The sequence below is a fragment of the Theropithecus gelada genome, chromosome 11, assembly GCF_003255815.1.
Source record: "Theropithecus gelada isolate Dixy chromosome 11, Tgel_1.0, whole genome shotgun sequence".
Lineage (NCBI taxonomy): Eukaryota > Metazoa > Chordata > Mammalia > Primates > Cercopithecidae > Theropithecus > Theropithecus gelada.
The window spans coordinates 6,200,575-6,272,663 of NC_037679.1; the positions used below are offsets into that span (position 1 = coordinate 6,200,575).

The 72,089-nt window shown below is 39.2% G+C and overlaps 1 protein-coding gene and 1 pseudogene across 3 annotated transcripts; both read right to left on the reverse strand.

Moving 5' to 3' along the window:
• Positions 1 to 4,092: 4,092 nt before the first annotated feature.
• Positions 4,093 to 6,894, reverse strand: LOC112635185 (annotated as a pseudogene). The gene is made up of 2 exons (XR_003121871.1): positions 6,736 to 6,894; positions 4,093 to 4,543 (listed from the first exon to the last, which is right to left on the reverse strand). The product of XR_003121871.1 is annotated as an interferon-induced transmembrane protein 3-like (transcript).
• A 32,291-nt stretch (positions 6,895 to 39,185) lies between these two features.
• LOC112634665 (transmembrane protein 14B) lies at positions 39,186 to 40,154 on the reverse strand. 2 transcript variants are annotated; one of them, XM_025402342.1, is made up of 2 exons: positions 39,895 to 39,992; positions 39,186 to 39,792 (listed from the first exon to the last, which is right to left on the reverse strand). In XM_025402342.1, the coding sequence occupies exons 1-2, from the start codon at positions 39,990 to 39,992 to the stop codon at positions 39,648 to 39,650; spliced, it is 243 nt and encodes an 80-aa protein (XP_025258127.1). In that variant the 3' UTR covers positions 39,186 to 39,647. The 2 variants fall into 2 exon arrangements, with proteins under 2 accessions (XP_025258127.1, XP_025258126.1); XM_025402341.1 differs by having other exon boundaries at positions 39,186 to 40,154.
• Positions 40,155 to 72,089: the final 31,935 nt, after the last annotated feature.

Here is a 72,089-nt window from a genome sequence, read left to right on the forward strand (position 1 = left end):
AATTTATTTAATGGATATAGGATTATTTAGGTTGTTTATTTCTTCTTAAATGAGCTTTCATAGTTTGTGTCTTTCAAGGAATTCATCTATGTCATCTAAGTTGTCAAATTTATTTGCACAAAATTCTTCATAATATTCCCTAATTATTCTTTTTACACTCTGTTGAGTCCTTAGTGCTGTTAGCTTTTCCATTCTTGATGCTGGTCACTTGTTTCTTCTCTCACTCTTCTTTTTTGTTGTTTTGGCTAGAGGTTTATTCAATTTAGTTGATTTTTCTCAAAGAACCAGTTTTTTGTTTCATTTATTTTCTCTGTTTTTTTTTCAGTTTTCTGTTTCACTCATACTCATTCTGATCTTTATTATTTCATTTCTTCTGCTGATTTTGGGTTATATTTGCTCTTTATTTTCTAATACTTCAGATCCTTCTTCTTTTTGAACATAGTCATTTTAGCACTATAAACTGTCTTTTATGAACTGCATTGGCTGCATCCCATAAATTTTGATACACATTTACATTCAGACTAAAATATTTTATAATATTTTGTTTACATTTACATACAAATTGAAATATTTTATAATTTCCTTTCGATTTATTCTATTACCCAGGAGATGTTTAGAAGTGTGTTATTTAGTTTCCAAATACTTGAGAACTTTCTAGCTATCATTCTGGTTTTTATTTCCTTTTTTTTTTTGAGACAAAGTCTCACTCTGTAGCCCAGGTTGGCGTGCAGTGGTACGATCTCAGCTCAGTGCAACCTCTGCCTCCCGGGTTCAAGCAATTCTCCTGCCTCAGCCTCCTGAGCAGCTGGGACTACAGGCATGTGCCCCCATACCCGGCTAATTTTTTGTATGTTTTAGTAGAGATGGTTTCACCGTGTTCGCCAGGATGGTCTCGATCTCCTGACCTTGTGATCCGCCACCTCGACCTCCCAAAGTGCTGGGATTACAGGCATGAGCTACCGCGCCTGGCCTCTGTTTTTCATTTCTAATTTATTTCAATTTTGGTAAAATAGTTTACTTTATAAAACTTAAATTCTTTTACATTTATTTAGATATGTTTTATGGCTTAGAATGTTGTCTATCTTGGTAAATGTTCCATGTGTATTTGAAAGGAATGGGAATTCTGCTGCTGTTGGATGGAGTGTTCTTTAAGTTCCAGTCCGGTCAAATTGATTGATAGTGTTGTTCAAGTCTTCAATATACTCACTAATTTCCTGTCTATATGTTTTGATTGTTGAGAGTGCACATTCATTTTTGCATTACGATACCATTTTATGCTTCATTAAAGTTTTGTAAGAAAACAGTGCTGTCATGTGACTCAGCCCAAGTGCAGCATTGGTACTGCAATAAAACCTAAGCCATGACCTTCTGAGGCTGGAGAGTAATATCCCCTTAAATATCAGCATCACTATGAAAGGAGAACCAAAATCTAACTGTACAAATATCTAGCCAATGTTTGTGGAATTTTTGAAAGTTAAAGAGTCTTTTTGTTAAAGATTATCATTCAAAATATAGTACATTCAAGGGGAGAAAAGGATGATATGGCAATCTCATAACACTGATACATAGTTCAATATACTATTCTACTTTAATATGCTTAACATTTTTCATATGTAAAGCTTAAAAATATAATATATAAGATAATTTTCCCCTGTTTCTTACAAAGGGGACTGTGTTTTCTTTACATATATTTCCATAAAATAATGCAAAGTTATTTTAAATCATGAAAACAAACATTATTTCGTAACTGTTTTCGTATATTGGTAAATCTGCGCAAAAAATTTTGGAATTCAACCCTTGACAAGCTAAACTAAAAGAGGCAACATGATGTCTACAAACACATTTTCCAAGTATTTCAAGGTCCATGATTTCTGTGGTAGGGATTGTACTCAGAGACTAAAGACAATTCTGTCCCTATCCTAGAAGTATTTGATGTGATGGATCCTCTGATGTGGCATCCCTTGTACAAGGCCCTGAAAAAACAGAAATAAAATCTATACATATTCGGACCAAAAGTAGTCATGTAATGTTCAGTTCAATAATAATGGTTTAGGTTTAATTATAGGAGTGGAGCAAGGTGGGAATGGTGGGTACATCATGCCCATGAGACTTGAAAGAATGACTGTGTGAGATGTGGGTTGAAGCCTGATAATCTCATACTAACTGAAACCTGTTTAGAGTGTGCACTAATAAAATCCTGGTGCATATTAAATAAGCCACAGCTCAAACTGTGTTTAGTATCACAGTATGAGCAAAAATTATACTCAGATAATTACTTGTCAGGGCAAGGGAAAGAAAGGAATCCTAGTGGTGACTTTTAAGATACTATTTCCAGCAACCAAGGTCCTTGTTATGGACTGAATGTTTCTGTCCTCTAAAAAGTTTATATATTGAAATCCTAACCCCTGATATGATAGTATTATGAAGTGGAACCTCTGGGAGGTGATTTAGGCTCTAGCCTCATGAATGGGATTAGTGCCTTTATAAAGGAGACTCCAGGGAGCTCTCTCCCTCTCTTTCTGCCTTGTGAGGATATGAGAAGATGGCAGGTTGCAACCTGGAAGAAAACCCTCACCAGAACCCAACAAGGCTGGCGCCTGATTTTGGGCTTCCAGAACTGTGATAAATGAATTTGTTGTTTATAAGCCACCCAGTCTATGGCACTTTGTTAAAGTGGCTCAAAAGAGCTAAGACAGCCTTTGACTGTATTATGATGTGAATAATCAATCCAGATGTGAGAGTATCTTCAGATTCCCGAGGATACATTCCGTGACATGATGGGCATTTTGTGCAACACTCAGAGAATGAAAAGGAGATTTGGAAAGTGCAAGGCCTTTATGAAATTAGTACAGGAGATTTCAAAATTTAGTTTGTAGATATAATTGTGTGTTTGTATTCCCTTATCAACATGAAACTTTTTCCTTTCTTCTTTTCTTCCTTTTGTCCTTCCTTCCTTTCTTCCTTCAATTATTTTTCTTCAATTCAGTGAAATGTAGAGAAGATATCCCTTGTTAATATTTAAAACAAACAAACAAACACAAAATACATGTATCTGGCTAGAAAATATTAACTTTAAACAGGGCAAAAATATACAAAACAGAAATTGAAGCTACCTCTCCCCACCTGAATGACCCTTTCCCATCTAATCTTTCACCTCAAAGAAAATTGCTATTTAACAAAGTCTTAGGCCGGGTGTCATGGCTCATGCTTATAATCCCAGCACTTTGGGAGGCTGAGGCAGGCGGATCATGAGGTCAAGAGATCGAGACCATCCTAGCCAACAAGGTGAAATCCCGTCTCTACTAAAAATACAAAAATTAGCCGAGCGTGGTGACGTGCGCTTGTAGTCCCAGCAACTCGGGAGGCTGAGGCAGGAGAAGTGCTTGAACCCGGGAGGCAAAGATTACAGTGAGCCGAGATTGTGCCACTGCACTTCAGCCTGATGACAGAGCGAGACTCCATCTCAAAAAGATACATATATGCATATACATGTGTTCAGATATATTTTCAATCTATTTTTCTTCTTTGCTAATCCATAGAACAGAGCTCACACTATACACACCTCTTCACTCATTTTTTTAACTTATTACCAAATACTGAGAATCATTTCATATATGTATATTACCTTACCCTTTTTAGGGACCAGTATTTACACCGATGGATTTAACTGTATTTTATTTCACCAATCCCTACTGATAGGAATTGGTCATTTAGTTTGTTGCCATTACAAATAATGCTTTAATTAATGAGTTTGGTGTGCATGTCCATAGATCTAGGTCAACTTCCATCACTATATTCCTATAGTAAGTTTCATACAATGGGCTTGCTCCTTCAAAGGATATATGCAATTAAGATTTTTATCCCAAAGTACCAGCTAGTATGTTAAAGAAAGTTAATTTTTTTTTTTTTTTTTTTTTTTTTTTTTTTTGCACCGGGAACACATGCACTTTATTGAATGACATTGTAGAAAATTGTGTGAGGACAAAGGGCTGATACAGGACTGGGTTCTGGGGGCAGGGCGAGGAATGGAAGGTGGAGTACATGGGAGACACGTTGTGGACAGAGCTCCTGGCCTGGATGCTGCCTCCTGTTCTATCGATAGACTTGGAAGATCAGCACTGAGATGAGGATGAGCAGAATGGTCAGGAGGATGCCCAGAGCCAGGGCTCAGATGTTCAGGCACTTGGCAGTGGAGACACAGGCCTGGGCCCCAGTCAGGTCGCCAACCACCTTCCTGTCCATAGACTTCCTGTCCTAGACTTCACGGAGTGCTATGAAGTCCAGGCAGCAGGAGCTCATGAAGAGATGTTGAATAGGGACCAGATGACGTGGTCAGGCACGGAGGTCTCACTGCAGATGTGGATCACGGTGAACATCGGGGAAACAGGGTTGTGGGGCGCCCCCAGCACAGCCACCTCATGCTTCTCCTTGAGCGTCTCATAGTTGGTGGGGTGGCCAGTGTTGGTGGGAGTGAAGAGGGTTTGGACAGTGTGGTTCATGGTATCCAGGGAAAACCAGCTGTGTTTGGGTTGCTGGGATGGTTCTCCAAAAAAAAAAAAAAAAAAGATTTTTATAGATAAGAACAAATTACTCTCCAGGAAAGCATTCAAAGTTACACTTCCACCAAAAGGGTATAAGAGTGTTTTTTCCTCCGCACTTTTGCCAGTACTCACCATTCAATTTCTTTCTTTCTTCTTTTTTTTTTTTTTTTTTTTTTTTGCCAATTTGATAGATATATTATGTTTTGGTATTCATTTCCTTTATTATAATCATCTTTTACATCTTTCTTCCCCATTTGTACTTTTGCTCTGTAAGATGGATGATCTTATCTTTTGCCAATTTTTCTATTGATTTGCTCACCTTTCAGTTCATTTGAATGAGCTCTTTGTAAATCAAGAAAATTAACCTGTCCATCTGTCAAAAGTTTCTAATGATTGAAATAAATTATTTTCTTCCCTTTATCTTAACAGATAGACTTCTTAAGCCCTCTTATACAAAGAATTTCAGCCTGATTTCACTTTAAAATGAGATATAGGCAATAACAAAAGCCAAATTGTCACCTACTTTAAAGGATAAGTGAATAATAATAAGGCAGCATGATGTACCCAAGGGAAATTTGAGTGATCCTAGCTGGGAAAGAAACCAAATATTCATGCCTTTATACTCTGCACAAAACTTGCACACCAGAACTTTAAAAGATGACTCTTTGAAAGTAGTTCCTCAGTGTCTTTCATACTCCTTAATCTTCCAAATTTTAAGTGACGCTGTTGACAAACTTTAATTTTCATTTTAATCATCTTAGCCTCATTATGAAATAGTGTTATGCAAATATTTAAGTATAAATGATATCTACATATGCTAGAAGACAAGTCATAGTTCAGCAAGAGAAGCATGATATAAAAAGGCCATTATGATGAGAGTCAGTGGACTTGGATTCCAGATGTGCCCCCATCACTCCTTTGCCATGTAACCTTGGGTAACTCCCTCAAGTTTCTGTGGTTCTGTTTTCTCATCTACAAATTGTAAATAATAATAACTTGTATTCCTAGCCAATACCTTGTTTTGCTAATTAAAAGAACTCATGAATTATTTTGCAAACTATGCAACACTCGATTACTGTAATCATTGGGAAGTAACATATCTGTAGATTACTTTCAGCAATGTCTTATTGCCATTCTCCAAGTTGTGAAAGGTTCTGGTACTGAATACAAAATCTATTTTGAAAATTTCCCATGGTGAATATAAACAAAGTCTTAATTTAATTTTTTATTTCCTTCACATTTAAATAATTAATGGCATATTTTGATTAAACATGTTAGCTTCTTATTTCATCATGTCCAATATATGTCTTCAAATATAGAGGTGATTAGAGTTGGAATCATCAACAAATCCAAGGCAATCCTTACAAAAATAATTTATCTGTTATGGGAGACAAAATATTTAAGCTATATGATGTAAGACCTAAAAGAATGCTATTAAATTATTGCATAAGTGTTTCTAAGATGTTTCTATCCTAATTTCTAAACATTTAGGGAAAGCTATTCTGTCTTTCAAAAAAGGAATCATTTCAGCCTTGGCAGCATGGCAAAATCCCATCTCTATGACAAACACAAAAATTAGCTGGGCACGGTGGTGCACTCCTGTAGTCCCAGCTACTTGGGAAGCTGAGATGGGAGGATCACTTGAGCCTGGAGGTTGAGGCTGCATTGAGCCGACATCACACCACTGCACTCCAGCCTGGGTGACAGGGTGAGTGAGGCCCTGTCAGGAAAAAAAAAAAAAAAAAAAAAAAACCCAAAAAACAAACAAAAAAGATATAATTTAAATACTTAAAGTTTACAAGGCTTAGGTAGTCCCAAAATGTACATCACTTCCAGAGATGTTTACATTGAAGCTAAGAGATGTGAGCCATTTTAGTGATTTGAAACTTTATTCAGAATAACTTCTTGTCATTGAAAAGGACATTATTAGTTAAGTGCAAATGGTCAACATTTTTGAAATTGCAGATGAACAGTTCAAATAATCCGAGAAGCAGCCCTCATTGTGGAGTTTCACATAGCATACAAACTCAGGTTACTATTTCTTAAAAAATTTTCCTTAAAAAGATGATGAGTTGGGATAATTGTACCAGACATGGTAAACAGGACATACTGTTCAATAGGTAGCAATGCCTCCAAAAGATGTCGGTTCTTTCCTCTTTTACACACACATGCATACAAACACACATACACATACTCATATTTCCATTTGGTGCCTGCTTCCTGAATAGAACCTCAAACATGAGAAGACAGAGGGAGTTTCTGAGACGCTGGTAGGTTATTTTCTTAGGAGCCATTGCTTCTTGGTCTCTTTTTTTCTCAGATCAAATCTGCCCTTCTTAGCCTTTGTTTTGCTTGGCCTCTTCTCATGATGGCAGTAGTAGACTTCAATCTTTCCAGAATAAGTATACAACTGGACATTATTAGGCAAGTAATCTGATTTTGGTCTCGCCTTATGCATGACCGCTTTTGACTTCCTAACTTTCAGTAGCCTGGCTCATGTTTTTAGAGTATTAATTATTTTCTTAGAAGATTCTATATGTTCCTGGCTTTCAGATTAGCTCTATCCACTATCAGTACCTGACATTAACAGGAGTATCTAAACTCTATGATGCCTCATTGTATACAATGCTTTGTATGGATCCAGTGTGTATTTCACCATTATCTTAACTGCAGTTATTGTCACTGTGAATGTCATTATGACATATAAAGGTCTACACCATCCTTGCCTTGAGCCAAGACTCAGAAACCATGCCTCCTTTTCAAGTCCAAATGACCCCCTAGCTAAGCCTTCTGCATTTGCAAACCAGGATGCCACTTGTTTACCATCTTGAATAAACAGATGCTTTAACATCTGAAGAATTTCCAATAGACTGCATGTCCTTGTGCCTTTTGGACAATGTTTTTCAACTATTCTTGGATCTTTCTTACTTCTACCTCCTTTTCCCTCCTTGTTTTTTTCTTTAAGCATTAATCACTACCTGACATTATTTTATATATTTGTTTGTTTATTATCTGTCTCCCTAAATAGACTGTAAGTTTCATGAGTTCAAAGTCCTTGCCCTTTTTGTACCCCTCTGATACCTAGTACCAAGAATAGTGACATAATAGATGTTTACTCAATATTTGCTGAATGGATGAATGAATGATTTTTGTAACCTTGGACAAGTTACTTCTCTTTTTGAAGCTTCCCTCTTGTTGTTTGTGAAATGAGGATGTTAGACTAAATTAGATGATTTCTAAGAACCGCTTACATTTTATGGTTGGAATTCAGAATACAGGTAGCTAAGTCCAGTCAGGACAGTAATGGAGAGCAGCAGACAGTTGCAGAGAACAAGTGATCTGGGTGCTATCCTGCACTGGGGGAGGGTCAGGGAAAGGATCTCTAAGGAAAAGGGAATATACCATGTGCACATTCAAGAAAAGAGAAGTTCGGGCAGAGGGAACAGCAAATGCCAATGGGCTAAGACAGAAGTGTGTTTGGTGTGCTCAAGACAAGGCAAAGAGGAAGGTGTATCTCAAGTACAGTGAAAAGGGGAGAGTTGGAAATAAGGTCAGGAAGGCAGCCAATGGCCAGATTATGTGGGATATATGTGTATGTGTGCTGGGTATGAAAGGGAATGTAGGTGTGATGTGGTATGGGTAGTGCATGTGTGGCAAAGTATTGTGTTTGTGTGGTGTATGTGCACATAGTATGTATATGTGTGTGGTATGGTATGTGTGTACATGGGTTTGATGTGAGAGGTATGTGTGTATATGCTATTGTGTGTGTGCTATGATGGCATGTGTATAGCATATTTTTCTGTGCTTGATGGAGAGGAGAGTATACATATGCAGCACGGTATTTATGTATGTATCTGTGTGGTGTGGCATGTGTATAGTGTGTGTTTGTGTGTTTGATGTGGATAGGGAATAAAATATTAGATGATGTGTGTGTGTGGTATACATTGAAGTTACTGCTCACGTTACAACAAAAGCTGATTAAAACTCATCCTGCCAGGGTAATTGAAAAACCCAGCTTGAAAATAAAATAAGCATTCCATTTTTTGGTGCTTCCTTCTGAACAAGCTTCCAGGATTAAAAGACTACCTTGCATATGTTACTGCACATTAATGAGGAATTTTGCTTATCAGATAGCCTAGATTTTTAATAATGGATTGATGCTTTCTGAAAAAGAACATTGTTTTGCTTTTGCTACATCATCCTGATCATTGAAATCTAATCTTTTTCAACATTGTAAATATATAATGCAGCAAAGCACAGATTCTAAAATAAATCCATAATTTAAATAAGTACAGAGTTTTAAGATTCATTTGGTTATAGTTTTGATGTAAAATGTGGGTTTGAAAACCCAGGGATTCTTGACCTATATTATCTAGATTTTTATGCCCCTGGCACCTTGAACTGCCAAGAAATATATATATCAAAGTGTCAGGGACAGCAAAATATGTTGTCACTTTCAACTCTGTTTTATGCATTAATATTTGTACCTAAAATCTCTCTTCTCATTCGATCAATGGAATGAGATGATATACTGTCTCCATTCTGACCCACATAGAAAACACAACCAAGATTGAAATACTAATGATTTGCTTCACTGCTGATATTTCAGTTATCTCAGACGACAGTGAAAATGCCTCACGTCTTGACAAAAGATAGGACAGAATTTTCCTCTAATCATAATTGTAGTGGTTGCATGCAAAAAAAGAAAATATATCCAAAATACAATGAATAAACAGGGAAAGATGCAAAGGAAGTGAATCTCCCTTCTCTATTTAATACAGTTGACTAGTTTGTCCCTATGTGTACCAAAATATGTTTACCTACTGAATATCCTGAGCAAAACAAAACAAAGCCTTCTTAGGTAAGATGAGTGTATTCACTGAAGTGGCCTTCAACTAGGGATCATTTCTAAAACATTCTACGTGCCTTTAAGTTGTTTCATACTTAAGAAACTGAATTCACTGGAGGTACTTAAAAGGATGAGGCTGTATAATGGTTGATCACTTCAGCTGGGCAAGCAGAAGATCATGATTTGAGTCCTGGCTTTGCTCTTTACTAGTTACAGAGCCTTGAGAAGGCTGCTTAATTTCTTCCTCACTAAGTGTCTGTTTAAGATATAACAGGGAGGAAAAAATGATGGAATAGGAGGTCCCCCCCTTGATCATATTTCCCCAGAGCAACAAGAATTTGGTAGCCATCCATGGACAAAAGTGCCTTTGTGGGAGCTGTGGACCCCAGTTTGCAAAACCCAAGCACAGCCTAAGACCAAAGATGGCTCCTTTGAAAGGGCAGACTCACACCTAGGTGGTACGCTCACCAACTATGGTCCTGTGACAGAATCAGATACATTCTGTTCCTCTGTGGACTCAGCTACAGCCCCATTTGGCTTTGGTCCTGCCACCAGAGCCATCTACCAGGGGATCTGGGAGGACTCACACCCACCTGTGCTTCAGGTGACAGGCCTGTGACCTGGCTGTGGATCCTGAAGCAGCTTGGGACCCAGCTCCAAGCTCTCTTGGCCGTGGTCTGAGAGCAGTCCTGCTCACACAGGAACCTGCTGGGAAACATGCCCATTCATGCCTTGAGAGGCCCACCTGTTTGCCTGCATTCCACAGCAGACCTTTAAAGAGCCCTAAAACTTGCTTCCAGGCCCTCTCAGCTGCAATCTGACTGCAGTCCTCCCATCCCAGGGATGTGCCAGAAGACGTACCCATTTATGTCACTAGAGGCAGACTCACTGACCTAAGTAAATCTTAGGCCAGATCTTGAAGCAGCCCTGTGACCCAGCTTCAGCACCACTCAGCTGCAGTCCCAGGGCAGTCCTTCCCAACAAAGGACCCAGGAGGAGGCACCTTCATCCGTGACCCAGGAGGCAGGCCCTGAGCTTGTGTGTGGACCCTGAAGCAGTCCTGTGACTCAGTTTTAGTCCCTCTCTTCTGCCCAGTGAACCAGTGGGAACCCTCCCTGAGACCCTGCGAGAATACCCATCCATGCATCTGGCAACAGGCCTGCCAGCTGTAGACCAAACTTTGAACCCTGAAGTGGACCCTTGTCCCAGAACCAGACCTACTGACCAAAGACTTAGAGACAGTTGATTTCACTCAAGGACCAGAGAGGATCCATTCTCACTTGAGCCTCTGGTAACAGGCCCACCAACTTCAGACCCCACACTGGAGCCAGCAGCAGTCACATTGCCCAACTCCAACCCCATTCAACTGCAATCCTGGTGGCAATTCCATCAGCCCATGGACCTAATAAGAGGTCCTTACCTGCTGAAATCAATCTATAAAGACTGGAAAAGGTGTTTGCTCCTTCAAATGCACAGACACCAATGCAAAGCTACACAGATCAAGAAGAATCAGGCAAACATGACACCAAAAGAAACTAATAAAGCTCCAGTAACCAACCCCCAAGAAATGGATATGTATGAATTGCCTGACAAATGATTCCAAATACTTCCTGACTGTATCTTTAAAAAACTCAATGAGATGCAAGAGAACAAAAACAGATGCAATCATGTAGACAATCCATAAACAAAATGAGAAGTTTAATAAAGAAATAAAAACCATAGAAAAGAACCAAACAAAAATCTTAGAGCTGAGGAATATAATGACAGAACTGAAAAAAAAAAAAATTCAATAGAGAGCTTCAACAACAGAGTTGATCCTGCAGAAGAAAAAAATCAGCAAATCAAAAATAGATTATTGGAAATTAGCCAATTAGAGGAACAAAAACAAAAGAAGAAATTAAAAGAATTAAGAAAGCATAAAGAAGCCATGAGACACTATCAAGCAAATGAATTTACAAATTGTGGGAACAGAAGCAAAAGAGAGAAAGAGGCAAAACACTAATTTTAAGAAATTCATACACAAATCAATACATGTGACACACTATATTAACAAAAATAAAAATAACTGTATGATCATTTCGATAGAAGCAGAAATGCATTGACAAAATTCAACATCCTTTTATGATGAAAACTCTCCACTTATTAGGTATAGAAACAATTTACCTCAACATAATAGAGGTCATATATAGTAAGCCCACAGCTAACATCATACCCAACTGTAAAACACTGAAAGCTTTACCTCTAAGATCAGGAACAAGGCAAGGATGGATACCCATTCTTGCCGATTCTATTCAGTATAGCATTGGAAGTCCTAGCCAGAGCAGTTAGGCAAGAAAAAGAAATAAAATGCATCTAAATTGGAATGGTAAAAGGTAAATTGTTTCTCTTTACAGATGACATGATCTTGTACATAGCCAGTCCTAAATATTTGACCAACAAACTATTACAGCTAATAAATGAATTTAGTAAAGTTACAAGACACAAAATTAACATACAAAACTCAGCTGTGTTACTATACATGAATGACAAGCTTACATGAATAAAAAACTATTCATAAAAGAAACTTAGAAAACAATTCCATTTATAATAGCACCAAAAAATAAAATATTTACAAATAAATTTAACCAAGGAGGTGAAAGATATGTACACAGAAAACTATAAGACATTGATGAAAGAAATAAAGAAGACACAAACAAATGGAAAGATATCCCATGGTCATGGAATCAGAAAAATCATATTGCCAAAATTTCCATTTTATTTGAGGCAAGCTACAAGTTCAGTGTAATCCCTATCAAAATTCCCATGGCATTTTTCACTGAAAAAGAAAAAATCCTAAAATTTACTTGTAAACACAAAAGACCCTGAATAGTTACAACAATCTTGAACAGGAAGAACAAAGCTAGAGGATCATACTTCCTGACTTCAAATCATGTTACAAAGCTGTAGTAATCAAAAGAGTATGGTACTGGTGTAAAAATAGGCACATAGATAAACAGAACAGAATAGAGAGCCCGGAAATAAACTTTACTAGTCATTGCCCTAGTGGAAACTCTCTATGGCAGCTCTGACCCTACATTTCCACTTAGCATTGCCCTAGTTGGGGCTCTCTGTAGTTACTCCACCCCTGCAAAAAAATTTTATCAGGGACCCCAGGCTGTTTATGACATCCTTTGAAATCTAGGTAAAAGAAACCGTGCCCCCACAGTTCTTGCTGTGGGGCACTAAAAAACTAGCACCACATGAATGCCACCAAGATTTATGGCTTATACCTTGTAGAGTGGTGGGTTGAGCCACACCTGGTCCCACTTGAGCCATAGCTAAGGCAGCTGAGGAGCACTGCACTGAAATGTGGGAAGGAGACACCTAGGAGGCTCTGGGTAGAGAGCCCACAGAGGGTTCTCAGGATCATCCTTTGAAACTATTCTGCCCTCCTAGTGCTCTGGTCCTGTAACAGGAGACACAGCCTCAAGGATCTCTACATGACTTTGAGGTCATTCTCCTATTGTCTTGATGATCCTTTCTGTTCATACTAATCTCCTTAACAGTCTCTTGGTCACACACTTGGTTTGCTCTCCTGAATAGGCTTTTTTATTCTTCACATGGCCACTTTGAAAATTTTCAAAATTTTTCCATTCTGCTTCTCCTTTATAGTCATACATTGCGTTTCTAAAAAGGGCATTGTCAGGCAATTTTGTCATCATCTGAACATCACAGAGTATACTTACACAAACCTATGTGATATAGCCTACTACACAGCTAGGCTACATGATGGACCCAAGGGAACACAATGGTAACTATTTGTGTATCTAAACTTATCTAAATAGAAAAGAAGTAAGGTGAAAATATGGTATTATCATCTTACAGGACCACCAACAGCAAACTTAATCAACAAACGTTGTGTGTGTTCTGTCTGCTCCACCAAGTGGCCATTCCCCTGTCTCAAAATCCCTTGGGCCTTCCTATTCCCTGAGACAACAATATTGAAATTAGGTCAATTAATATTTCTACAATGGCCTCTAAGTGAAAGAAAAAGTCACAAGTCTCTTACTTTAAACCAAAAGCTAGGAATGATTAAGCTTACTGAGGAACCCATGTCAAAAGCTGAGATAGGCTGAAAGTTAGACCTCTTGTGCCAAATAGTTAACCAAGTTGTAAATGCGAAAGAAAAATTCTTGAAGCAAATTAAAAGTGCTACTTCAGTGAACATACAAATGATAAGAAAGCAAAACAGCCTTATTTCTGATATGGAAACTATTTTAGAGGTCTGGATAGATGATCAAACCAACCACAGCGTTCCCTCAAGCCAAAGCCTAATCCAGAGCAAGACCCTAAATTTCTTCAATTCTATGAAGACTGAAAAAAGGTGAGGAAGCTGCAGAAGAAAAGGTTGAAGCCAGCTGAGAGACTGGTTCATGAGGTTTAAGGAAAGAAGCCATTTCCATTACATAAAAGTGCAAGGTAGAGCAACAAGTGCTGATGTAGAAGCTGCAGAATGTTATTTAGAAGATCTTGCTAAGATAATGGATGAAGGCAGCTACACTAAACAAGATTTTCAATGTAGATAAAACAGCCTTCAGTTGGAAGAAAATCCCGCCTAGGATTTGCATAGCTAGAGAGAAGTCAGTGTCTAACTTCAAAGCTTCAAAGGACAGGCTGACTGTCTTGTTAGGTACCGATGCAACTGGTGACTTTAAGTTGAAGCTAATGCTCATTTATCATTCTGAAAATCCTAGGGCTCTTAGGAATAATGCTAAATCAACTCTGCCTGTGCTGTAGAAATGGAACAAACCCTGGATAACAACACATCTATTTACAGCAAGGTTTACTGAATATTTTCAAGTCCACTATTGAGACCTATTACTCAGAAAGATAAATTCCTTTTACAATATTACTGCTTATTGACAATTCACCTATTCACTCAAGAGCTCTGATGAAGATGTACAAGGAGATAAATGTTGTTTTTGTGCCTGCTAATACAACGTTCATTCTGCAGCCCATGGATCAAGGAGTAATTTCAACTTTCAAGTCTTGTCATTTAAGAAATACATTTCATAAGGCTACAGCTGCTATAGACAGTGATTCCTCTGATTGATCTGGACAAAGAAAATTGAAAACTTTCTGGAAAAAATTTACCATTCTTTGATGCCAGTGAGAACATTCATGATTCATAGGAGGAAGTCAAAATATCAACATTAACAGAGTTTGGAAGGAGCTGATTCCAGTTCTCATGGGTGACTTTAAGGATTCAAGACTTCAGTGGAGGAAGTAACTGCAGATGTGGCGCAAATAGCAATAGAACTAGAAATAGAAGTGGAGACTGAAGAGGTGATTGAATTACTGCAACATCATGATAAAACTTGAACAAATAAGGAGTTGCTTCTTACGGATAACCAAAGAAAGTGGTTTCTTGAGATGGAATCTACTCCTGGTGAAGATGCTGTGAATGTTGTTGAAATGACAACAAAGGATTTAGAATATTTAGTAAACTTAGCTGATAAAGCAGTGGCAGGTTTTGAGAGGATTGACTCCAGTTTTGAAAGAAGTCCTACTGTGGGTAAAATGCTATCAAACAGCATCTCATGCTACGGAAAAAAAATCTTTCATGAAAGGAAGAGTTAATTGATGAGGCAAACTTCATTGTTGTCTTATTTTAAGAAATTGCCACAGCCACCCCAATCTTCAACAACTACCACCCTGATCAGATTAAGGCAAGACCCTATACCAGCAAAAAGATTACAGCTTGCCGATGGCTCAGATCATTATTAGCATTTTTAGCAATGAAGTGTTTTTAATTAAGATATGTACTTTTTTTGGATACAATGGTATTGCACACTTAATAGACTAAAGTATAGTGTAAACATAACTTTTATATGTGCTGGCAAACCCAAAAATTCATACGATTTACTTTATTGTGATACTTGTTTTATTGCAGTGGTCAGAAACCAAAGCCAAAATACTTCTCAGATATACCTGTATGTGATTGGTTGTTGACTAAAACATGACTGTAATTATAAATTCCATCTCTGAGTCATTTCTTTCCTCTTGCATCTTACTGTATGCAGTTTAAAGTAGCCTAATAGCTTCTACAATATTTTGTTTAGAAATTTATTTAGATATCCTAGTTCATTGCTCTTTTTTTTTTTTTTTTTGAAATGGAGTCTTGCTCTGGTGCCCAGGCAGGAGTGCAGTGGTGCAATCTCAGCTCGCTGCAATTTCCACCTCCTGGGCTCAAGCAATTCTCCTTTCTCAGCCTCCTAAGTAGCTGGGACTATAGGCATGTGTCACCATGCGCGGCTTATTTTTGTTTTTTGTTTTTTAGTAGAGACAGGGTTTCACCATATTGGCCAGGCTGGTCTCAAACTTCTGACCTCAAGTGATCTGCTCGCCTCGGCCTCCCAAAGTACTGGGATTACAGGTGTGAGCCACTGTGCCTGGCCTCATTGCTCTTAAATGTCACCTTCCATAAAGCCCTCAGCCATAAACACAATTCAGTCATATTCTTTGCAGTTATATAACAAGCATGGGCTTTACTTCAGTTTCCAATTCGTTGTTCCTCAATTCCATCTGAGATTTCCTCAGAATGGCCTTTACCATCCGTATTTCCATTGATATCTGTTTACCATCCATATTCTATTTCTATTGGTATCTATTTACTATCCATATTTCTGTTGATATCTATTTACCATCCATGTTCTGTTTCTATTTGTCTATCCATTTTCTATTTGTCTATCCATATTCTATTTTCCATCCATATTCTATTTCTATCTGTCTACCATCCATATCCTATTTCTATTGATATCTATTTACTATTTACTATCAGTATTCTATTGATATGTATTTACCCATCCATATTTCTATTGATATATTGTATTCTATTGATATTCTATCACTTAAGTAATCCCTAAGAAGAATTAGGCTCTCCCTAGTTCTGGAGTCTTCTAAGCCCTCACCAGAATTGCCTTTACTGCTTTATTCATGCCAAACTAGGCTTTTTCTGGCCTGCCCTTCCAAATTCTTACAACCTTTACTCATTATCCAGTTCCAAAACCACATCCATGTTACCCATTATTTGTTATAATAACAGCCCCACTTCTGGATACCAATTTTCTTCATTCCTTTTGTGCTGCTATAACAGAATACCACAGGCCCAGTAATTTATAAATAAAGGAAATTTATTTCTCATAGTTCTGGAGGCTGGAAAGTTTGATGTTAAGTTGCTGGCATGTTGTGAGGGTCTTCATGCTATGCCATCGCATGGTGGAAGACAGAAGAGCAAATGAGGACAAGAGCAACAAACAGACAGCACCAAACTTACTTTTATAACAACCCATTTTCACAATAATGAACCCACTTCCACAATAATGACATTAACCTATTCATGAGGGAGCCTTCATGGCCTAATAATCTTTTAATGGTCCCATTTCTTAATACCATCCCATTGATAATTAAATTTTATCATGATTTTAGAGGGGACATTAAATCCACAGCAGTTAGTATAATCAAATTATGACACTTGGAAATGAGAATGGGACCAGCTATTCCTAATGCCCATGGTTTCTTGAAAAAGTGTGGATACTAGAAAAAATTTAGAGATTTAGAGTTCTGTTAGAAGAGAGTGAGTACGGACTAGCTATAGAGCAGGCAACCAAAGGTATCTGCTACAGCAAATTTACAGGCAGAGTAGCACAACATGAGAAGCAATTCACCACAGCCCCTGAAACTCCCAGTCTTAATCCAGGGTTTATTTGTGTTGCCTCAGTTTTCTAGAGTTAAATGACTCCTAGGAGAAAAAAAAAAGACCCAAAGAGCCAAGTTTGATGTTCATACAGGCTTTATTTTTCAATACTTTGTCCAGTTGTTCACCACAAAGGAAAGCCTTCTCTACTCTAGGAAGGAAATGCACCCTTAGTTTTACAAATTTATTCATCATTATTTCAGATGTGCCTACTCCATCTTCCAGATTTTGGTGCTGCTGACTAGAGTCTCTTAAATTGTTTGAGTATCTCTGTTACCAGAGGGATCATAGCTGTTTTCAACATTTGTCACCCTTAAGAATCTTTTCTCTATTTCATGGGATTTTACAAAATTAGCACCTTTTGTCCCCTTTTTTTCTCCTTCCCCATCTCCATTTCATTTTCCACTGTCCTCACTCCTTTAGGCTTGGTAACATTCTAAGGGAAATGGCACTGCTGAGAATCTTCCCCAGGAAGCTCAGTGGAGGATACCATTAGTCTAACAATCCTTTTGGCTATTTCCAGTCTTTTCAATTTACAAAAATAAATCTGTGCTCTCAGCAAATGGAAACGACTTTCTAGCTGTTATTTCTCAGTTTAGACATCACTCAATTACTTTCATAATTTGGTATTTTGTATCTAGCTTCCAAATACTCTAACCCAGAGCTGACAATACACTTCACTTACCTTAAGTGCTTTCCCTCCAGAGTTATCCCCACTTCATTGTGTATAAACTACAGGAAGAAACATTGACATCCTCACCCCAATTATGGCTCCATTCTCTCTCCCTTTATCTAACTCCCTGAGAAGCAGCACAATAGTTGCCTCACACTTTCTGCTACCTGTTATTAGTTCCTTATTCTGCCGGTCCCTGTTAAGTGATTTGAGATAACTGTCTTTTTCAGGCTGGCTTACACATTAGTAAATGGCCTACCTACAGGTGCACTTATGTTTCAGGGTAATTTTTTCAGACAGGTCTTTAAAAGTTGACTCTGAAGCCTGTCAACTTGAAGGGCGAAGAGTTAGGAGTATCACAATCATTTTATGGCAAAGATTTATGCTTTAACATGTGAGCTTTTTGTTTTAATAGCTTTTTCTTTTTCTCTGATTACAAAAATAATACTTATTCATTGTGGAGAATTTGGGAGAAAACATGTTTCATTTATATAAGGACAGGCAGCTGTTAGAAGAGATGCGGAGGAGTATATTGAAGGCAAACATTCTAATGAATAGACTAAATCACATTCTGTACTCACACAGTTACTGTAATATGGATTCAAGGCAGAAATACAGATTGTCAGTCCTTATGCTGGCAGTTTATCAGTTGACACTTATTATTAACAGCTAAAACATCTTAAGATATTTCCTTTTTTAACCCATCCCCTCAAACATTTATAAGATATTTCTTAATGAAATATGAATTTTGTTAATTCAACAAATGTTCAGTATTAATTAGCTTGATTGTAATAATAATTTCACAATATGTCTATATATCAAATCATCATATTGTACATCTTAAATGTGTACTATTTTCATTTGTCAATCATATTTTAACAAAGTTGGAGGGGGAAAATGTTCAATAACAAATATATACATATGTATTTAGTTTCTGCTACTAGAATAGTTCCAGGCACTGGAACTGTTACTTCAGGGAGTATGACAGTAAATAAAATAGAGCCCTCATGGAGCTCATATTCGTGTAACTAAGGCAGCCAAAGAAATACACCGGGCACAGTGGCCCAAGCCTGTAATCCCAGCACTTTGGGAGGTCGAGGCAGGAGGATCATGAGGTCAGGAGTTCAAGACTAGCCTGGCCAACATGGTGAAATCCCGTCTCTACTAAAAAAGAAATACAAAAATTAGCTGGGCACAATGGTGGGTGCCTGTAGTCCCAGCTACTAGGGAGGCTGAGGCAGGAGAACTGCTTGAACCCGGGAAGCAGAGGTTGCAGTGAGCCAAGATCGTGCCACTGCACTCCAGTCTGGGCAACAGAGTGAGACTCTGTCTCAAAAAAAAAAAAAAAAGAAAAAGAAAAAAGAAATAACTCTATAAGATGCCTCTTGAACAGAAGCCTGAAGGAAGTGAGGGACTCACCCATGTTGATACATGGGGGAGAGCATTTCAAGCAGAGAGAAGAGCAAGTAGAAAAGCACTGAGGTAGGAGCTCGTGGGGTGTGTTGAGCAACGAGGAGCTCATGAAGCAGCACGGAGGCCAGTGTGACCTGACTGGGGTTAGGAAGAGTCTGGTAAGGAGATGGGGTTAGAGAGGCATAATAGGGTCAGATCATGTAGGCTTAGGCCATGTGGAAAGGACTTCTAATTTGACTTTGAGTGAGGTAGAAAGTCCTGGAGAATTTTGTGCAGATAGGATAGGACTTAATTTTTAAAATTAATATAAATGGTAATAAGCGAACAATTACAAATGAACAACATGACATAAAGGGAGCACAGAGGAAAAGAATTAACATAAGTAACTTTGGAAGATAGTATTTTGACTGTATACTGTGTTTTATTCTGAGTTCTCCAGAAAAGCAAAACCAATAGGATATTATTATTATACATATATACTCTCTCTCTATATATATATGTAATATATACACACATACATATGCATATATTTATAAATATACAGTCATAGGCTGCATAACAACATTTTAGTCAACTATGGACTGCATATACAACAACAATCCCATACGATTAAATTGTATTTTTACTGTACCTTTTCTACATTTAAATATGTTTAGATACACAAGTACTTACCATTGTATTACAATTGCCTACAGTATTCAGAACAGTCACATGCTGTACAGGAGCCTAGGAGCAAAAGGCTGTACCATATAGCCTAGGTGTGTAGTAGGCTATACCGTCTAGATTGTGTATGTGTAGTCTACGATGTTCACACTAAGGCAAAATCACCTAATGACACATTTCTCAAAGCTTATCCTGTCATCAAGCAATGTGTGACTGTATATATAAAGAGATGTATTATAAGGAGTTAGCTCATGTGGTTATGGAGGCCAGGAAGTTACAAGATTTACCATTGACAAGCTGGAGTCTCAGGAGAGCGAATGGTGTAATTCCAGTCTGAGTTTGAAGGCCTGAGAAGCAGGAAAGCTAGTGGTATAAATTCCAGTCTAAATTCAAGTCTGAAGGCCAGAGAGGACCAAGGTCCCAGCTAGAGGACCATCACATAGAGAGAAAGAATTCTTTCTTACTTAGTCTTTTATTCTATTCAGGCCTTCACCCAAATGAGATGAGACCCACCCACACTGAAGAGGGTTATCTGCTTCACTCAGTCTGTCCACTCAAATGTTAACCCCATCCAGAAACACTCTTACAGACACACCGGAAGTAAGGCTTAATTGAGTATCTGGGAACCCTGTGGCCCAGTCAAGTTGACAAGTAAAATCAACGTCATATACTGTAAAACAAAGACAACTGATATACGTAGATAACTGAATAAGTTATTTATTCAAGTCTTCTTTACAGTAGAATTCCAATTTATAAATGCAGACAGATGGTAGAAATAGAAAATCATTCTTTGGTAAACACTATAGTAATAACTGTTACAGGCTAGCAATGTTGATGGATGTTTACAATTAGTAAACAAAAATGTGATGAGAAATAGGATATTTGCAGAGTCTCAGATTATCTCCCCACAAGATAATTTTTAGTTACAACAGGGAAAAAATCACAAATTCCAGGTGGAGAAACTTGGTCAAGACCACATAATCAAAGTCAATATTGCTATTTGTAATATGAGGTTTATTGAAATCATGCACCTCCTGAGATGTACACTGAGAAGGGCACAATATTGCTTCTGGAGTCTTCTTGCCAAAAATTGATAACCTCTGTTGAATCATGAGAAAACATCAAACAAACCAAAACTGAAAGACTCTTCAAAATATTAAGGTCATAGAGAGTAAAGATAAAGGAATTGATCCAGATGGAGGAGAATAAGGAGACAGGAAAATTACACACAATGTGGGATCCTGAATTAAATTTTAGAGCAGAAAAAGGATAATTGGAGAAATTTGATTAAGTTCTACAGATTAGGTAATAGTATTTTATCAATGTTATCTTATAAAATAACATTAGGGCTGGGCACAGTGGCTCAGGCGTGTAATCCCAGCACTTTGGGAGGCCAAGGCAGTTGGATCACCTGAGGTCAAGAGTTCGAGACTAGCCTGGCCAACATGGCAAAACCCCGTCTCTACTAAAAATACACAAAAAATTAGCCAGGTGTGGTGGTGCACACCTGTAGTCCCAGCTACTCGGAAGGCTGAGGCAGAAGAATTGCTTAAACCTGGGAGGTAGAGGTTGCAGTAAGCCTAGGTTGTGCCACTCCACTGCAGCCTGGGCAATAGAGTGAGACTCTATCAAAGAAATAAAATAAAATAACATTAGGCTGCCAGTTAGTAAAAGTTATTTAGAAAATGATTATTACGTAGAAGACTATAATGAAATGTAATGATTCTAGGAAAAGGAGAACATGTTTAGAATATAAAAATTTAGAAATTCAAGTTGTAATGAATTGCACAGTTTAAAAATCATACAAAATGTTCCAATCGATTTGATATGCATATTTAAAATAATTCAAGTTCCATACATCTTAAATCTGGCAACTTTATCTCCCAATTCAAGTCCTTTAAATATAAGGACAAAGAACTGTGAACTGTTAGATATCATCAAAGGAAAGGAAAAGTCATCTATACAGAAAGAGGAAAAAAATTAGCTCTCCATAACTAAACTTTGAACCTATTAGCTCTTTATAACTAAACTTTGAACCTATTAGCTCTCTATAACTAAACTTTGAACCTATTAGCTCTCCATAACTAAACTTTGAACCTTTGCATTGCCTTTAGGGAAAGACTTTTCCAATTACTACACTTTTAAATAATCAGTTTTATTCTTTCCTCTGAATTATGAAATACATAATATGTATGTCTCTGAACAAAGAATAAAAGAACAATTCTGTTTCCTTTGTCCTATTTCCTTCTCCATGAATTGATCTTTTCATTCACGTTCATTTCCATGAGAAGACTAGACCTGCTGTGCTCCAGGCTAGAGCTGGATGGACCATGTGGACTTTCTAGATAGTCTACAGTCTGTGCCCCTTTATACCAATATTCTTTCTCTATATGTTTCAATATGTGTTTGTTTAGTGAGGTGGGACCTACCATGCTATATTCCACTATGTCACATGCATTTAACATATTACATCATTGATGGGAGACAGTTCTTCAGGGTCTCTACACATCTTGCAAGCAAGGCTCTGACTGCCCTTTGTTCCAAACCATTTGACCCAGGAGACTCGTATTTTCTACCAGCCTCCATGAAACAGTAGCAGGCTAATTTGTTAGCTTGCAAGGAGAGTGACATAGTAGGTCCTTGGCAGTTTCTGGTAGTCCTTTTAACTTACTACAAGTATTCATTTCAGGCACAGAATTTCAGGATTGGTGGCTCATCCCATAAGTGTACCATATGACTTCCTTATGATCACTACGAAAACACTCATTTGAATCATGCTTAGCACCTGAGGGAGCTGGGGTTTTGTTTTGTTTTGTTTTGTTTTGTTTTTAACCATTTCTCCTAGAGGTCAGTGTCTCCTTTCCAGGTAAAGGACCAACTTTATGTTTCAGCCACCATGTACAGTCACTTTCAAAAACCTCACCGGTTTTTGCTTTTAAAAATCTTAGTTGGTATCATAGTCCTAATTTACGCCAATGATATTTTAACACTTCCACAGATTTATTCCCCAGTCAAGTGCCTCCTAACCTACTTATAATCTGGTTCTGCTACCTAAAAGAGTAAATGTATGTGTGTGGGCCTCCTGTTTCCAAGCAGGTGACAACAGCAACTCTGGGGTCCCAACTACTCATATTCCCTTAGAGCCCTAGTTCTGGGGATTGTCACGTGAAGTCTCAAGGCAGAAATATGTAGTGTAGGACAGAGGGGTGTGTGGGTGTGGGGGGGTGTGTGTGTGTGTGCATCTTCCTACTGCCTCCCCCAACAAGAAGACTGTGAGTAGCCTGTTTCTGCAAGCCTGTAAAATTATATTCATTACATTCTTGCCTGGTTCCATTTTAGAAACAACTTTGAAAATCTCAAACTAAGTATTTTTTGTTTTGTTTTGTTTTAGCAGGAATCCATGGGGTGTGGAGAAGAAGGGTGAGGAGATGCAGAAAGAGGGCACCAGATGGTATGGATCACATAGGAGACTGAGTGGATGGATGATTCTGACATGTCTTCTCTTAGGAACAGATGTGTTGCCAGGTTGCAGTAGTTCAGAAAGATGAGATGAGTACTTGCCATGAATCTTATCTTTTCTGTCAGAGATATATTGCATAGAAATTGGATTTGGCTCCTTCTTTTATTTGTTGGCTTATAACCAAAGTAAAATGCTCCATATGCTGAAAGGAGCTACCCTATTTCATCTAATCTAAGGTTTCCTCCATTGTAAGACACTCTATTATTTTATGATCAACTCAGAAAGAAAAGTCACTGCCAATTAACTATGACACATCATATGTTGTGAGAGACATCCCAGTTTTAGAGATGTGAAAACATGAAGTACCTTGTGTTGTAGAATTGATGAAATATGATATGTAAATCAAGGGTTCCAAAACTTTTTGCCGAAGCCATTTCATGGTGTTTTATGATCTGAATTATCATGAGTCTGTGACCCTGAATAAATAACAATAGCTATGACCAATTATTGAACAAATAATATGTTGCTTGTCACATTTACATTCATTATTTCCAGTGCTTTCAACTACATTGCAAGGAAGAAAGTATAAATTCCATTTTACAAGGCAGGAAGTTGAGCTCCTAGAGGTTAGATAAAGTATGAAGGTGAAGCTGCCAGGAGTGAGAGCTGAGATTGGAACCCAGCTAGGTCTCCCTTCAAAGCTGAGATGCCTTCAGTTACTCTACGGAATTGCTCTTTTTGACGAAGCTGCCTGATTTGGGAATGCCTTTGAGAATGGTACTGTTATCTAAATATTTGTGGATTGTTTTAGAAACAAGTTCCCACCCATCACACAGTTGTCACCCAGTAATAATAGTGAGACTGGCTCCTCTGTTTCGGCTAGAGTTAAAAGTGAAAGGAGGGGAGAAGGGGTAGCTATTCACCCCCAAAGAAATCATGACAGACAATGGGGCTAATGTTTTGTGAAACTGCAAAGTGCTGCATCATTGTTTACCTTCTGCCAAGTCCTTATTCATAGCAGGGAGAAAGCCCCTTCAGAACTTCTGAAATGTTAGGGCTTCAAGTTCTTAAAGCACATGCATAAAGTATTTCTAGTACATTATTCAATATACTTTTTCTTTTTGTTTTTTTCTGTAATTTGAAAAAGTCTTCACCATAGCCAAGAACAAAATTTTAACTGATGGCAAGAATATAAAGCCTTGAGGTAATGTTTAATCGCTATTTATTATTGTATCCAAAGAAGAGGCCTTGACAATATTGGCTGCTGCTGAGTTGCCATGGCAGTAATCAGTCAAACAGGAATGGGATTTTGCAAGCCTATTAACCCTTTTTCTTACCCAGCAGTGCAAAGCTGATAGAAATATTTTCATTTTGCACGATACAAATCGTGCAAATCGGATGAGGCAAATATGTCCCTTTCTAACAAGGTTCCAGTCTTGCTCCCTGCTTCCCAAGTCATCACATTCCCTTGCACCCTTGCTCCATCCACACTGAACCACTTGCATTCTTGAGTGTGCCACAGTCTATGCCTTTGGGCTCAGGGCACACAGGGCTGCTTCTGCTTGGAACACCCTTTAGAACCTATTCTAGCCCCAACTCCTACTCCTATTCTGTTCTGTGACCATACCACCTCCTCCAGGAAGCCTTAAGCATCCTTTCCTCCATTCAGTATGAGTTAGGCACATATTCTGAGTGCTCTGATAACACTCTATCTTAGCACATGTCACCTTGATCATAGTTGCCTGTGGGAATCTTGGTAAAGAACATCTGGAGCTGGTCTGCCTGAGTCTGAAGCTCTCCTTCGTTACTTACCAGCTGTGATCTTGGCCAAGTCATTTGACCTCTCTAAGTCTCAACTTCCCCCTATGTAAAAGGACAAAAATAATATCTACTTCACAGAATTACCGTGAAGATTAAGTGAGATGATCTAAGTAAAATGCTTAATGCTAATGAGTTCTCAATAAACATTATAGTAAAACTTGTCTCCTTCTAGAGTCTAAGCTCCGTGAGGACAGAGACCATGTCTTTTATTTTTGAATATTCAGGACCTCACAAACATCAGGCACACGGAGAGCATTTCCTCATTGTCTAACACAATATGGTTAGACTGTGTTAGGAATGGGTTCCTCTATATAATTTTTCCTGTAGGTGGAGCTTACCCCTGAACACACAAAAAATAACATCTTGTTAATTATATTAATTACAAAATTAATTCATTGGTGAAAATTTGGAATATACAGAATTATAAAGACAAAAACCATCTGTGGTTGAGTGGGATGGCTACACCTGTGATCTCAGTGCTTTGAGAGACCAAGGCAGGAAACACCTGTAATCTCAGTACTTTGGGAAACCAAGGCAGGAAGATGGCTTGAGGCTAAGAGGTCAAGACTAGTCTGGTCAACATAATGAGACCCTGTCTCTATGAGAAATTTTAAAAATTGGCCAGGCATGGGGTGTGCCTGCAATCCTACCTACTGGGGAGGCTGAGGCAGGAAGATCACATGAGCCCAAGAATTCAAGGCTGCAGTGAGCCATGATAAAGCCACTGCACTTCAGCCTAGGCGATAGAGCAAGGCCCTGTCTCTTAAAAATATTATATTGAAATATTCCAATTTAAATTTTTTTCTAATGTTTTTCATTGTGGAAGTATATATAACATAAAATTTATCATCTTAACCATTTTTTAATGTATAGATCAGTGTAAAGGTGTGTTAAACACACCCATAATGTGCTACTATCACCAGGATCCAGCTCTATAACTATTTTAATCTTGTAAAACTGAAACTCTGTACCTGTTACAGAATAACTCTCCATTCCCCACTTCTTCTAGTCCCTGGCAACCACCATACCACTTTCTGTCTCTATGATTTTTGACTTATAAGTACCTCAAATAAATGGAATCATATGATATTTGTCTTTTGGTAACTGGCTTGTTTTACTTAACACAGAGTCCTCAAAGTTCATCCATGTTGTAGCATGTGTCAGGATTTCCTCCCTTTAAAGGTTGAATAATCTTCAATCATATATATGTACTACATTTCACTTATCTATTCATTTGTTGATGAATATATTTGTTGATGAATAATAGGGTTACTTCCACGTTTTACCTGTTATGAATAATGCTGCTATGAATGTGGCTATACAAACATTTCTTTGAATCCCTGCTTTCAATTCTTTTGTCTGTGTTCCCAGAAGTAGAATTTCTAGATCATGGTAATTCTGTCTTCAGTTTGTGACTGTTTTCCACAGCAACCATATCATTTTACATTTCCACCAACAATGCACAAGGGTTCCAATTTCTCCATATCCTTGCTTAACATTTGTTATTTTCTGGAATTTTTTGTTTTGTTTTTCACAGTAGCCATCCTAAGGGGTGCGAGGTATTCTCCCTTTGCGGTTTTTTATTTGCATCTCCCTGATGATTAGTGAGGTTGAGCATCTTTTTATGTCCTTACTGACCATTTGCATATTTTTGAAGAAATGCCTATAAAGTCTTCTGCCCGTTTTTGAATTGGGTTGTCTGCTATTTTGTTGTTCAGTTTTATGAGTTCCATTTATATTTTGGATATCAATCCCTTATCAAATATATCATTTGCAAATATTTTCTTCCATTCTGTGGGTTGCATTTTACTCTGTTGATACTGTCTTTTGATGCACAATTTTTATTGATACACAATATTGGTACATATTTATGAGGTACAGGTGATATTTTGTTACATGCGTAGACTGTAGTAATCAAGTCAGGGTATTGGGGTGTCCATCACCTCAAGTATTTATCACTTCTATGTGTTGGGAACATTTCAAGTCTTCTAGCTATTTTGAAATATGCAATACACTGTTATTAACTATGGTAACCCTACTCTGCTATTGAACATTAAAACTTATTCCTTCTGACTGTGTTTGTACCCATTAGCCAACCTCTCTTTATCTCCTGCCCCCACCCACACATAGCCTCTGTTATCTTTCTACTCTCTACCTCCATGAAATCAACTTTTTTAGCTCTCATGTATGAGTAAGAGCATGCGATATTTGTCTTTCTGAACCTGGTTTATCTCACTTAACATCATGTCCCATTCCATTCATGTTGCTGCAAATGACATGATTTTATTTTATTTTATTTTTTTAAGACAGAATCTCACTCAGTCACCCAGGCTGGAGTGCAGTGGTGCAATCTCGGCTCACTGCAAGCTCCACCTCCCAGATTCATGCCACTCTCCTGCCTCAGCCTCCTGAGTATCTGGGACTACAGGTGCCCGCCACTACGCCCTGCTAATTTTTTGTATTTTTAGTAGAGACAAGGTTTCACCATGTTAGCCAGGATGGTCTCCATCTCCTGACCTCGTGGTCCACCCACCTCGGCCTCCCAAAGTGCTGGGATTATAGGCGTGAGCCACTGCACCTGGCCCCGATTTTATTATTTTTTTACAGCTGAATAGTATTCCATTATGTATATATATACACCACACTTTCTTTATCCATTTATCCGTTGATGGACACTTAGGTTGATTCCACATCCTTGCTGTTGTGAATACTGCAATAAACATGGGAGTGCAGATATCCCTTTAATATACTGATTTATTTTCCTCTGGATAAATACCAAGTAGTGGGATTGCTGGATTGTATGGTAGTTGTTCTATTTCTAGTTTTTTTCAGAAATCTCCCTACTGTTTTCCACAATGGCTGTACTAATTGATATTCCCACCTACAGTGTATAAGAGTTCCCTTTTTTCTTCATCCTTGCCAGCCTTAGTTATTTTTTTGTCTTTTGATAATAGCTATTCTAATTGGGGTGAGATGATATCTCATTGTGGTTTTTATTTGCATTTCTCTGATGATTAGTGATGTAGAGCATTTTGTTGGCCATTTGTATGTCTTCTTTTGATAAATATCTATTCATGGTTTTTGCCCACTTTTTAATAGTAATTTTGTTTGTTTTTGTTTTTGTTTTTACTGTTGAGCTCTTGGATTCCCTTGTATATTCTGGATATTAGTCCTTTATTGAATGAATATTTTGTAAATATTTTCTCCCATTCTGTGGATTATCTCTTCACTCTGTAGATTGTTTCCTTTGTTGTACAGAAGCTATTTAGTTTAGTAGAGTTACATTTGTCTATTTTTGGTTTCATTGCCTGTGCTTTTGAGGTCTTAATCATAAAATATTTGTCAGAACCAAAGTCCTAAAATGTTTCTCTTATATTTTCTTCTAGTAGTTTTATAGTTTCGGATCTTATGTTTAAGTCTACAATCCATCTTGAGTTGATTTTTGTATGTGGTGAGAGATAGGGGTCTAGTTTCATTCTTCTGCATAGAGATATCAAATTTTTCTAGCACCATTTATTGAAGACAGTGTCCTTTCCTCAGTGTATGTTTTTGGCACCTTTGTCAAAAATCAGTTGGCTGTATATACGTGCATTTATTTCTGGATTCTCTATTCTGTTCCATTGGCCTATGGGTCTTTTTGTATACCAATATCATGATATTTTGGTTACTATAGCCTTGCAATATATTTTGAAGTCAGGTAGTGTGATGCTTCTAGCATTGTTCTTTTTGCTTGCAAAATTTTTAAATGTTCATGAAGTCCAATTTTTTTATTTTGTTGTTGTTGGCTATGTTTTCCTTTACTTTTCTTTTTTTTTTTTTAATTTTGAGATAGGATCACTCACTGTCACCCAGGTTGGAGTGCAGTGGTGCAGTCACAGCTCACTGAAGCCTCAAACACTTGGCTTCAAGAGCAATCCTCTTGTCTCAGCCTCCTGAGTATCTAGGATTATAGGAATGCACCACCATGTCCAGCTAATTTTTTAAATAAATATTTTTGTAGAGATTGGGTCTTACTCATTGGCCAGGCTGGTTTGAACTCCTGGGCTCAAGTAATCTTCAATGTTTCAGCCTCCCAAAGTGCTGAGATTATAGGTGTGAGCCACAGTACCCAGCCAGCATCTTTCATGTCTTATCCAAGAAATCAGTGACAAATCCAAAGTTTTGATGCTATTTTCATGTTTTCTTCTAAGACTTTTACAGTTTTAGATTTTACATTTAGTTATTTGCTATGTTTGAATATGGTTTTTCCCCGCTAAAACTCGTATTGAAACCTTGATTCCCTGTGTGGCAATTTTGGCAAGTGAAACCTCTAAGAGGTGGAGCCTAATGGGAGGTATTTAGGTCATGAGGACTCTGCCCTTGTGTGTGGTTCGGTGCTGTTCTTGCAGTAGTGAGTGCACTCCCATTCTGACAAAATTGAATTGCTTATAGCAGGAATGGATTAGTTCCTTCAGGAGTGAGTTGTTATAAAGCCAGAATGCCCCTCAGGTTTTGCCTCTTGACATGTTTTCACTTCCCCTTTGACCTTCCACCATGTGGCGTTGCAACACAAAAGCCTTCACCAGAAGCCAAATGATGCTGGCGCTATCTTTCTCGAAGTTACCAGCTTGCAGAACCATGAGCTAAGTAAACTTTTCTTTATAAATCACTCAGTCTCAGTTATTCTGTTATAGCAACACAAAGAAGTCAAAGACAATCTCTGATCCATTTTTAGTTTTGTTTTTTGTTTTTTGTTTTTTGAGACAGAGTTTCGCTCTGTCGCCCAAGCTGGAGTGCAGTGGCATGATCTCGGCTCACTACAAGCTCCGCCTCCCGGGTTCATGCCATTCTCCTGCCTCAGCCTCCCAAGTAGCTGGGACTACAGGCGACTGCCACCATGCCCAGCTAATTTTTTGTATTTTAAGTAGAGGTGGGGTTTCACTATGTTAGCCAGGATGGTCTCAATCTCCTGACCTCTTGATCTGCCCACCTTGGCCTCCAAAAGTGCTGGAATTACAGGCGTGAGCCACCACGCCCAGCCAGTTAATTTTTATATATTGTGTTAGATAAGGTGATATATACTGTCAGAAAACTGGGTGTTCTTTTATATGTGAATATCCAGTTTTCTAGCACAATTTGTTGAAAAGATGGTGTTTTCCCCGTTGAATGATCTTAGTACTGTTATTGAAAATCATTTCACCACATATGTGAGGTATGTTTCTGGGCTATTTTATTTCATTGGTGGATGTGTGTGACTTTATGCCAGTACCACAGTGTTTTGATTACTACAGCTGTATAGTAAGTTTTGAAATCAGGAAGTGTGAGTCCTTTTATATTAGTCTATTTAGCGTTTCTATAAAGAAATACTTAGGTTGGGTGATTTATAAGGAAATGAGGTGTATTTTGGCTCACAATGCAGAGTGTATAAGAAGTCTATTTTGCATTTCTATAAAGAAATACCTGAGATTGGGTGATTTATAAAGAAATGAAGTATATTTTGGCTCACAATTCTGCAGTGTGTACAAGAAGTCTACTTTGCATTTCTGTAAAGAAATAACTGAGGTTGGGTGATTTATAATGAAATGAGGTTTATTTTGGCTCACAGTTCTGCAGAGTGTACAAGAAGCATAGTGCTAATATCTGCTTCTGATGAGGGCCTCAGGAAGCCTAAAATCACGATGGAAGGCAAAGGGGGAGCAGGCATGCGACATGGTGAGAGAGGCAACAAGAAAGAAAGAGAGGAGGGAGGGGCCAGACTCTTTTTAGCAAGCAGATCTTATGGTAACTCATAGAATAAGAACTCATTCATTACTGCAAGGGAGGTACACCCATGACCATTAATAAGGGATCTACACCCATGACCCTAACACCTCCCATCAGGCCCTACCTCCAATATTGGAGATCACATTTCAACATGAGATTTGCAAGGGACAAATATCCAAATTATATTACACCCAGCTTTGTTTTTCTGCAAGATTGCTTTGGCTATTCAGGGACCACGTAAGATTGCCTGTGAATTTTAGGATGGGTTTTTCTATTTCTGAAAATCTATCTTTGGAATTTTAATAGGGATTGCATTGAATCTGTTGATGACTTGGGGAAGCACTGACATCTCAACAATATTAAATCTTTCCATCCATGAACATGGGATGTCTTTCTATTTATTTATGTCTTCTTTAATTTCTTTTAGCAATGTTTTGTAGTTTTCAATATTTGCATTTTTATTTTCTCACTTAAGTTAGTATCTAAGTATTTAATTCTTTTGATGCTATAGATGAGATTGTTTTTATAATTTTCTTTTCAGTTGGTTCATTTTTAGTGTATAGATATGCAACTGAATTTTGTGCATTGACTTTGTATCCTGCTACTTTGCTGAATTTATTTATTACTTCTAACAGTTTTTTGATGAATTAGGGTTTTCAACATATAAGATTATATCATCTGCGAACAGAGACAATTCTACTTTTTTCTTTCTGATTTGAATGTCTTTTACGTCTTTTTCTTCCCTGAATACTGTGTTTACAACTTCCAGTTCTATGTTGAATAGAAATAGCAAAAATAGGCATCATTGCCTTGTGCTTGATTTTAGAGAAAAAGCTTTCAGTCTTTCACCATTGAGTTTTATGTTCATAGTGAGTTTTTTCACATATGGCTTTTATTATACTGAGGCAGTTTCCTTCTATTCCTAATTTGTTGATTTTTTTTTTTAATTATGAAAGGCTGTTGAATTTTGTCAAATGCTTTTTCTACATCAATTGAGATAATTATGTGGTTTTTTTTTTCCCTTTGTCTTGTCTCAGTCCATTTGGTGTTGCTATACCAGAATACCCATGGCTGGATAGTTTATAAAGAAAAGAGGTTTATTTAGCTCACAATTATGTAAGTTGGGAGGTTCAATAACATAGCACCCAACTTCTGACGAGGCTACAGTCTGGCTAAAAACATGGTGGAGAAGCCGAAAAGTGAGCAGGCATGTGCAAAGAGATCACATGGTGAGGGAGGAAACAAGAGAGTCTGGGAAGCAAAAAACTCGCCGCTGTAACAACATGCTTTCTGGTAAATAATTCCATTCTGTGAGAGCAACAACTCACTCACTGCTATGGAAGGGCATTAATCTACTTATGAGGGATTAATCCTTATGACCCAAACACCTCCCACTAGGCCCCTCCTCCCTACAGTGCCAAACTGGGGATCAAATTTCAACATCAGTTTTGAGAGTAATAAACCACATCTAAACCATAGCATTTTGTCCCAGGCACCAAAAGTCATGTTCTTCTCACATACAAAATAGAAACATTTGCTCCCAATAGTTTCAAAAGTCTTAACGTACTCCATCACCAAATCAAAAGTCCACAGTCTCATCTGAGAGCCTGTGAAAATGTTTTTAAAACTTACTTTCAAGATACAATGGTGGGACAGACATTGGGTAAACATTCCCACTCCAAAAGGGAAAAATAGGCCAAGAGAAGGGAGGAACAGGCCCCATACAAATCTAAAACCAGCAGGGCATACAATTAAATCTTAACACTCCAAAATAATCTTTCACTCCATATGCTGCCTCCTGGACACACTGGTATGGGGATTGGGTCCCCAAGGCCTCAGAAAGCCCCACCCCAATGGCCTTGTTGCATGGGTTGGAGGCTAGTGCCTGTAGCTTTCCCAGGTAAATGTTTCACACTGCCAGTAGCTATACAATTCTGTGGTCTTGACAGTGGCCATGTTTCCACAGATCCATTAGGCATCACCCCTGTGGGAGCTTCTCTGGTGGCTCCACCCTTGTGGCAGGTTTCTGCCTGGGCTCCCAGGTTTTCCATTACATCCTCTGAAATCTAGGTGGAAACCTCCACATCTCCATCACTCTGGCATTTTGCATGCCTGCAGAATTAGTGCCATGTGGACCCAGATGCTGCCAAGGCTTATGGCTTGTACCCTTTGGAGCAGCAGCCCAAGCTGTATATGTGGCTAGTTGAGTCACAACGGATTGGCTGAAACAGCCAGGATGTAGTGAGCAGTGTCCTGAGGCAACCCTGGGCAGTGTGCCTATGGGGAATAGTTGGAACTGTCCCCTGAAACCATTCTGATCTCCTAGAAGTCCTCTGGCCTCCTCTGGTAGCTGGTCAAGCTGGGCCTTAGGAGACCAATGTTGGCCTGCCCAGGTACTGCTCGAGAGTTTTACTCTAGAGGGGCTCCTTTGAGCTCGGGTTTGCAAATTCCCAACTGGAATTGTTTTGCTCAATTTTCATCTTAGATGATCTATCATCATCTTCTAAGTCCAAACTGTGGTTTGTAATAAGACACATTTTTTTTTTCCTTTTGGACTTTCAGCGTACAGTATAGAACAAACCCCACCAGAGACATATCTGAGTTAGCAAAACATTTACTCCATTTCCCTATAGCAAATTATTCCACATAGTACTGCTTGTGATTGCAAAGATACCACTGTTTTACAGCCAATAATGAATGAATGATGGGCAATTTTACTAGAATTGCTTTTCATTTTTGTCAGCTTTATAAAAGTTTTCACATTTTCACGTATATGTTTCCAAAGAGTGAATGTGCATGGGGAAAGATTCTGAGAATTAATTTCGCACATATTTTAACAACTCGAGAGAGAACATATATGATTTATTGTCGGTTGTTTCAATAATGTTTCTACAATGAAAGAATTCACAAGGCTAAAAAGTTATATTCTGTATTTAATTTACTTGTGCAAATGTCTATATAGGCTTTTATTACTAACTCCATGATTTTCTATCATCACTTAAAGCTAATGGACAAATGTTGACTATTTGACACAAAACCTTGTTCTTCCATTTTAAAAAGTTTTTCCAAATGGTGGATTTAAGGCTCTCTTTGGAGCCGATTTTATTATTCTGTTACATAAGAATGTGTTCAGGGACAACAAAGGCATAATGTGCAAATTAGTCCTCTATTCAATTAAAAGTTCAATACACAGTATTAATTTGACCTTATATTAGTAGGTAAAATTATAAATTTAGTGACCAAGCAGAATCATATGTCAACAGCTATAATATTAAAATCATTACTGTAGCATGATTTCTTTAGGCTACATCTGAGAACTGTTCTTTCCTGTCATCACAAATGATTTTGTCATTCCCACTCCCACACCAAGAGACTTGATTAAACGCTAGCATAGCTCAAGGCCCTGACCTGGGATCAACCCAGCCCTCCTCAAGTTCCTGTCTGGGAAATCTCAAGGTTGTTGAAAAATTTACTGTTTGCTCTAGCCAACATCTGAAGACTTGGCCCCTGTCTCCCAGCTCTGTGGGAGGGTAAGAGCCTAACTTCAATAAGCACTAGTTAACAAACCCAGATGGTCTAATCACATTGGCCAACCCCTTTTACCCAATTATTGTAATGTTTCACTTCCTTGACTTTGGTTGAGACAGGCTGTTTCTGTCTCTTCACTCTCTCATTTTCCCATTAAAATGCCTGGTCATCTCTATATGGATTGGAGTTGAGCTCATTTACATACTGGTTTGTCTTCATAATCTTTAACTAGTATCTGGCTTTGTTTTTCTTTAACACATTTAGCCAAAACTTGAGCTAAACCAATTAAAATACAGAGGCATAGAAACTTTTCACTCACCTGAGAAACATGTCAATAGCAATAGTGTATGAATTAAGTATAGTTGAATGGCAGCTGGCCACAGTCATGACAGTAAGTGATTTACAATCCAGTCTTGTGAGAGAATTTGAAATAATGCTCTGCTCATCTCAATCATTCCCACTATAAAACAAAAGAATCAAAGAGGGAAGTCTTTCTACAAACAAGTAACAAATCAAGATGAGGTGTAGTAAAAACAATGATAATAATAAAAGCATCTCCTGTGTCAAAGTATTAATTTTTCTATTGGTTATCAGAGTAGAAAAAAATACATTTTTTTATTTACCCCTTTTAGGTTTATTGGCTTGGAGTCCATGAATCAAACAAATAACAGACAGATTAACAAGAGAAAAAAACAGTTTTAATTATGTACATAGCTATGTACGTAAACACCAGAGTTTATAAAGAAAAATGTTCCTCAAGGAGGTAGCCAGATGGTTAAGGCTTTTACAGTATTCCATTTTTAGCTCAACAAAGGAAAAGGAATTTGGGACTTCTAGGTTAGCAGGCAAGTTATAGGAAGGTGACCAAGAAAAGTATGGTAAACAAGGATTGTTTAGTGCTTTCTCCACTGATAAGAGTTATTGAGTCCTCTTCTCCGTAAGGGAAAAGGAGACACCTTTAAAGATGGAAATTTTCTAAATTTCCTTTATTAAAGGAAAATTTGTGCCCTACTTTTAGAGCTTTTTCTGTGTCTGTTGGTCTTGATGGCCTTTAGCTAAAATATTCAACGTAACAGGCATATTTTGGGGGGTATAGCATATCTTGGTACCCTTCGTGGTGACAAATTCCATTTCTGTTGGGCATTCCTAGGGGTTAGTGCTAGATTTCCATGCTGACCAACTGGGAAAAGGAGGTGGGAACAGAAAAGGGCACTGTGGCTGTCTCTCTAACAGTCTTTCCTCAGATGATCACTCAAAGCCAACTGTCCCCTACCTGTGATTGGGCTAAAGAAATGTGAGATGTTTTCACCAAAGTTGTCAGGGGAAAGAGCCAGTTGTCTTTGAATCCTGCACATGGACAAGGACACACGTGTACCCAGTTTTGCTGGTAGCCATATTATGACAATGAGGAAAAGCAACCCTACAACGAAGTGAGTGTCATAAATAGCAGCACGGAGAAGGAAGCTGGATTCTAGATGATATTGCTGAACCATGGAATCGATTGAATTACTTAAGATAATAAATTCCCTTATGGTTTAGGACATTTTGAGTTCATATTCTGTTACTGGAAGCCTAAAAACAACAGAGCCCACGGAAGGAGTCAGTGTTCTCCATGGAGGGAAGGTGGGCCTTCTAGCTCAAAGGAGCACCTCTGGAGTTAAGCTCTCGAGCAGTACCTGGGCAGGCCAACATTGCTCTCCTAAGTCCCAGCTTGACCAGCTGCCAGAGGAGGCAGACATTTTGATGAGGGAAGGTGGTCAGCAAGGGGGCAAGGAGCAGTGATGTTGAAACCAGCAAGTCTGTGAAGTCAGTTAAATGTGCCAAAATATTTGGGTGAGGTAGATGGGGAGACGAACATTAAAGAGAGGAAAAATGAAGAGAAAAAAGGAGAGGCCAGAGATTGCTTTTCCTATACTCTGGAAAAGTACCAGTTCCATATGAATTACCTGGTTTACTTGTTTGTTTTTAAAGATCAGCTAGAACTTACCTCTGAATCTATCTGATTCTGGTGATTTTTTAGATAGTAGGTCTTTGAAGCTTCCTTCTGTCTCTTCTGTAGCATTTGATCTATTCAAGTTTTTTGTGTTTCTTCTTGGGTCAATTGTGTTAGTTTATATTTTGCAGGAACATCATTTATTCCCTCTAGGTTTTTTGAAATCTTGCCATTGAATCTAATATTCTCTTAGAATGTTTTCAGTGTCTTATCTTTGATTGTCTCTCTCTCATTTCTTATCTTGTGTATGTTTCTCTTAGTCAGCCTTCTATTGACTTTCCTTTTTAGGTTTATTTATCCTTTCTACTATTTTACTTATTATTTTGCTTTCCCGTTCATTATTTTCCTTCTTCACTACTTTAATCTTTCCACTTTTGTTTGGTTTTGTTTTCTTTTTCTAATTTCTTAAAGATGAGTATTGTTCTTTACTTTTCAGCTCTTAATCTTTAATGGCAAAGGCACTTAAAGCTATAAATATTCCTCTCATAGATTTCCATATGTCTTACTGGTTTGACATAAATAGTAGCTCTTGCCATTGCTTTGAAATCATTTTTAATTTTGGTTTTTATTTTCTTTTTGACCCAGAGCTATTAAAGTGTTGTTACTTTATTAAAGTGTTGTTGTTAATTCATAAGTGTTTAGAATTTTTGTCATTCTTTATTTCTTATTTCTGAGTTTTATTAAAGAATATGACCTGTAAAATTGACCTTTAAAAAAAGTTACGTTTTTTCAACCAAGAGTATGACCAAATGTCATAAATACTCCATGAACATGCAAAACTATGAATATTTTCTACTTAATACTTTCTACTCAAAGGATATATGGTTTAATATTGTAGGGTAGGAAGAATATCTTCTCACTTCTAAGTTGTTTGCTGAGGCTGTAAGATACAGATTAACAAGAGAAAAGTATACAAATTTATTTAAAATCTGTTTTACATAACACAGAAGTGGAAATGAAGACCCAAAGAAACAGTTAACCCTGAGTATTTTTATACTAGGTTTGACAAAGAGTAGAAAGTTGTCGAAAAATATGATGGGGCAGAGAGGGTTTGAGCTAGGATAGCAAACTGGAGGAAACTCAGCAAGGCTTATTGGTTTAAATTACTTTCAACATCCCTCCATCTTCCCATCTTCGGTGTTAAAGATGTGCTTCTCTCTGAGTATCGAGAAGGTACCTCTCATGTGAGGGTCTTATGTCGTATTTCAGGGAGAAGAAAGAGTCAGAGTGTCCTTCCTCTACCTGCCGTTTTTCAGATTCCTTCAGCTTGAAATATTCAATATGGCAAGCTGCCATATTTTGGGGTAGTATATCCTGAACCCCATCATTTCAATAGTTTTACTGTTTAATTTCTGCTTGTCATTATTACTATTTTTTGCCCCATTGGATTTGGATGATTCTGAAAGACGTATATGTTTCTAAATGAAGTTATCCTTGCATTTCTAACACTTTATATATTTATCTGCTGTATCTAATACATACAAAGTAATGACTAGTGTATCTTTTACCTAAATTGTACTTTTTAGCCTAGGATGGTGACTGATGCCTGTAATCCTAGTGTTTTGGGAGGCCAAGGTAGGAAGATCTCTTGAGCCCAGTAGTTCAAGGTTGCAGTGAACTATTATCATGCCACTGTATTTCAGCTTGGTCAACAAAGTGAGACCCTGTCTCAAAAAAAAAAAAAAAAAAATTTCTTTTTATCATTATGTATTATTCATCTTTAATTTCATTGGTGGTTTTAAGCTTAAATTCTGCCCATCTGGTATTAACGTGAATTTCTGCTTTCTCTTTGTGATATCTCTTTGTCCATTTCATTTTTCAGTCTTTAAAAAACTCACTATTTTAAGCATTAAAAAACAATAAACAGTGTATTGCTTGATATTGTTATTTAACTCAACCCGCCAGTCTCTGTTTTTCAATAGAAAAGTTTAGCCCATTCATGTTAAGTATAACAACTATTTTATTCATTCTATTTTATTTAATATTTATCTTTGGTCTTACTTTGCATTTCCTCTTTTTTCTTTCTTCATTTTTGCTGATTTGTTCAGGTTGCTCTACATTCTCATTTTCTTATTAATTACCTTCCCTTTATCATCACACACAAGTGTCTGGACTATCATATGAAATCCTCATGCTTTTTCCTTTCAACCAAATCACTCCTTTTCTCACTGTTCCCACCAATAAATGAGACCTTTGAATACCTTTACTTCTCCGTTCTTCCTGCCAGGTTACCTTTAAATTTTTACTCTACAGAATAGAATCTATTCTACTTTCTTTTTTATTTTATTTTATTTTTTTCTTGAGATGGAGTTTTGCTCTTGTTGCCCAGGCTGGAGTGCAATGGTGCCATCTCAACTCACTGCAATCTCTGCCTCCCGGGGTTCAAGCAATTCCCCTGCCTTAGCCTCCCGAATAGCTGGGATTACAGGCACACATCACCATGCCCAACTGATTTTGTATTTTTAGTAGAGATGGGGTTTCTCCATGTTACTCAGGCTGGTCTAGAACTCCAGACCTCAGGTGATCCACCCACCTCGCCCTCCCAAAGTGCTGAGATTACAGGTGTGAGCCACCGCGCCCAGCCCTATTCTACTTTCAAATACTTTTTTTGCTGATACGGCTTAATACTTTGGGTTCTAGGCTATTATTAGATTTCTCTTGCAGTAAATTCTTCTTTTTAAGATTGCTTATTTAGCTATTAATCTCACTCTGTTAACACCTATTTGCATCTAACTTTACTTACTGCAAGCTATACTGCTTACCATTCTTTTTTTTTTTTTTTTTATAGTAAACTTTATTTTCAATGATATTTCACTTAACATAATTTCAAAGTCAGTCTGTGGTCTAAGATGAGCAGAAGAACAGATACTCTATTTTTTCACACTGTTCCTCTGAGCACGGAATGGGGTTTCAGGGTTCTCAATGTCAACACCTAACATTTTACCCTTGAGATTTACCTATAGATACAGAAAGAAGAGAACATCAATATACAAGAATCGATCTCTGTGAGGGTCTCAATAAGCTCATGTTACATCCTCATTATAACCTCTGTAGGGTTATAATGGTAACAACTGATTTTCCACCCCTCCGCCAAGTTTGGTGTCTTTTTTTTTTTTTAGGTAAAATGTCAAATGCAAAAATGCTGCACTTATTTCTCTTAATACATTGAAAATAGGGGAAGATGCAGATTTTTAATCCTTCATGAGTCCAAGCTGGAACATGATTTCTGCTAATCAGATGTCATCAACATACGAACTCCAACTTTGGCGGCCATCAGCAAACTGGCACCTGCAATTAAACCTACAGGCATGACTTTTCCATAGTAGTAGGATCTCAATCCCAAAACACCAACAAAAGTAACAGATGTAGCAGCCAGGAAAACCCAAACGTTCCTTGGATCCTGAGACATCTGGTAAGAACCCAGGCCAGCGAGGCTGCCGAAGAGCAGCCCTGCAGCCAGGGACGCCACCCTTCCTGTTTTTACATAGCCAACGATCCCACCAGAAACAACCACTGCTGTGTAGCCAAAGCCAAACCAATGCAAAGGCACTAATGGGAAGGGGCTCTTCTCCATTCTTCTCTTCTCAGTCCAGACAGGAGACTACCCTAGGCCTGCATCGATCTCCCGAAGGCCCGCGCGGTCCACAAGCGCGCACAAGCCGCGAGGCACACCAGCCAGGTCTCGCCGGAAACGCGTTTGCGTCCGCGCTGCGTCCCTGGAGCGCGGCAGGGCGGAGAGAAAGGCGGGGCGTCCTGTCGCCTGCGCAGTCTGCTTACCATTCTTGTTTCCTCTCTTCATCTTTTACTCTGACCTGGTTTCCCTAAGATGGAATAGGAGGATGATATTTTCTATGAATTCCTGCATAGCCACAAATACATTTTTTCTAATGATAAAAGTATGATAATATCTTGCCTCAGATATAAATTCTTAGATTGTAGTTCTTTTCTCTCTGATATTAGTAATTTTTATTAGCTCCTGAGTTGTAGATGACACAGTCCTGTATCAGTCTAATGTTTCTCCTCCTTCTCCTTCTTCTTCTTCCCCTTCTTCTTCTTTTTCATCTTCTTCCTCTCCTTCTTCTCCTCCTCCTCCTCCTCCTCCTCCTTTCTTCCTCCTCTTCTTCTTCTTCTTCTTGTTCTTCTTCTTCTTCTTCTTCTTCTTCTCCTCTTCTTTTTCTTTCTCTTCTATATGTGTATATATATATATATGTCTATAGACAGATATTTGCATACTTGATCTTTCTGTCTCTGTATTTATAAGATTTATCTTAATCCTTGGAGTTCAGTAATCTTACCAGAATATGTCTAAGTGTGTGGATCTTGGCAGTACATTTCCATCTGCTGACTTGAATAAATCTAATTTTAACTAATTTTGCCTCTCCTCAATCTGTGCTCTTACGTTTTTCTAATATTTACATGTAGGTCTCCTGCATCTTTCTTCCAGCTCTGCTATCTTTTTGCTCATGATTTCTACCTCTTTGAATTGTTGCTCCTTATTTTGAGATACTTCTTCCAGTTGTGCTTTCAGGCTACTAATTTGAACCCAACATAAATCATCTTCTTCAGTTCACCCACTTGCTTGTTCAGTTAAAAAGTCATGGGTTGCTCTTTTTTTTTTTTTTTTTTTCCCGGTCATTGTTCAGTTATTTTGTTATTGTTGTTTGGGTTTTCATTTTTTATATTTTTAAATATTATAAGTAATACCCTTAAGTTCACTTTTAATTTTTTCTAGATCAAGTTGTTGCCTCTCTTCTCTAGCAGTTATGTTTTGCATGGAACTCCTGCTGTGAAGGTTATGCTATTTTAGCCTTAGAGCATTTATTCTCTAAATCAGTCCTTCTCAAACTTTAATGTGTATATGAATCACTCAGGAATCTTCTTAAACTGTTGATTCAAATTCAGAATATCTGGAGTGTGATCTGAGTGTCTGCATATCTAACAAGTTATGCCAATATTTCTACACCTATTTCTAACAGGTGATGCCAATGCTACTGGTCTATGGACTACACTTCCAGTAACACAGCACTCAAACATTAGTATACATCAGAACTGCCTAAAGGGTTTATTAAAATGGGATCATTGGTTCTACACCCAGCGTTTCTGATTCAGTGGGTCTCAGATAGTGCCTGAACATTTGCATTTCATTTTCATGTGTGTGTGTGCTGTGTGTGTTTGTGCATGTGTGTGTAGATAGTAGGTATATATATTTATGAGGCACATGAGATATTTTGATACAGGCATACCATGTGTAATAATTACATCAGGGTAAATGGAGTATCCATCATCTCAAGCATTTATCCTTTCTTTGTGTTGCAAACAATCCAATTCTACTCTTTTAGTTAATTTAAAACGTACAATAAATTATTGTTCACTGTAGTCACCCTATTGTGCTATCAAATACTAGATCTTATTCATTCTATATATATAGCTATATATAGATATTTGCATACTTGATCTTTCTGTCTCTGTATTTATAAGATTTGTCTTAATCCTTGGAGTTCAGAAATCTTACCATATTTTTGTACCCATTAACCATCACCACTTTCTCCCCCACCTCCGCCAACTATCCTTTCCAGGCTCTAGTAACCATCATTTTACTCTCTATATTTATGAGTTCAATTGTTTTAATTTTTAGCACCCACAAATAAGTGAGTGCTAAATGTGAAATTTGTCTTTCTGTGCCTAGCTTGTTTCACTTAGCGTAATGCCTCCGGTTCCACCTATGTTGTTGCAAATGACAGGATATTATTCTTTTTTGTGGTTGAATAATACTCGGTTGTGTATATATACTACATTTTCTGTATCCATATGTCTGTTGATGGGCACTTTGGTTGCTTACAAATCTTAGCTATTGTGGGTAGTGCTGCAATAAACATGGGAGTGAAGATATCTCTTCGATATTGCTTTGATGTGCTTACTTTTGGGTGTATATCTAGCAGTGGGATTGCTGGATCACATGGCAGTTCTATTTTTTATTTTTTGAGGAAACTCCAAACTGTTCTCCATAGTGGTTGTACTAATATACATTCCCACCAACAGTGTATGGAGGTTCCCTTTTCTTCACATTCTCACCAGCATTTGTTATTGCCTCCCTTTTGGATAAAAACCATTTTAACTGGGGTGAGATGATACCTCACTGTAGTTTGTATTTGCATGTCTCTGATGGTCAATGATGTTGAGCACCTTTTCATATACTTGTTTGCCATTTGTATGTTTTCTTTTGAGAAATATCTATTCAGATTTTTTGCCCATTTTTTAATCAAATTATTACATTTTTTCCTGTGCAGTTGTTTAAGCCCCTTATATGTTCTGGTTATTATTCCTTTGTCAGATGAATAGTTGGCAGATATTTTGTCCTATTCTGTGGATTGTCTCTTCACTTTGTTGATTGTTGCCTTTGCTGTGAAAAATTTTAACTTGATGCGATACTATTTTTTCATTTTTGCTTTGGTTGCCTGTGCTTTTGTGATATCACTCAAAGAATCTTTGCCCAGATGTTTTGGAGAGTTTCTTCAATGTTTTCTTTTAATAGTTTCATAGTTTGAGGCCTTAGATTTAAGTCTTCAATCCATTTTGATTTGATTTTTCTATGTTGCTAGAGATAGCGGTCTAGTTTCATTCTTCTGCATATTGATATCTAGTTTTCCCAGCACCATTTATTAAAGAGACTGTCCTTTCCCCAATGTATGTTCTTGGTACCTTTGTAGAAGATGAGTTCACTGTAGATATATGGGTTTATTTCTGGGTTTGCTATTCTGTTCCATTGGTCTATGTGTCTGTTTTTATGCTAGTACCATGCTGCTTTGATTACTGTAGCTCTGTAGTATAAATTGAAGTGAAGTAATGTGATTCTTCTAGTTTTGTTCTTTTTGCTGAAGATAGCTTTGGCTATTCTGGGTCTTTTGTGGCTCCATATAAATTTCAAAATTATTATTTCTATGTTTGTGAAGAATGTCATTGGTATTTTGATAGGGATTGCATTAAATCTGTAGATTGTTTTGGGTAGTATGGATATTTTAACCATATTGATTCCTCTAGTCCATGAACATGAAATATTTTCCAGGCCGGGCGCGGTGGCTCATGCCTGTAATCCCAGCACTTTGGGAGGCCAAGATGGGCAGATCACAAGGTCAGGAGATCGAGACTATCCTGGCTAACACGGTGAAACCCCGTCTCTACTAAAAATGCAAAAAATTAGCCGGGCATGGTGGCGGGCGCCTGTAGTCCCAGCTGCACGGGAGGCTGAGACAGGAGAATGGCGTGAACTCGGGAGGTGGAGCTTGCAGTGAGCTAAGATGGCACCACTGCACTCCAGCCTGGGCGACAGAGCAAGACTCTGTCTCAAAAAATATATATATATATTTTCCATTTTATAGTGTCCTATTCAATTTGAAACATCAATGTTTTATAGTTTTCATTATAGAGAGCTTTCACTTCTTTGATTAAGTTTATTCCTATGTATTTTATTTTATTTGTAGCTATTATGAATGAAATTATTTTCTTGATTTATTTTTCAGATTGTTTGCTATTGGCAAATAGACAGGCTATTGATTTTTGTAGGTTGATTTTGTATCCTGTAACTTTACTGAATTTGTTATCGGTTCTAGCAGATTTTTTGGTGGAGTCTTTAGATTTTTCCAAATATAAGATTATATCATCTGCAAACAAGGATAATTTGATTGCTTCCTTTCCAATTTGGATGCTGATATGGTTTGAATCTGTGTCTCTGCCCAAATCTTATGTTGAGTTGTAATCCCCAATGATGGAAGTAGAGCGTGGTGGGAGGTGATTGGATCATGGGGGTAGAGGTCTCATGAAAGGTTTAATACCATCCCTGTTGGTGCTGTTCTCATAATAGTGAGGAAGTTCTTGTGAGATATGCTTGTTTAAACGTATGTAGCATCTCCCCACTCTCTTTCTTGCTCCTACTCTGACCATGTAAGATGAGCCTGCTTCCCCTTTGCCTTCTGCCATGATTGTAAGTTTCCTGAGGCTTCCCCTGAAGCTGAGCAGACGGCCAGGATCATGCTTCCTGTACAGCCTGCAGAACCGTGAGCCAATTAAACCTCTTTTCTTTATAAATTACCCAGTCTCAGGCATCCCTTTATAGCAATGCAAGAATGGACTAATACAGATACCCTTTATTTCTTTCTCTTGTCTTATTGCTCTAGCTAGGACTTCCAGTACTATGTCAAATAATAGCAGTGAAAGTGGGCATCCTTGTCTTGTTCCAGACCTTTGAGAAAAGGCTTTCAGTTTTTCCTCATTTAACATAATACTATCTGTGGGTAGTCCGTCATATGTGGCTTTTATTGCGTTGGGATATGTTCCTTCTATAAACAGTTTTGTGAAGGTTTTTATCATGAAGGGATGTTGAATTTTATCAAATGCTCATTCAGCATCAATTGAAATGATCATATGTTTTTTGTCCTTCATTCTGTTGATATGATGTATCACACTGACTGATTTGCATATGCTGAACCATCTATGCATCCTTGGGATAAACCCCACTTGGTCATGATAAATGATCTGTCTAATGTATTGTTGAATTGAGTTTAGTAGTATTTTGTTGAGTATTTCTGCATCGGCCTGTAGTTTTCTTTTTTGGTTGTGTCTCTGTCTGATTTTGGTATCAGGATAATACTGGCCTCATAGACTGAGTTTGGAAGTATTCCCTCCTCTTCTATTTTTTGGAATAGTTTGAGTAGGATTAATGTTCATTATTTATTACATGTTTGATAAAATTCAGCAGTGAAGCCATTGGGTCGTGGGCTTTTCTTTGCCAGAAGACTTCTTATTATGGCTTTGATCTCATTACTTGTTACTGGTCTGTTCAGGTTTTGGATTTCTTCATGATTCAATCTTTGCAGTTTGTGTCTAGGAATTTACCCATTTCTTCTAGGATTTCGCTTTTCTAACACATTCCCAGGTGATGCTGATGCTACTGGTCTGTGATGCACACTTTGAGATCCACTACTCCAGATGGAAATCAGGTCCAGCTGCTGGGGCACCTTATGTGTACACACTCAAGCCAAAGGTAAGAGCCACAGTTGGCTCTACCAGGGAGGTAGGTGGTATACAGCAAGTTCAGCAAGTTGCTGGCTCTTTTTCAGAGCACTGGAAGAACATCCTGGTGGTCTTCTTGCTACAAAGATTAGTGGCCTTTCAGCCTCGGAGAAGGAGTAGATTTGGCCCATTTGTTTAACTCTCCTGCCAAAGAGACCAGCAGGCTTTTCAGGAACACCCACCTGTGCTAGTGCCATCTGTCTCCCCACAGAGAGCTACAAATCTCCTCAGAGCCAATCTGATACTGGCCTCCAGGCTCTGATTCCAACTACAGGACAAAATTCCTGCCCCAGCTACCAGATTTCTCCATCCATCACTACTTAGATTAAGGCCATGCTCCACTCCTCCAGGCTCGGCCTGTCTTCCAACTGCAAGAACCACTGAGCTCATAAAGGAGTGCAATTGGATTGGTGCGATAGAGGAGGAACGAGGAACACTATCTTCCAAACTTCTCAAGTGTTTAGTAGGAGAAAAGCTGGAACTAGAAGAGTCAGAAAGGTCCTATGGAAGATGGACATGTTGAGCCTTAAAGAACGGGTAGACTTAGAACTGGGAAAGGAAGAGGTAAAGTAGGTACAGCCTACTTTAAAACATAAAATCAGGAAACCCTGTGTGATGATTACCCTGAATGGAATTTCTGGGAGTCATGGCACATAAAATTGGTTGAATGAAATTTGATTCTGGCAGGGAGCGGTGGCTCACATCTGTAATCACAGCACTTTGGAAGGCAAAAGCAGGCGAATCACTCGAGGTCAGGAGTCCAGGACCAGCCTGGCCAACATGGTGAAACCCCATCTGTACTAAAAATTCAAATATAATTAACTGGGCTTGGGAGTGCATGCCTGTAATCCCAGCTACTCAGGAGGCTGAGGCAGGAGAATTGCTTGAACCCAGGAAGCAGAGGCTGCACTGAGCTGAGATTGCACCATAGCACTCCAGCCTGGGTGAGAGGGTGAGACCCTATCTCAAAAAGAAAAGAAAAAACTTGATTCTGATCAAGGAAATCTATGATTGCTAGATTGATAAATTTTGAGTTTCATCTTGAATATGGTAGAAAGCAAGATGACATAGTGAAATAGCATGAATTTTTTGGCTCAAAGTGAATGAGCATGAACTAATGCCAACTGGGCATTTCCTAGCTTTATGAACTTGGGCAAACTGCTTAATTCTCTGACCTTGATCCTGTAAAATGGAGATAGCTATGCCTTCCTCCAGATCTCTTATTAGGAGATCATATGTGTAAAAGATAAAGACTGGCACAGGACTGAACCTGTCTTCCTTTCCTGGTGGTATTGAGTTGGGGATGAACTGAGATCCTGCTCAGATCAGCTGCCTAGAGGAAACAGCAATGTTGTTGAGGGAAAGAGGTTAAGAACGTGACAAGGAGAAATCATTTTGAAACAGACAAGGCTGAGAAGGTACCAAAATGTATTTGTGTGTTTGTGAGGGCAGTTTTTTGAGAGACAAGTTGTTGAAAAGGCAGTGGGGAAGACAGGACAATAAAGAGGAGAAAATCAACTGAGACAGTGAAGTAAGAAGAAACTCAAGATTTCCTTCACATTTTTGACTCAAAGCAGCCATGTAGTAGACATAGAAAGTGTCACAGAATGACCTATCGGGCATTAAATCGGATGGTTAAACTATGGCGGATAGTAGAAGGAAGAAACCAACCACCAAAAAAGTTGTAGATTCCTTCAGAAGCTGATATGTAACTTAAAGTAACTTTTTCAAAGTTCAGAATTATTTATCTCCTGTTTGTTTGTTTGTTTGTTTGTTTTGACAGAGTCTCCCTTTATCGCCAGGCTGGAGTGCAGTGGCACAATCTTGGCTCACTACAACCTCCGCCTCCTGGTTTCAAGCTATTCTCCTGCCTCAGTCTCCTGAGTAACTGGGATTACAGGTGTGCACCACCACACCCAGCTAATTTTTGTATTTTTAGTAGAGACAGGGTTTCACTGTGTTAGCCAGGATGGTCTCAATCTCTTGACCTTGTGATCTGCCTGCCTTAGCCTCCCAAAGTGCTGGGATTACAGGTGTGAGCCACCGTGCCCAGTCTTTTAGCTCCTTAACTCTACATATACACATACTTTTTTTTTTCTTAAACATAAAAAAGTGAAATGTCTATGATATTTATAACAGAAATTGGGCCATCCTGCCAAAGAAGATTCATAGTCACTAATTTTAGGATGAATATGATTAATCTCTGAAGTACCAGAAGAAAAATGTAATGCCCAAATAAGAGATACTATCTTCATCAATTGTTTAAGTATTAATCTAAAAGGACAGATTTCAGATCTTTAAAAAAATGATTATACGAAGCTCACAAATATTTCTCAGGTATATCGTATGTTTTAAAAGGCTGAAGAAAATGTCTATGGTAAATGCTGCAGACGCTTTGAAGACTATTCTTATTCAGATCAATTAAAATAAATATGTATGCAAAAGTGTCTAGCATGATGGCCAGCAAACAACAAGTTTAATAAATGTTAGGGAGGGGCCAGGCATGGTGGCTCACACCTGTAACCCCAACATTTTGGAAAGCTGAGGCAGGCCCATCACTTGAGACCAGGAGTTTGAGATCAGCCTGGGAAACATAGTGAGACTCTGTCTCTATAAAAAATATATATATATGGCCCGGTGAGGTGGCTCACACCCATAATCCCAGCACTTTGGAAGGCTGAGGAGGGTGGATTACTTGAGGCCAAGAATTCAAGACCAGCCTGGCCAACATGGAGAAACTCTGGCTCTAGGAAAAAATACAAAAATTAGCCAGGCATGGTGGCCTATGCTTGTAATTCCAGCTACTCGGGAGGCTGAGGCAGAAGAATCGCTTGAACCCGGGAGGTGGAGGTTGCAGTTAGCAGAGACTGTGCACACCAACCTAGGCTACAGAGTGAGACTCAATCCCAAAAACAAACAAACAGAGCAAACAAACAAAATAAACAAATAAATAAGTAAACACAATGTTAGGGAAATCAGATTAAGCTCTTTAACCCAAATTTAATCTGAAGTACTGTCAAGACTTCTGCTTCCTTTGGCTGTGCATTGGCATACTCTGCCTGCTGCTCCTGGTGTGCCTCAGGTCCTCTTGCTGTCAGTGCCTCATCTATTCCAGCATTTACCTTTTTTAGATCCATGCCTAAAAGGAACAAATATGACAGTTCTGTAAAATGATACAAAAGTAATTCATATACACTTTTGCACATCTGGAATTTAATTTTTGTAAGTGGTTCTCTGCCTTTTCTACCTCAGAGCATAGAGATGAAGGGCCTAACCCCTGGGGTCAGAGAGATGCAAGTTCAAATCCTGGGCCTCCCACTTAGACTATTAACTTGAGCAAGTTACTTAGCATCACTGAGCATTAGTTTCCTCATCTGTAAAATGGGAGTTAAAACTCTGTACTTCAAATGAGATAATGTAGGTAAAGATGTGGCAAGGTGTCAGATGCATAGTAAGCCTTGATAAGCAATGCTGAGTATTGTGACTTATAGCGTGTATAACTGTAATAACTATATACTGTATATATCTAGATAATATACATCTATAATTATTTTTAAACACCCTTATAATATCCCTCCCTAAATTCCTATAATTCTGCAGTTTTGATATTTAGAATAGAAAAAGTGAATCACAAATTGTAAAAGAAATATAATTGCTAGTTGAGTAGAATATTTACAGTTAATATATGGTGCTGGCTTTATCTTAGAACTATAATCTAGAGATGTATATTGACTTTGAAAAAGATTACATTATCTTAGATACAAAGTGGAAAAGTGCTCATAATATCTGGGCAACAAAAACAAGTTGAATGTAAAAGTATTTATTCACTTTTGGACTCTTATCCCGGCCCGCGGGATCGTCGAAGCAGGCCCTGGAGGAGGGAGTGGGAATTTGGGGGACAAGAGACACGAGAAATGGAGACAAGACAGTGCTCTGATCAAGTCTCGTTTAATGGCGGTAATGCAATGCCTTATATACACTTGGAGGGGAAGGGGTTGGGCCAGAGGCGGAGATGATCTCATCGCGGAGAGTGTGGCTAGGTAGGTATTGGTTTCTCTGGTCGGAGGTCATGTTGCGCCTGCGCTGTCAGTTGGTAATTTTCCTGGGCGCAGGATGGGGCCTGCGCTACAAAGTAACAATTTTCGCCGCGCGGGGGGAAAAACAGGTGAAGAAAAAACAGGAAGAGCGCCATCTTTTATGAGGTATTGATACAAAAGAGAAACAACAAATCTAGGGAGGAGGTAGAAGGTGGAAAGGAATAGAGCTCGGGCGTTTAATCATTAATTATTATTTGCTATGGCCGGGGTGCGCAGCTCCGGACAGACTCTCATATTACTTTGAATTGGCAAATTGATATTAACTTACACAGTATCTTTATATCCATGAATTAAATTAATTCAGAGCTTTTTTCCAAAGGAGCCAAACCTCATTAATAATTTTATTTGGTTGTTATCTAGAATGTTGTAACAATTTCTAAATGTCAGGTTATAGAAATTTCTAGTATACAGAAATCTCATTTCAGAATTCAGAAACCTTTTTGTTTACTTCTTTCAGTATGTATGTATGTATGTATGTATTTTGCGATGGAGTTTCACTCTTGTTGTCCAGGCTGCAGTGTAATGGTGCAATCTTGGCTCACCGCAACCTCTGCCTCCCAGGTTCAAGCAATTCTCCTGCCTCAGCCTCCCAGGTAGCTGGGATTACAGGCGCCTACCACCATGCCCAGCTGATTTTGTGTATTAGTAGAGACAGGGTTTCACCTTGTTGGTCAGGCTCATCTCGAACTCCTGACCTCAGGTGATCTGCCCACCTCGGCCTCCCAAACTGCTGGGATTACAGGCGTGAGTCACGGTGCCTGGCCTATTTATTCATTTTTAATTTCATTTCTTTTTTTTTTTTTTTTTAGAGACAGGGTGTTGCTACATTGCTCAGGCTGGTCTTGAACTCCTGGGCTTAAGCCATCGTCCCACCTCTGCCTCCCCAGTTACTGAGATTACAAGCAGGAGGCATCACACCCAGCTTGCTCCTTTTAATACTGGTATGCCCTAGCCAATGATTCTTTAAATAATATTACTGCTCAATATCATCCTTAATAAAAAGTGGCTGGATTTCATACTAAAATCAGGAAAACATAAGGAAGAGAAGTACAACATTGTGATTTATAATAAGGAATACATATTTTGGTCTTTATCCTCAATTCTTGGCACAGAGCTCCTAAAACCCTTGTCATTTCCTAAGCAATAGGGGTGCTAGGTGCATCTTTGTTCCCAATATTTTTTTTCCCCAGTTCCTGATGCAGAGCACCTAATCCCTTGGAAACCCCTGAGTGACAACAGTGTCTTTTGTTCTAATGAGGCAACCCTCAGTAGGTTCTTGGATGAAGGCTGGATACCAGAAAAACCAAGCCATGATTAGAAGCTTGGAAACTTCAGACCCATTCTCCATCCTCTGGGTTTCAGAGACCTTCTGGATTGCTGAGCATCTGGAGGTGCTGGGAGGGTGGCATGACCATGCCCCATGCCCCATACCTTGTCCTATGCATCTCTTCCATCTGGCTGTTCATTTGTGTCTCTTAAAACATTTTTTCTAATAAGTTGGCAATAACAAGTAAACTGTTTTCCTGGGTTCTATGAGTCATTCTCATAAATTATTGAACCTGAGATGGAGTCATGGGAACCTCCAATTTGTAGCCAAGTCCAGTAGAAGTTATGGTAACCTGAGGATCTACTACTTGCAGTTGGCATCTGAAGTGGTAGATAGCCTCATGGGACTGAGCCCTTCGCCTGTGGGATCTGACGCTATTTCCAGTGTCAACTGGAATTCCAGTGTCGGAATATGGGTCAGTTTGGGAAAAAAAATCCACACATCTGTTCACGGAAGCATTGAATGTTGAGAGTACGGTAGGAAGAAAATCCAGATTTTTCACTAAACCGGAAGTCAAAGCTATCTCCAATGGGGATGGCAGGAAGATACAGTTGTGACTGAGTAAAGAAAGAAGTAGCGGAGAGAAAGCAAAAGGACTGTCTCCTTGGAATAAACTGAGCAGTCCCCCATGAAACGCCAGCTGTGAACTCTGAGATGCCTCAGAGCAGGAGTGAGTAGCGTAGGCTGTGTTCATCGAGGCTCTGGAGGACACGAAAGGGGATGCTATCCAGTTATGCAGTGCCCAATCAACACAAATACTCATCTGGGGGCATATGAGGAAATGCTGCAAAGGGATGACTAACCCTCGGCACTGGAAGGACTGGCAGTGCCTACCTAAGTGATTCACTGAGGGAAATTACCTTGTGTGTTGAGATTAAGATTGTCAGGTTTTATTTCATCATTGGAGAAATTGGAGAGAAATATCTCCTCATATAAGAGAGCATTTTGGCTGACTGACTGCTAATGTCGTGACTGACACATTCAACCCATTCCTCACTGTGTTTCCAATCACCCTCACACTAAACCCGTATGTAGCCTTTGATGTATATGGAGTCTTCTGCTTCGTGACTGATTAGAGGACATGAGTTTTGTTGAGAGAATGTCTCAAAAGACAGGGGAGAGATGATGATTATAGCACCTATGTTGTACTGATGCCTTAGTCCAGCCTGGTGGGGGGGTCGGGGGGGGAACTAGAAACTGGAGGAATGTCCCCAAAAGAATGTTTGAGGTTCTGGGCCGGTCGCGGTAGCTTATACTTGTAATCCCAGCACTTTGGGAGGCCAACGCGGGCAGATCACCCGAAGTCAGGAGTTTGAGACAAGCCTGGCCAACATGATGAAACCCCATCTCTACTAAAAATACAAAAATTAGCCCTGTATGGTGGCACACACCTGTACTACTCAGGAAGCTGAGGCAGGAGAATCGCTTGAACCCGGGAGGTGGGGGTTGCAGTGAGCCAAGATCGCATCACCGCACTCCAGCCTGGGTGACAGAGTGAGACCCTGTCTCGAAAAAAAAGAATGTTTGAGGTTTTGGCCATCGAATTAGTGCCAGATGCTGACAGATCTATTTTCTTGGGAGACTTTAAGGTTCTGGGAGAGGGTAAAGGCCAGAAGCTGGAAGAATAGAAAGGACTCTAAATGTAATCAGATCTGCTTAAGGGCCCACATGACCAAGGGTAGCAGAGAATTAGAAAGAGGCCTTTCTCCCTTCCTCTGTACAAAATCCCACACCACACTCATACCCGAGAATACAGCACCTTTGGCATAGACACCAGCATCCTCACCTCAGACAGTGGTGGCTGGCTGTGGTGGTTGGCTGTGGTGGGAACTAGATGGCGGACAGGCATCAGGAAGTGCAGCTGGAGGAGGACCCAGTGGATGCCATGTGCTGACTGCATTTGACAGACTGGTATGTGGACAGGTGCAAAGCACCCACTTGTAAAAAGTCCCCAGCATAAGTAGGGACACATTGTTGGGAGGCAGTGCTAAGTTACTACTTAAGCAGGTGGAGTGCTGCCTCAGGAAATTTCATGGGCTGGTGAGGACAGATAACATCAGGCTTATGCTTTCAAACAATAGAATGGCAACAGTCCAGGTAGCCTTTGTAGCTCTTGCCTCCATCTCAAAAAATAAAGGGGAAAAAAAGCAAAGAAAATTGGGACGAGACCCCAAATGTACCAGTGTCATGAACGTAGATTGATTCTCTTCATGCTGAATGTGTAAAAATGCATTACCATTGTTTACAACAGGCCCTGAGGCAATTGTCTATCATTTTTAACTTTGAAAAGTAATTACATAAATTTGTGTCTAGATTATACAAATTGCAAATTGGAGCATTACCATAATTTGCCTTAATTTGCTTTGTAAAATGCCCAATTATCTACTGTGAGGTTGCAACCACAATTTAGAACCTAACAACTAATCTCTACCTTCCCCTTCTCTGTTTCTGATCTTCTACATCTCTGAAAGGCTCATACAAGACCTTCTCTGCCAGTGTTATTTAGTTTGAATTAAGAAAACTAACATGGAGCTTAAACTAGGGAGGTCTGTTCTCAAAGATGACACAAGGGAACATCAAAGCTCATCAGAACATCTGGACATACTAGCCGAGGGGGAGATTTTCATAAAGCTTTATTATCAAATGCAAAATTTGCACCAATATAATAATTCATCCTCTCAGAGTCTGCATCTTTCTTCTTTAAATTTGAAGCCTCAATTAATTGCAAATGTGGACCATTCTGGCAAAATAATATTTCCGGTTAATCAACTTTCTTTTTAAAAAGCAGTATTTTGTCAGCATATTTCTAAATACTTTACAAAACAACTGCTCTGCTTTAAGAGGTACAGTTTCATTGGGACATGACTAATATTATGTTGATGATTACAGACCTCACAATGCCTCTGCTTCATAATTCTGAACATCACTTCTCATTTTTCCAGTACCAAACACAGTATTTTCATACATTCATTTATTCATCAATCCATTTAACAAATCTTGACTGAATGCCTACTCTGTGCCAGGTACTCTTCTAGAGACTGAGGGTACAGCAGAGGCAAAACAGACAATAATCTCTTCTTCTATTGAGATTAAATTTTGGGTCAATATTATATATATGTTGACATGTATATATCAATATGTCAGTGTCATATATATATATGAAATAAGACATTGGATTTACTTATTGAGAAGTGTCTGTTCATGTCCTTTGCCCACGTTTAAATGTTTTTTTTGAGTTAATTTTTTTCTTCAACTTGTATTTTAAGCTCTTGTTGCCCAGGCTGGAGTGCAATGGTGCAATCTCAGCTCAGTGTGCAGGATGTGGAGGTTTGTTACATAGGCAAACATGTACCATGGTGGTTTGCTACACAGATCAACCCATCACCCAGATATTAAACCCAACACTTATTAGCTATTCTTCCTGATGCTCTCTCTCCCACACCCCCAACAGGCCCCAGTGTGTGGTGTTCCCCACTATGTGTCTATGTGTTCTCATCATTCAGCTCCCACTTACAAGTGAGAACATGCGGTGTTTGGTTTTCTGTTCCTGCATTAGCTTGCTGAGGATAATGGTTTCTAGCTCCATCCATGCCCCTGCAAAGGACATGATCTCATTCCTTTTTATGACTGCATAGTATTCCATGGTGTATATGCCTGCACACCTACAACCGTCTGATATTTGACAAACCTGACAAAAACAAGCAATGGGGAAAGGATTCCCTATTTACTAAATAGTGCTCGAGAGCTGGCTAGCTATGTGCAGAAAATTGAAACTGGACCCCTTCCTTACACCTTACACAAAAATTAACTCAAGATGGATTAAAGACTTTAATATAAAACCCAAAACTATAAAAACTCTAGAAGAAACTCTAGGCAATACCATTTGGGACATAGGCATGAGCAAAGATTTTATGACAAAAACGCCAAAAGCAAGAGCAACAAAAACAAAAATAGACAAATGGAATCTAATTAAACTAAAGAGCTTCTGCACAGCAAAAGAGACCATCATTAAAGTGAACAGACAACCTAGAGAATGGGAGAACATTTTTGCAATCTATCCATCTGACAAATGTCTAATATCCAGAATCTACAAGGAACTTAAACAAATTCATGAGAAAAAAAAAAAAAAAAAAACATTTAAATGTGGGCAAAGGACATGAACAGACACTTCTCAAAAGAAGACATTCGTGCAGCCAACAAACATATGGGGAAAAAAAAGCAGTTGATTTTTTTTTTTTTTTTTTTTTTTTTAGACGGAGTCTCGCTCTGTCGCCCAGGCTGGGGTGCAGTGGCCGGATCTCAGCTCACTGCAAGCTCCGCCTCCCAGGTTTATGCCATTCTCCTGCCTCAGCCTCCCGAGTAGCTGGGATTACAGGCACCCGCCACCTCGCCCGGCTAGTTTTTTGTATTTTTTAGTAGAGACAGGGTTTCACCATGTTAGCCAGGATGGTCTCGATCTCCTGACCTCGTGATCCGCCCGTCTCGGCCTCCCAAAGTGCTGGGATTACAGGCTTGAGCCACCGCGCCCGGCACATATATGTATATAATGCTTCCAGGGAGTTAGGTTCCAATTAGTTAAGGTATTTTCAACTATATTCTCTTTTTCTTGCTTGCTTGCTTTTTTTTCTTTTCTTTCTTTCTTTTTCTTTTCTTTTTTTTTTTTTTTTGAGATAGGGTCTCACTCTGTAAGTGCAGTGGCACAATCATGGCTCACTATAGCCTCAACCTCCTGGACCTCAGCCTCCTCGGTAGTTGGGACTATAGGCACCTGCTGCCACATGTGGCTAATTATTTGTATTTTTTGTAAAGATGGGTTTCTGCCATGTTGCCCAGGCTGGTCTTGAACTCCTGGCCTCAAGCAATCCTCTCACCTCATCTCTCAAAGTGCGGAGACTATACACATTAACCCCTGCACTTGGCCCCAACAGTATTTTCTTGATATATATTTCAGTGCAGTATTTTCGAATGTGTATCAGAAAGAACATTAGAATGAGATAGATTCTTTCATTAAATTTTTTTTTTTTTTTTTTTTTTTTTTTTTTTTTTNGCCCAGGCTGGAGTGCAATGGTGCAATCTCAGCTCACTGCAACCTCCCAGGTTCAAGTGATTCTCCTGCCTCAGCCTCCTAAGTAGCTGGGATTACAGGCGTGTGCCACCACGCCCAGCTAATTTTCTTTGTAGTAGAGACAGAGTTTCACCATGTTGGCTAGGCTGGTCTTGAACTCCCAACCTCAGGTGATCCGCCTGCCTTGGCCTCCCAAAGTGCTAGGATTACAGGCATGAACCACCCCACCTGGCTGAGATAGATTCTTTCTAATATATATTAGAAAGAATACTGGCTTTCTAAATTCTTTTAAATTCAGAACATTTTTCTTCTCAGTCTAATTTATCTCCTCTACTGAAAAAAAAAATGTAAAACAATTCAACATTTTGTCAGTACTAAACAAAGGACAACACATCATTACCAACCATCACAACCTTCTGTGATTCCAATCCTGTCAAAAGAAACATCCTGTAATTTCCCCCTTCAAAATCAGAAAAATCCAACAAGATCAGTGCAGAAGTGCATTCTAATTATAGCTCGCTCCTAGTACTAATGGAAAGGCTGAAGGCTTCACAAACCTTTTCAAAGAACACTTTGATGTAATTTTGAAGTCACGAACAGTTCTGTTTCTCTAAGCAGGCATTTTTCAGAGGACTGAGTCCAGTTAGAAACCCTAAAACTGAAGAGCGCCAGTGAAACTTGAAGATGATTCAGAAAAGAACAGCTGAAATGACTGAAAGCCTGGGAGATCCTTCTAGTGACGGGGTGCTTGAGGAACCAAATGTATTTACCTGATTTGGTTGGATAAGAGAGAAGACTTAGAATTCACTGTGAATCACTGTAAGCAATAGACCTACAGTATTGAGAGAGCTAGAGTGATAAGAATACTACTGGCCTGGCACGGTTGCTCACGCCTGTAATCCCAGCACTTTGGGAGGCTGAGGCAGGCGGATCACAAGGTCAGGCGTTTGAGACCAGCCTGACGAACATGGTGAAACATCATGTCTACTAAAAATACAAAAATTAGCCGGGCGTGGTGGTGCATGCCTGTAATCCTAGCTACTCGGGAGGCTGAGGCAGGAGAATCACTTGAACCTGGGAGGCAGAGATTGCAGTGAGCCGAGATCATGCCACTGCACTCCAGCCTGGGTGACAGAATGAGACTCCGTCTCAAAAAAAAAAAAAAAAGAATACTACTATGTTCAGTGCTTTATACCTATTATCTTTTTAATACCCTTTCAGTAACTCAGGAGGCAGATTATTAGTGCTATTACTCCCATTGCACAGTTGGTGAAAACTGAGGCTTAAGTAACTTGCACAAGGCCACATGGCTAGTAACAGTTGAGCTGCAACTTGAACTCAGACTGGCTCCAGACTCCCAGCTCTCACTTGCCACAGCATACTGCCTTAAGAGTAGAAACATCCAACTTCCCATAAGGATATGCAAAAATGAGGACATATAAACAAACAAGATTTTGAAACTCATCACTCCAGAGAGTATAAATGCAAATGGAGTGTCTTACTGGGATAGACAGAGTTTAGTTCTGCCCAACAGGTAAAAACTAGATGAGAATGACTTCAGGGGTCTCTCTTTTTTTTGGCAATGATTAAAAGGATGGTTTTTATTCTTTATACCATTTGGAAAACAGGTGACATAAAGAGGATTAACATCCTGATCAAATAACATATCTGATATCTTGGGAGTGTTAGCTACCCAATTAGGGAATGAACTTTTGCCAGTTAGGGAAAAATAGAGTGCTACAATTCAGGTACTCACAAATTCTAATAGTCAGGTAAACATGTATGTCATAGTGATTGTATATAGGTAAAGAAGTGGGCAGAATGTACATAGAAAACTTCCGAACTGTCTATCTCTTGCTGTCTAGGGATGGAATTTCTAAATATATTTTACTCTAGTGCCTAATAGAAAATTACCTCAAGGAAGTAGAGACCTTTTGAGAAATCTAAGATGGCAATGTGCTGGTGTTTCCTAAAATGTGCTCTGTGAGACACTTAAATAGGCAATGCATCTCAAAATTGGATTCCATGCTCAAAATAGACTCCCACATATCAACATCATATTAAAGGCTCAGAGAAGTTTAACAATAAAGAAATCGATTTAACTTGGGTTAACCAACACTTCCCAAATATACTGGCTACAGAACCATTTCTTTTTTTTGAATACCTATATATCACCCCTTGAACCAGTATTTTACTGAACACATTACAGTAGACTGTTTAAAACTCACATCCTCGTAACTTTCACTACTTGAAATTACAAAGTGCTTTTGTTAATTGCATATTTTTGCTCGCCATCTTAGAATTGTGTGCCATATGAGGACAGGGACTCATCTGTCTACAGACTTCCCACACTCATAAATTTTTTGTGTGTGCTGTAATAGACTTTGATTCCCTCAGTGTTCTGATAACTATGGAATCTCTGATCATGACTCCAAGGAAGACAAGGGCCCCTGCACCCAGTTGGTGCTATGCTAGGCAGTGGGGATATTGCATTAACAGAACAAATATGGTTCCTGCTGAGGCAGAGCTGACATTTTACTGAGGAAAATAGACCGTTAGGTACTTAAACCAGCAATGAGAGAGACTGTTTTTCTTTTTCTTTTTTTCTTTTTCTTTTTTGCAGAGAAAGGGTCTCCCTGTGTTGCCCAGGCTGGTCTTGAACTCCTGGGCTAAAGCGATTCTCCCACCTTGGCCCTCCCAAAGTGCTGGGATTGCCCCGCACGTGGCCAAGAATATTTTCCATTGTAAATGTATAAATTAGTAAATGAAGTTTACCTCAATTCTATGTGTGTTTTAGTTGGTGTGAGCTGTACCTTGCATGCTTACCCTCTGGCTACTTGCAAGACGCAGGCTGGAGACAGTGGTGTGCTGGTAAACGACCAGCGGGGGAAGGGGAGGTGGTTTGATTTATAACATTTGCAGATTTCCATGATGCAAATACTCCCGCCACATTGGATTTCAAACCATCCGGGTGATGCCAAGTAGCTTCCTGGAAATTTAACCATCTGCTCTCGGTAGCTGCTGCCAGCGGCTCCAGCACACACCACTGGTTCTAGCCCTTCAAAGCAAGTTTAACCAGCATTCTTCTCATCACAGACTTTTGAGTTTCAGAAGCTAAGTAAAAGAATTTTTAAAAATTAGAGAAAGACTAACTTTCTGAAATCTTTTTTCTTCTCTTCCTTCCTTTTTCCCTTCCCTTTTTCCTTCCTTCCTTTACCAAAGACACTAAAAAATAACAATTACAATCTACAAATACCATCATTTCATAAAAGAAAGGATATTTTAATTTTTAAAAAATGGGAACAACATAATTTCGGAATAAAGATTAGTCCTTTAAATTTAATGAATCCAGATCTATGAAAATTTTATTACCTTACTTATTTTTCTAATTTTATTATGAAGTAAGGAAAGTTTTGTGAATGCATTGCAATGTTTTTGGCTATAAGTGAAAGAAACCTGGCAGTGGGTTAAGTAACCTGGAGTTATTTTTCTTACCTAGCAAGAGGTCTAGAGGTGCGTGGTTGCTGGGCAGTAGTTCAACTATGCAGTGATGCTATCAGACTCCTACCTTTTCCTTAGCTTTCCTTTCCACCAGCTTTAGCTTGTAAACTTGTTTCCTCATGTTTGTAGCTTCATAGTCACAAGATGTTGCTGCATCTCCAGACAAACGAAAGGCAGGAGCAAAAGGCCTTTATATGGATTGAACTGTGTCCCCAAAAAAGATATGTTGATATCCTAACCCAGACACCTGTGAATGTAGCCTTAGTTGGAATGCAAATGTAATTAGTTAAGATGAGGTCATATTGAACCAGGGTGGGCCCTAATCCAATAACTGATGTCCTTACAAAAAGAAAAAACAGAGAGAAACACAAGAGGAGAATGCTATGTGAAGGCACAGACACACACAGAGGGAAGACAGTCCTGTGAAGAAGGAGGAAGAAGTTGAAGTATTGAAACTGCAAGCCGAGGAATGCCAAGTATTGCTGGTGTAGGAGAGGAAAATAATTATCTTTTCTGTACCCATCTTAGGTTCTCCAGCTAGGAAGAATAAGACTGTATATTAGAGTGGCCGGGCACAGTGGCTCAGGCCTGTAATCCCAGCAGTTTGGGAGGCTAAAGTGGGTGAATCACTTGAGGCCAGGAGTTCGAGACCAGCCTGGCCAACAAGTTGAAACCCTATCTCTACTAAAAATCCAAAGATTAGCTGGGCTTGGTGGCAGGCTCCTGTAATCCCAACTATTCAGGGGCTGAGGCAGGAGAACTGCTTGAACCCAGGAGGTGGAGGTTGCAGTGAGCTGAAATCGTGGTATTACACTCCAGCCTAGGCAACAACAGAGCTAGATTCAGTCTCAAAAAAAAAAAAAAAAAAAAAAAAAAGATTATATATTAGACTGACAAAAGACAGATTAACAAGAGAAAAACAAACAAGTTTATTGAAATATGCATCGCACAGACACACAGGAGTATTCAGTAATGAGTAATTCAGAGGAGTGATTAGAACTTGAACTTAGCCTGGCGCAGTGGCTCATACCTGTAATCCCAGCACTTTGGGAGGCCAAGGTAGGCTGATCACGAGGTCAGGAGTTCAAGACCAGCCTGACCAACATGGTGAAACCCTGTCTCTACTAAAAATACAAAAATTAGCTGGGTGTGGTGGGCTCCTGTAATCCCAGCTACTCAGGAGACTGAGGCAGGAGAACTGCTTGAACCCGGGAGGCGGAGGTTGCAGTAAGCCAAGATCACAGCCCTGAACTCTAGCTTGAGCGGGCGACAGAGTGAGACTCCATCTAAAAAAAAAAAAAAAAAAAAGGAACTTGAATTTACATAGCATTGAGCAAAGAACAATAATTTTGTAGAGAACTGGCAAGACAAAGGAAAATGACTTTGAGCTTCTAGGAGCAGCAAATTGTGGGAAGGCAAATATATGGGGAAACTTATGGTAGATGAGAGCTAGTTAATACGTTTTGTTTTTGTAGATTCCTCTGGATGACATCTTGTCTCCAGTGATAAGGTGTTTTCCCTTTACGTTATCCCTTTACATTATCCCTTTACTGGTAGGGGGGTGGAGGGCGACACTTTCACAAGGGGAGCTTATGTTCTGCTTTCAGGCAGATAGGAGGTGGACAGAGACCTCATCCTGTGTCTGCTTTTTCTCAGTTGCCTTCAGGTCAAAATAATCCATATGCCAGAGTGGCATATTATGGGGTGGCATAATCCAAACCCCTTCATTGGCAAGTATCAAAAGCCAAGAAGAGACAAAAAAGAGTTTTTTTCCTCTACAGCTTTCAGAAGGAGCATGGGCCTGCTGACACCTTATTTCAGTCTGAGGGCCTTCAGAACTGTGAGACACTACATTTCTATTGTAACCTACCCAGTTTGTGATACTTCGTGATGGCAGCCCAAGGAAATTAACACAACACAAAATCTTGTCTTTACTTAGGTTATCTCCAGCTGATTTCTTTTTATAACCTATTGGCCAGAACAAGGTCAAATGCCCAAACCAAGAACAACCAATAGACAAGGGGAGAGAGATTTCCATGACTGGTTAGGCCCATCCTGGAGTCAGGGACCACTCTCCTTGGAAGCAAAATCCCTCCTCACCACCTGAACATACTGAAAGAAGGGAAAATGGCTCTTGGGGAGGTAATGGGTAGTGACTATCACACTTGAAGGTGGACCTGTGTGCTGTTCTGTGGACTTTAGAAATGCTACCCTACTTAACAGTATTTGAGATTCATCTCAAAACGGATCTTTACATTCTCTCAGGAGTTTAGGTAAAGGATCCAGGTGGATAGCTCCAGGGTAAGAAGTTAGAAATGCTGACAGTATCTGAGAGGTAGTGTTCACAGGGAGAGACCATGGGATCTCATCTAAAACCAAGAAATGGATGGTAAATGTAGTGAAAAGAAAGTGTCAGGAAATTGGAAATCTCACGGAGGAGAAAAGGCAGGTGAAATGATCTGGTACTGATGAAAATCCCCCATCTCTACATCAAGGGGATTATTAACTCAGTTTCAAAAATAGAGAACAAGAGAGAAAAAGAGAAACAGGAAAGCTCTTTTAACTACAGGTAGCAGCGTATAGTAAGACATATTTTTAATCTTTTATCAGTGAAAGTGTAAACAGTTAAATCCAGCACTAAATAATAAATGTGTTAATGTTTTAAAGTATATTTTTTCAGAGCTAAAATTAGAACTAAACATGTGAATGAACTCAGCACCAAGGGCCAGAGGTGATGGAGAGAACATTTCATCTCCCAGGCAACTCCCAATTCTGCAAGTTCTAGAATTCCTAAACATTAAATTTTCTTCATTGAAGACATATGTGGGAACTATACAGCTTCATCATAAGGCAACCAAGTCTTGTGATTTATGGGTTAAAGGAAAGTTATGCTTCTCCTGGGGTCTTCCTCCACATTTCAACCCAGACGGGCTTGGGTTGTGTCCCCAGAAAAGATATGTTGATATCCTAACCCAGATACCTGTGAATGTAGCCTTATTTGGAATGCAAATGTAATGAGTTAAGATGAGGTCATATTTTTGCTCTGAGGAGGAGCAAAACTTTCACCTGGGCCTCTTCCACCTGGACCTATCCTTTATCCTACCAGCTCCAAGAACAGGATTTTAATTGGTCAACTGATCTACCTGCATCTTCCCAACTGCAACACATTCTTTGCCCCATAGCTGCTTTATTTCCACAGTATGTCTTACCTGAAATCACCTCTTCCTTCTTGGAGTCCCTTCTGTCCCCCAGATATACTTTTGTCATGGCACCATGGCATTTTGTGGCTTTTAAAAATTACATGTCTTATCTCCCCTTACTAAGGACTTTGGGGACAGAGATCATGCCTTAGTTATCTTTGGGTTCCCAGCATCTAACACTGTTGGGGTCTCTTAAATGTTGGATGAATAAATGAATTATTAAAAGCTAATCTCAAGGGGGAATAGAATATGTCACAAATTCCTCAGCTGGAACTCATAGGGATCAATGATGTCCCACACGAAAGCCCTATAGGGACAAGAATTCAGGAAGGGTGTTAGCTGCAAATCTTCCTGGCCTATGGAAAAGCATGGAATATACTGTGAGCCATATATGTCCTTGAAGCTAATCTAATCTATCTCAATGAAATTCTATGGTTAGGTATTGTCATCTCGCTTTCTAATGTGTAACTTTTGCTTTCCTTGGAAATTGAAAAGAATTGAGCCATTTCTTAGGTAGTTTCAGGACTATACTGCTTCTCAGAGTTAAGGACTTCCTTTCTTCAATGTGTACCTGAACATCCAGAAGTTAAAAACAAGAGTAGCAGAGTCTTGCAGATGCAAATATAGTACAGAAGTTCTCATCCATTGCCCAAATTGAAATGTGAAATGTAAACTGTAGCCATCCAGTTCCACTGCAGTGCTGGAGCAGAGGAGAAAGGGAGTTGGGATGAATGTGAAGAACTCAGAGGACCATTGGGAGCATATTCATTTTACTCATTCTCCATAAAAAGCAGTCATGTTGCTGGTAACCTGGAGGTGCCAGACTCATGTTGCTTCTGCGTGCAAAATGTCCCCACATGGCATTTTGCCCCATTTTCATTTCTGCTCTTGATTAGGTCACTGTGAACTTTCTCTCCATGTTTACTCGAAGTACCAGAAATATGTAGGGACAGCCTCCACTTATCTCGAGACTTCCTACTGTTCATGATTCAGCTCACTTTGCTGTTCTTTTTCATTTCCTCTACTTTACATTTTGATTGTTTTTTATCTTCTTTTTCTTCAGCTTTATTGCTTGTTTCATTGGTTCTTAGTCCAGAGTCTGGAAGTGACCCTGAGAAGTTGTCTAAGCAGAAATGCATGCATTGTGTTTTTAGATTGTTCAAGACAGGGCTGCCATTACCCCATTTGCCACTTTGTGCAAAGTGGAAAAATGTGTCCCTTTTTCTGAGGAGATGCAGCCCTACACTGGGGTGCATGGCTTGGTTAGCAGAAGGCAGACTGATTTCAAAACCAAGTCTATTGTGCATTCTTGTGCCATGAATGGAGAGGTACAGCTCTGTGTAGAGAAGAGCCCGTAATCTTGCTTAAATAAGTCACTACAGCAACTATTATCTCACAGTGAAAATGTTCCTCTTTAAAGGCCGCTTAATACATGAATGACCTTGGACACACATTTATTTCCTCACTTTTCAGTAGTTTACAAGATCCCTGAACACCGTTCAAGGCTTATATTAGCAGCTTTCTGCTGCCACTAACACCAAATCCAAAACACCATGGACTTACTTGCAAGGTCTTATTCGCACTTTCAGCATAGCACCATGGACTTATTGGCCTGCTTTAGTGTTATGTTACCATCTCACACTTGTCTTCATTTCAGCAAACAATTCATAAACATGGACTAGGAGCCAAACTCTTGAAGCACAACTTTTGTTTATCTCCAGCTTGGCATTTTCACTTCATCTAACACTATTTACAAAATGCGTATCCTTGAAACTTCCAAACAAAAGACTCTGGGGATGTTTGGCAAACCCTCAGCATAACTTCTGCTCTTCCAGGCTTGGGATCCACAAGAGAGCTGCCTCTTGGGTCAGCTCCTCCAGCCCTGCTTGGCTCCTCCCTTGGCCACTCCCAGTCCCACAGACCCTCCTCGATGCACTGCGCTCGGACACCTGCTTGAAGCACACAGACTAGTTTAGTATCACTTGAGGGAATCTTTAGGTATAAATTCTACACAGAAGAAAAATGTTAATACTCTATTTGCATAGCGTTTTGCTCTTTAGGAAATGCTTTCACATGCATTAGCTCGTGTAATCTTGAATTGGAATAATCAGCCAAAAAGTGAAACTGCATACAATTCAGTCATCTTTCAGTCTATCCCACCCCGTTCTTTTCACGGTGCTGGTTGGTTCATAAAAGGGAGCAAGTGAAAGCCTGCCCCACTGTGGCCCCAGTTCTGGGCTTCAGTTTCCAAAATAGATACAGACCTTGCCCAAGTTCCATCTGTTCTGACCCACTTCCTCCTTGCCCTGGTCTCCAACCTTTGGCCCCCATGCATTCACTTTGGTCGCCTCTTTGAGGCCTTTCTTCCTCCAACTCCCTGCAGGCTAAGGATGAAGTGGTTTCTCTCAATTCCCTTTGTGCGAGAAACACAGGTTCTTTATGCCTACACCAGTTTCAGTGAGAAGCCCTCTTTATAGCAGCTACGCAAATCCTGCTTCTGGGATACCTGTGACTCATTCACACAGAATCCTGATCCCTTCAAACAACAACAGTAATATTAACTCATGCTTACTGCTTTCTGTGTGGCAGGCATGGCTCTGTGCTCTCTGCATGTTATCTCATACTGTTGTAGATTTAGGTTGAGTACCTAATGCCAGTAAGCCAAACACTGACACATCAGTGCTTAGGAGCACAGAAAGGTTATTCAAACTGGCTACAGCATGAGGGTGCGAGAGGCACCTCTCAAACCCCATCTGCCTTTGAACATAACTGGGGGGCTTTTACGAGTAAGGTAGATATGTAGGAGTTGAGATTCTCTGATGATGAAAGCTGCTTGTGTCCCTCGGTCAATTGAACTTCTGGATGCCATCAAGGAGGTCTCCGTGACCTGAGGATCATTGTTCTTTAAAAGAAAAACCAGTTCTTTAATCTTGCAGGCAGCTCCTGGGGGTTAGGACATGAAGTTAATCACTTATTAATGACTACCCACTACCGAAATGACTATGTGCAAGCAAGCATGCATGGAAGAAGAAAAGGACAAAGAAAGAGGAAGAAGTAAAATGAACATCTTATGATTTTTGTAATATAGGCTTGGGGCCATCACTTTCCCAACAGACACACTGGGCTGCTATGAGTATGCTCATTTACATATGAGGTTGAATTGAAGCAGTTTTCACAAAGAGACACCACTTACCCTAAAGCCCTGAGCTGTCTGTTTCCAGACTTTTTTCACTCCTTTACCTTTTGCCAGCTTTACAACTTCATACATTTAATTCCTCAGAGACCACAATTTTTGTTTAAAATCTCTAAGTTTCTTCCTAATTCTATACCCCAGTGTCAGCATCCAGCAGTTCTGTAAGATCTCAAAAGATTATTTCTCCCAAATCCTCACTTTGTCCTTCCCCAGGCAAACATTCACATATTCACAACCCAATGCATTCACTTTACTCTCATCCTAGGCAAATTGGGGGAAGTCATGTTTCCATGGCAATCCAGAAGAAGAAATATTCACCGCAGGCCTGCCTCTGTCCACCCAGGACTTGGGCATAGTCATCATTCAGTCTTTGCTCTAAAGCAGAGGTTTTCAGCCCGGGTTGCACAATAGATTCCCCCGGGAACTTTCATAAAGCTGGACACCTGGGCTGCTCACCTTGAGGAACTGAGGCAGAATCGCTGAGGGTGCAGCCTGGACACAAAAGTTTTGGGGATTTTTTGGTTTTTTTGTTTTGTTGTGTTGTGTTTTTTTAGAACCTGGTGATTCTAATGAGAACCACTTGCCTGCCTTTCTCTTTGCCAATCTGAGTCCATTACCATTTTCTTGGGCTAATTCAGACATCATTTTCTCCAGATACTCTATGGGAGCACCTAACACGGCGCTTGCCACATGAATGATTGATTGTTTTCTCTCTGTACATCCTCATTAGCTCCAAATCAGTAGAACACCAATTTAATTTGCCTTCTTTGTAAAAATGTATTCAATCCACCCCATATCACTGTAGAATATCTATACATTGTTCTAGAATTACTGTTTTCTTATTTCATATGGATCTGGTTTGCTTTAACTATTTCAGATATGGAGGCTACGTTTGTTTTTTGTTTGTTTGTTTTTTGTTTTGTTTTGTTTTGTTTTTGCCTCTTTCCATAGTGCCAGCAAAGAGCTTCTAAATCACAACAGACAGTAAATGCATGTTGCTAAAAGTAAAACCTATTTTTGCTTTCACTTTCCTTTGATATGAAAGTCAATGAAATAGGCTGCAGAGAACGGGAGTTTAAAAGGCTGAAATAGGAGAAATACGTAGCCTGGAAAAAACTGGAGATGCCCTCCCCCCTCAAAAAAAAAAAAAAAGAGAGACCCAGTAAGCAAAGTGAAATTGTATACTGCAGACTGATCAGCTCTATCCAAGTGGGTGCTCATTTTGGATATGAGCTCATACAAATGGTAAATGATTTCATTCAAAACTTTCCTTGGGGAAAAGTCACTTGGGAGTGTTCACTTTACATAAAAGAATCCAATTTAATCTTCAGTGGAAAAAGTGGAATTGGATGAGGGCAGAGCTCTCCTTTCATTTTAGAGCATAAAATTGGCAGCCTGGATACTAGTCGAGTCTCTGGTACTAACTAGCTGTGAGTTTGATACATCACTGAGTCCATCAGAGCTGACTGACTCCCAGGCCTCTCCAAAGTAATAATGGTAATAAAAATAGTGAACATTCATGGAGTTCTTGCTGTGTAACAGGCACTGTGCTGAGCATTTTTCATGCATTATTTCATTTAACCATCTTTCCTTGGGACAAGTACTATCATTAACCCCAAATGAGGAAACTAAGGCTCGGAGAGATTAATTTGTCTAAGATCACAAAGAAAATTTATTTTGGTGAAACTATTCATTCAAGCCTAGCTCCAATGTCCATTCTTCTTTCCTCACACCTACATGAGACCTTCCTTATCCCTACATTTGCAAGCAGGGTACATTATTCTGGGCTCACTGAATGCTTTATGCACACAGATATTTTAGCGCTTCTCCCACTGTGTCTTGTGAATTGTTTTTGCATGTCTCTCCTAGCTGACTGCAAACAATGAATTCAAGAGCTGTATTCTATTTGTCTTATTACTCTCAGCACTTACCGTAGGGCTTAACAATTAGTAGACACTCATATGTACCAAAACATGAACTCTCAAATTTGTTATATCCTCGGAGAGGTTAAGTAATTGACTCATGTACACACAGGAAGTACAAAGTGAGACTGGATTTTGCATTCAGGCATCTGACCATCCCAGCTCCCTGTGAACATAACTGTCCACTCAGTTGTTCAAGCCAATGCAGAAACCAGGGAACCATTCCTTATAATAATTCCCTGCTCACACTTCCTGCCCCCTTCCCCCTTTCCACTCCAATCATTGTTTCAACCCATCACCTTCTTCCCAACTCTCAATCGCCATGGTAATTCAGATTACTGCCTTAACTCACCTGGATTACAACAATAGTTAGGGTATAGGATTTTGGCTGACCCCCAAAACAAAAGATTAAAAATTATGGATGACTTTTATAAACTACAAGCATGTCTTACAATTTCCCTTAGAGACAAAGATATACTTCTGCACACTCAGCCCTGAGTAGCTTCAATCATGGTTCTCTAGTAAGTTAGAATTATATTTTCTCCCTGTGACATAAATTTCAGTATGAGGATCAGCAACATTGCTCCAGTCCTATAAATCATATGAGGCAACCAAATAGTCTCCAAGATTCTAGCTCATTTTTTGTTCATCTGTTTTAAGATTGCATTTCACCAGTTTATTTCAGGGTGTCTGCCATTTTGGCCCCAGTTTTGATAACTGCAGATTGTTGTTATTTTAAACCCATTTCATTGCTGTCTTGCTGGGACTGGGGCCCTGCCTTGCTCTTGCCCTCACTAAGCTGCATTCTGGTTTCCTGCCTGTCTCCCTTGATTTTGAATAAATATCACATGCTCTTGCTGTGCTTTTGCTGTGCTCTGCCACCTAGAGGGCCCTTGGTCATACTGTGTTGAGACCTCCCTGCAGGACTGGCTGCTTGCCCTTTGCAGCCAGCATTTTTCAGATAACTTCCCTCCATGCTCCCGAAACACATCTGTCTCCCCACTGCCTGCCTCCTCTCAGGGATAGGTTTTTTTTTTTTTTTTTTTTTAGATGAAGTCTCGCTCTGTCGCCCAGGCTGGGGTACAGTGGCATAATCTCAGCTCACTGCAACCTCTACCTGCTGGGTTCAAGCGATTCTCCTGCCTCAGCCTCCTGAGTAGCTAGGATTACAGGTGTGTGGCACCATGCCCAGCTAATTCACCATGTTGGTCCGGCTGGTCTTGAACTCCTGACCTCATGATCCACTCGCCTAGGACTTCCAAAGTGCTGGGATTACAGGTGTGAGTCACCGTGCCTGGCTGGGATGGGTCTCTTTACAGATACTGAAACTAATTTAGAACCATAAATGTCCCTTTGATAGCTATTTATTGCAAACACAAGAGAAATTTCCTTAGTTTAAAGAAAATCAGTCGTTTTTGGCAAACTACTTAGACTTTCAACAGTGAAGCTTCTCAGAATATTGAGGTCTCCGGCTCTTCTGGGAACTGTGGGAGAAAGTACTCCAGTTAATATTCTCGGACGACCTGCCAAGAAGAAAGGTCACACCAGTAGGAGTTCCATGTGCTATTTAAAGGACAGACCTTAGATGGGAGAAGCAGCAATATGTGGCCAGGGTTTTAATGAGGAATAGAAAGGTACCATGTGGCTAAATTAGATAGTAAATGAAATTGTTGTGTTCAGAAACAACACTGGCCACTTATCTTGTTTCATAATTCCTCTGCTTTAAAGTTATTATCTTCATTTTGAGTATTGTGAATTATTTATTAGTATTATATATTTAACTTGTTAAATGAAGAAATGTGTTCTTGTATGAGAGGGGGGAAGTAAAGCCTGTTTTAGTCTTTTGGAATTCATCTTCAGAAATATTTCTAAAAGTAGGCCAGCCGTGGTGGCTCACGCCTGTAATCCCAGCATTTGGGAGGCTGAGGCGGGTGGGTCATGAGGTCAGGAGTTCGAGACCAGCCTTACCAGCAAGGTGAAATCCCGTCTCTACTAAAAATACAAAAATCAGCCGGATGTGGTGGTGCGCGCCTGTAGTCCCAGCTACTCCAGAGGCTGAGACAAGAGAATCACTTGAACCCAGAAGACAAAGGCTGCAGTGAGCTGAGATCGTGCCACTGTACTCCAGCCTGGGCAGCAAAACTCCATCTCAAAAAAAAAAAAAAGAAAAAGAAAAAGAAAAAAGAAATATTTCTAGAAGTGACAGCTATGTCTCAAGGGAGAAAATGAGGATCATGAGAAAATGAAACAGTTTTTCTCCATGTTAATTATGTGTACAATCCAAATCCATCTAATACTTGGTGACTATAAATTTATTCATTTTCCCTCTACCCACCCTCCTTCCTCTGATTATCTTTCTAAATTCACTTACAGGCAACAATTACCCAAAAAAACCCCACCATAGTAGAGTAGAGGAGTGATGGGTAATGTGTTAAGGAAGGTATAGTCCCTGTAAGTAACATGCTGCAGTAAGGGCCGGAAACAGGAAGATTGCTCACAACAGCCCCAGTAGAGTTTAATATCAGATATTGAGGTGAGTCAGGAAGATCTAAGAAAATCAAACCTGAGTGTACCAGAGTTGTCTGTTCCCACTTTTTCATTCTTCATTTCCTCACCCTCTATTCACTTTTTATGTATAGTTAAATATTCATTATTCATTTTATGATGCCCATGCAGATAGCAGTCAGAACTTAATGTTATAGTATACTGGTTACGGTTATGTTTTATTAGCCATTTGCTTTTTTCTTGAACTTAATAATTGCATTTTTAAAAAACTGCTTAGTTTTCTGGTCTCTATTACAGTTCTTCCCACACCTTCCAATATTCTATTAGCCGAATTTTCCAAAGATTAGTCAAACCAGGTGATGTATTAATTTCAGTTCCAAAATAAATGAATTCCTTTAACTTTGCAAAGACTATTACATATAACACTGTGTTACGAAATTTGAATATATAGACATTTTTAAAGTAGAGTGTTTATGTGTGTAACTTTTTAAAAATATGTAACCATAAAAAAGTAGGTAAATAATATCATTTTCAACTTAGAGTGCTTTTCTAGGAGGCAGTAGAACTTTGTAGTTAAGTGTCTGGCATTAGAGTAACTAGCTTCAAATCCCAGCCTTGCCACTTACTAGATGTGCCTACCAGAAACAAGATACTCAACCTATTTGCGCCTCAGTTTTCTGATCCATAAAATGGAGATAATAGTACCTAACTCAAGGATCGTTCAAGCTGAACTTACATAATACATATAAATCACTATGTTGCCTGACATACAGTAAATGCTCAGTAAATGTTAGGTATTATTTAGCACAGTAGCAAAGGAAGAAACAATTTAAAAACACTGAAAAACTTCATCTAAAGTTTATATATGGGCCGGGCGCCATGGCTCACGTCTGTAATCCCAGCACTTTGGGAGACTGAGGCAGGTGGATCACCTGAGGCCAGGAGTTAGAGACCAGCCTGGCCAACATGGTGAAACCCCGTCTCTACTAAAATTGCAAAAATTAGCTGGGCATGGTGGCAGGCGCCTGTAATCCGAGCTACTCAGGAGTCTGAGGTAGGGGAATTGCTTGAACCCAGGAGACAGAGGATGCAGTGAGCCAAGATCACGCCTCTGCACTCCAGCCTGGGCGACACAGCAAGACTCCATCTCAAAAATAAATAAATAAATAAGTTTATATATGAAAAAATATGAACATAAAATTAACAGAAAAATAATAAGCTGAAATAAAAACATTTGCAGCATGGATGGCAGGCCAAAATGTTAATACACTTAATTATGTAATACTCCTTAGATAAAATAGAAAAGTAGGCAAAGTACACTAATTGACAGTTTATTTAAAAAAAAAAAAACAGATGATAGACCAGTGTGGTCAATATGGTGAAACCCCATCTCTACTAAAAATACAAAAATTAACCGGACATGGTGGCAGGCACCTGTAATCCCCGCTACTCAGGAGGCTGAAGCAGGAGAATCACCTGAACTTGGGAGGCAGAGGATGCAGTGAGCCGAGGTTGCACCACTGCACTCCAGCCTGGGTGACAGAGTAAGACTCTGTCTCAAAAAAAAAAAAAGGAAAAAAAAAAAAAGATATAAAAACATATCTGCCCTCACTTATAAAAAAAAAAAAAAAAAAAAAAAAAGCATATTAAAATACAATGATAGCCAGGTGCAGTGGCTCACGCCTGTAATCCCAACACTTTGGGAGGCCGAGGCAGGTGGATCACCTGAGGTCAGGAGTTTGAGACGAGCCTGCCAACATGGTGAAACCCCATCTCTACTAAAAATACAAAAAAT

What these genes read in the sequence shown, in the direction of transcription:
- LOC112634665 (XM_025402341.1), bottom strand. Translation starts at nt 39,992, where the DNA reads ATGGAGAAGAGCCCCTTCCCATTAGTGCCTTTGCATTGGTTTGGCTTT.